Source organism: Cetorhinus maximus, unplaced genomic scaffold, assembly GCF_964194155.1.
Source record: "Cetorhinus maximus unplaced genomic scaffold, sCetMax3.hap1.1 HAP1_SCAFFOLD_2116, whole genome shotgun sequence".
NCBI classification, from domain to species: Eukaryota; Metazoa; Chordata; class Chondrichthyes; order Lamniformes; family Cetorhinidae; genus Cetorhinus; species Cetorhinus maximus.
The window spans coordinates 1-55,925 of record NW_027598055.1 but is presented as its reverse complement, the minus strand read 5'-3'; the positions used below and the strand labels follow the sequence as shown (position 1 = coordinate 55,925).

At 43.1% G+C, this 55,925-nt stretch overlaps 1 gene segment (V, D, J or C); it reads left to right on the top strand.

Annotated features, from left to right (window-relative positions):
- Positions 1 to 14,837: 14,837 nt before the first annotated feature.
- LOC144677004 (Ig heavy chain C region, membrane-bound form-like) lies at positions 14,838 to 34,973 on the top strand. The segment is given in 8 exon segments: positions 14,838 to 14,879; positions 20,544 to 20,843; positions 23,743 to 23,754; positions 23,940 to 24,251; positions 27,882 to 28,187; positions 28,680 to 29,009; positions 34,576 to 34,703; positions 34,844 to 34,973. Coding segments are annotated over 8 exon segments (1,416 nt in total).
- The last annotated feature ends 20,952 nt before the right edge of the window (positions 34,974 to 55,925 follow it).

Here is a 55,925-nt window from a genome sequence, read left to right as displayed (position 1 = left end):
GTTTCTGTCCAGCTAACACTTTACCCCCGCCGGTAAACATTGAATTATATCATGGGAAACGTATTGGAAACTGGCGAGGAAATAGTGAAGTTAACATGCAGCACAAGACAATGGAAACAGAAACAAATTATTATTTCTTTCATTGAATTTCATTGAGAGTGGAAAGTGTTACATTCCATTCCAAGTGAGAGAATTACAGCTTGATTGTCCTCACGTCAGGTATAGGTACAGTTACATTTTCACCGTCTCTTGCAGAGATCATCACACACACCAGTGACGCACAAGTGATCACTTGTCAACAAAAAGAGAGAATGGTGGGTAGATGTCCTTTATTCTCCATGTGATTTAATCCACTTTCGAACTGATTTCGAACTGGGGGCAGCTAAACTCACTTTGGAATCTGAATAGGCACTTTCCACACAAGAGCTCGAAAAAGACGTCAGCATCAAGAAATGTTACCGGTTAAAGATGGTCTGAAATTGCTCGAAATATAGATAGATAGACTGAGAGACAAACAGACAGGTACGCAGCTAGATGGTTAGACAGATAGAGCGACTGAGATACACAACATCTAGCGTAATATAGACAGTTTAATGCTAAATAACCTTTCCAGTGGCTCATATGATACAAACAGGGAGACGGTCTTGTCTAATGTGAAGCGATGTATGCATCAGTGCACTTACTCCAACAGGGCCTGGTGCAAAACACAAATTGAGACTAGGCCTTTTGCATTACTATCTGAGGCAGAGTCATGTGTAATTTAAAGGAAAGCATGACCCAGTCATTACGTATCAACACCCCTCATGGTGTCAAATACCTCGACCAAAGCCCCTCTTAACATCCTCTATTCTAAGGAAAACGATTCAAGATCTCCAAGATCTTTTAACATTCGCGTCAACCTCCTCTTCATCCTCTCTGCGACCTTCAAATGCTTTATAAAACATAGTTCCCGGAATAATTATGTACAATACTCATGGAAACACAGTCAGGAGTATTTTTACAAATGTTGTTTTTAATCATTGACTAGGCTGGAGTATTTTTTTCTCTCTATTCATCCAGGAGATATGGGCGTCTCTGACATGGCCAGCATTTCCCTTCATGCTCCGCTGTCCTGGAACTGAATAGCTTGCTAAACACTTTCAGAGTCGGAGGATAGTTAAGAGTCAACCACGTGCTGTGGACCTGGAGTCACATTTAGGCCTGACTGGGGAAGGATGCAGATTTACTTCACCGAATGTTCATTAGTGAACCAGAAGGGTTTACAGCAATGATAATTGCAACGATCCAGTTAAATTTCCATTTTTTTATTCATTCATGGGATTTGGGTGTTTCCAGCTGAACCAACATTCAATAGCCAAACCAAATTGCCCTTGAAAAGGTGATAGTGAGCAAGCCTCTTGTACCGCTGCAGTCCACATGTTGTAGGGACACCCACAGTGCTTCTACGAAGGGAGTTGTATGATTTGGACCCAAGGATAGTGAAGAAACAGGGACCTTCCAGTTGATGCTGTTCCTGTGCTTCTGCTGCCTTTGTTGTCCGGAGAACTGGGGAGTATTCCACCATATTCCTGACATGTGCCTTGTAGATTGTGGACAGGCATTTGCAGAATTCCCAACTTCTGAACGGCTCTTGTCTCAATTGAATTTAAATTCCGCCAGCTGCTGTGGTGGGATTTGAATCCATGTAACCAAAAGATGAGCCTGGGCTTCTGATGAGCACTTGGCACGTCATAACATTCAAGGCTATGGGCCAAGTGCAGGTAAACCTGCCTAGGTAGGTAGGTCAGGTGTTTCTTAGGTGCCGGTGCAGACTCGATGAGCCGAAAGGCCTCTTCTGCGCTGTGAATCTGTGGCAGCGCCACGGCCAGGTCGTGCCTGAGTTAGAGTCCAGTGTAATGTAACCAGAAATAGGGCCTGGTATAATATAAATGGAAAGCTGCTCCAGGACAGTAATAACTGAAAAAGGGCCCGGTTTAAAATAATCTTAAACATGGCCCAGTACATTAAGAACTGAGGAAAGTCCTATGAAATATAAAAATAAACAGTTTAGTGCAGCAATAACTGAGAAAGGGCCTTATGTAACACAGCAGATATTACATGATTTCAACTTTCAACAAAGCTTTTGGGAATTTAAATTTAGTAAATTTAATACATCTGAACTATTAAAAATGCATTCCATATCAGTAATGGGAAAAGCGCATCTCTCAGACTCATCAAAACACACCTGATATATAAATGTCCTTTTCGGAAATACATTTCCCCCCCTTACATGTTTTGTTTCCCCAATGGGACTCCAGATAAAGAGCAAGGTGGTTAACTTTTAATCTCCCTCTAAAAATTCTCAGCGTGCAGTCATTTTTATTAAACGGCTATGAGAATCAGCAACCTGAGCACAGTCAGAAAAGCCAAACGGCATCAACCGAGGCACAGGCAAAGATACAGACAGTCCAATTATCTCTATAAAATTCTTCACACGATCATCTGAGGACATCTACCACAACTGAGAAACACTGAACGCAGACTAGTGGAACAGCTGCCTGACATAGTCCTGCTCAATGTTAATACTTTCCAACCAATATCCCCACGCCTGATGGACCCACAAGTGATGCCGGGACATTAGTCGGGAAGGAGAGCCCCTGGGGGTCCTCACGATTGACTCCAGGAGTAATGAATACTCCTGGCAGTAGAGCAGGCGACGGTGGAAAATCTCCTTTCTCATTCGAGTTATTTTCCAACCTCAACTAATGAATCAGCGCGTCTCCATGTTGAACACAATTCTGGTGAAACACTGAGAGCAAAAAAGGGAATGGAACTTCAATGCCCATCAGCAAGAATGGATCGATACCAATACTGACTGAGCTGGCCGACTCATGAAGGACATATCTACCAGACCGGTCCCCCGGAAGGTGTTGAGAGAACACAAGGGGAAAACTTACTTGAGACGGCGCTCATTACACTACCTGGCACAGATACATCTCTCCACATCAGTATTGGTGGTAGTGTCCACCGCACTTTCCTTTTGGATACAAAGACCCATCTTCAGACAGAGAGTACCACCCATCACGTTGTGTGGCATAATCATCGTGCTAAATGCGATAGATTTGGAGAATATTTGGCAGTTAAAAACTGTGCGTCAGTGAGGCCATCAGCTTGAGCAACATTCTTATCCCCCCCACAATATGCACGTCTTGGGATGTATAACCCTCACTCTACCATTAGGATGAAGTCAGGGGATCAACGATTGTTCAACGATGAATTCAGAAGAGTAGGCCAGATGCAGCAACAAGAGTATCTAAAAATGGGGTGTCAGCCTGATCAAGCTGTAACATGGTGAAAAATTGCTGAACAAATCCAATGCGGCCCATTGACCCTCAATCATTCTACTCTCAGCCATCAGCAACCTGATGGAAGGTGTCATTGACGGAGCAATCAAACAGCAGCTCATCACCAACAAGTTGCTCAACAATGCTCAGTTTAGGCTTCACAAGGACCTTTCAGTTCCCGACTACATCACGTTGTTGATTTGAACAAAGGCACACAGCTGAACTTCTAATATGAGAATGAATGCCCTTGACATCAAGGTAGCAGTTGACAGATTGTGGCACCAAGGATCATTAGCAACATTGAAGTCAATGGGAATCAAGGGGAAAACTCATTGGGTCATACCTAGCATAAATGAAAATGATTGCTGTTCCTGGAGGCCAAAAACCCCACCCCAGAGCATCGCTCTCGGAGTTCCTCCGGAAACTGTCCTAGGACCAGCCATCTTCAGTTGCTTGATCAATGACCTTATTTCCATAATCATGCCAGAAGTAGCGATGTTCACGAATGTTGGCACAATTTTCAGCATCATTCACGATTCCTCAGATACTGAAGCAGTTCATGTCTCCATGCAGAGGAAAAAAAAAACATTGACATAACGTGTTACAAGTGCCAGGCAGTGACCATCTCCATCAAGAGAGATCCTAACCATCTCCCATTGTTATTCATTGACATTACCATCGCGGAATCCAACACCAGCAACATTGTGGGGTCACAGCAGTAATTTAAGTTAACTGAACCAGCAACATAAATGAAGAATCTAGAAAAGGTCAGAGGCAGCACATTTTGTGGCCAGTGACGCTCCTCATGACTCCCCACAATCTGTCCACAATGTCCATGCAAACCTTAGGGAAGTAAGTGAATATCTCAGCTTGCCTGAATCAGGGAAGTTCCAACAACACACTTCCAGAGCAGGCCCGAGGAACCACATGGTCTTCTCCTAATACTATTTCTTATATTCGGAAGAAGGAAGAAACCATGCAGGAAAAATCATGGCGCCTGATTGGCAATCCCATCCGCCGTTTATAAATCCATTCCCTCCAGCACCACTGCACAAATACAGCAGTGTGCACCATCTACGAAATGCACTGTGGCAACTCGCCAACTGTCCTTTGACAGCGCCGTGCAAGCCCCTGACTCCTTGCACCTAGAGGAACAAGTGTGACAGACCCATGGATAGGCCTATAAGTTCCCCTCAAGGCCAAATACCACATTGGCTTGGAAATATATTGTTATTTCTTCACTGTCGCTGGGTCAAAACCCTGAAACCCTCTATCTAATAGCAATGAATCATAGGGTCATAGAAATCTACAATACGGAATTCATCCCAGCGAACAAGCAGTAACCAGCCTTGCCCAACTTTCCAGCTCTTGGTCTGTAAACTTTTAGGTTGTTTCACTTCAAGTTTCTACAACCCTTTCACATCATGAGTTTCAGATTCCCATCATCCTTTGGGTAAAAACATTTGCCATGACCTATTTACTCTTGGATGAAGGGGTTGACAGTATTATAGCCAGATTTGCTGATGATACCAAGCTGGAAAGGGAAACTGGTTCTGAGGAGGATACAAAAAGGCCACAATGATATTTAGGTAAGTTAAGTGATTGTGCTGAAATTTGGCACATGGAATATAAGGTTGGAAAAATAGGAGGTTGCCTAATTTATGAGGATAAGTCGAAATTCAACATGTTATTTAAATTGAGAGGCTGCAGAATTCTTCAGTGCAGAGAGATCTGCGTGTCTAAGTACACGGATCACAGAAACCATTCGGGCACAGCAAGGAGTTACGGAGGCAAATAGAATAATCCCTTTTATTGCAAGGGGCATGGACTTTCAAAGCAGGGAATTCTTTCCATAATTGTACTTGCCATTGGTGAGACAGTACCTGCAGTACTGAGTACAGTTATGGGCTCTGTTATTAGAAATATAAGTGCGTCGGAATCAATTCAGAGAATGTTCACTAGGCTGATGCCTGGGAGGAAGGGGTTGCCTTATGAGAAAGAGTTCATCAGATTGCACCAGTACTTATTGAAGAGCAGAGGAATGCGAGGTAAATTATTGAAACCTCAACGGTTCTGAGGTGATTTTAGAGAGTCAATGCTGAGAACATGCTTCCACTTCGCAGGGGAATGTGCAACTAGGGTACGCTGTTTCAAAATCGGTCTTCTTCCATTTAAGGCGGAGATGAGGGGGAATTTCTTCTCTCAGAGAGTCAATAGTCTTTGGACTTCACTTCTCCAGAACACAATGGATGCTAGTTATTAAATATATGCATGGCTGAGTTAGACAGATATTTGATCAACTTGAGATTCATGGGTTATGGGAGGCAGGCAAGAAACTGGAGTTGAGGCGATAATCAGATCAGCTCTGATGTTCCTGAATGGCAGAGCAGGCTCGAAGGGCTGAATGGACTAATTCTCCTCCTATTTCTTATGATCCTCCTTTTCACTGACTCTCAACCAAGGAGCAATGGGGCTTTGTATCCACATTCTCCAGACCCTTCATAGTTTATACACTTCAGTCATGTCTTCCCTTAGTTTCCATTGTTCAAAAGTAAACAAACCTAACCAATCCTCCAAAATAGCAAACCTCCTGCAGCCGAGGCAATGTCATCGTAAATCTCCGCTGTAAGGTTGCTAGCCCAATCAAAACTTTCCTATAGTTCCTGGCCCAAGGCTGCACCGAACACTCTAACTCGGGTCTAACTAGTGTTTTACACAGTTCCAGCAGAACGTCTCAACTCGTATATTCTATGCCTCGGAGAATAAAGACAAGAATCCCATCTGTTTCTTGATCACCTTATCTACCTGTCCAGATACCTTTAGGAATATCTGCATTCTATAGTCCCACTTTACTTCTCAGTGTCATATCATTCGTGAATCTGTGGAATTCACTACCTCAGAATGCACTGGATGCCGGAACGCTGAATAAATTTAAGGAGGAGATAGATAGATTTTTAATTAGTAATGGGTTGAAAGGTTATGGGGAGAGGGTAGGAAATTGGAGTTGAGGCTGAAATGAGATCAGCAATGATCTAAATGAATGGCGGAGCAGGCTCCAGGGGCTGAATTGCCAACTGTTGCTCCTAGTTCTTATGTTCTTATATTCCTATTTACTGTTTATTCCTTTATCTTGCTAGCCTTCCTTAAATGCACTCCCTCGCAATCATCTTTATGCCATTCTTATATCTACCTGACTGGTCGATTTCCTGCAGTATACAGCTTTCTGCTTCATTCTTAATCACACAGCCAATTTGTGTATCATCTAAAGCCTTCTTAATCATGCTCTTTTTCAGTCATGTGCAAGTAATTGATATATGCAAGAAAAGGCAAGTGTCCTATTACTAAGGCCTGGGGGATACCACTCCCATTTACAGAAACACCCCGTGTCATTTAACGCTTGCTTCCTGACATTGAACCAATTTTAGATTTACCTCGCCGCTTTGCCTTGGATCACATTGGCTTTTAATTTCGGAACCGCTCTGCCATCTAGAACCTGGTCATTTTAAAATCCACATAGACTACGTCGAATGCACTGTACCCATCGGCACTCCTTATTATCCCTTCAAAACATTTCACCATAATAGTCAGACTCGCCCTTCCTTTAACAAATTCTTGCTGTCCAGCTTTGCTTAGTCAGTGTCATTCTAAATGTAGATGCACCCTGTCCCTTAGAATGTTCTGTTCCCAATACTATTCCCGGCTCCAAGATTATATTCACTGTCCTGTAATTACTCAGTCTATACCTTTATCCGTTTTCAACAAGGGCACAACGTTAGCTGTCCTCTCGCCCTGTCTCAGTGCCGTAAGTTGCAAAGGATTATAAAGTTATGGTGATTCCTTCTTTTGATTCCCTTAGCAGCCGAGGATACAATTCGGGCCGGCCTTAGGATTTATGCAGTTTCAAAGGTATTAAACCGCTTGATACTTTCAAGAAGGTGGCAATTCGCCATTTCTCAAGGAGAATTGGGAATAGGTAGAGATGTTTGACTTAACAACTATTCCAAATCAGTCGATAATAAATAAATAAAACATTAGAGACTTTCTAATGTAATATAAACCATCCATGCCCATCCATACATTACACTAGACCGTTTTTCAGTTGTTGCCGTCTGAGGCAGGGCTGGTTTGGTATAATTTAGGCAAACCAACTTGCACTGTCATCTGGTGGCCAGTCATTGCCATTACTGCTAACGTGAAAATGTCGACGTTCGTACTGTTGTTGATAGAAACGTATCAACAAATAAATTTGCACTTATATTCCACTCAATGCATTTTTAATGAAAGGGAATTAAATGCTGTGAAAAATGACTGGTGAAGCCAATCCACCTTTGTGGATGGAACTTGCAAACATTAGTAATGATGTGTTTTGTATGGACACAGTCACAGACACAAATAGACGCATATATATATATGTTCAGGCTCGATCACACAACCAGTAGCCATGAAAAACGTGAATGTAAAGGCCCTCAGGAGAAACATTCCTTAACATTAAAACACGGTGTACAATAGCCACAACAGAGATTTCCACTAATCAGTATAAACTGCAGTGCACTCTGGCTCACCTTTCCTTCAGTCCCTCAATCCAGTTCAAATTTCCGATATTTTCATAAGATTCGACCAGTACTTTCAACAAAACTGTTACATAACACCAGAGCAATGGGAAATTGTACACAGCTACTGATGGCTATGACCAAGACTAAACGTATTTTTCAAAAAAAAATCCATCCTCCCACCCAGTCAAATATATGTTCTTTAATTATGAGACAGACCTCTCCCTTCATCCATCTGCCTATTTATCTAACACAGAAAACATTACAGTACCACAATAACTGACATTGGCAATAGATTAATTTAAACAGTGTCCAGTGCTGTCATAACAGAAAAGGGACCTTATTTAACATAAACAGCGATAAGGACTCCTGCACTCTGAGCTGTTTAGTGCATGAATAACTATGGCAGACCCCGTCGAATATAAACAGGGAGCTGGCCTCATGCAATTTAAAGGGGGGCATAACATAATGCAGAAATAAACCAGAAAGAGCCTAGTGTAATATAAATAAGGGCATGGATGAGTGCAATATAAGCAGACACATACTTCAGTGCAGCAATAACTGAAAAAGGGCCTAGTGTAAAGTGTGGATGGGCACAGAGTTTATTGCACTAACATCCGTGACTGGACCCAGTATAATATGGACTGAGACATGGTCAGGTTAAGGCCTTGCAAAACCCTTCAGAAACTTGAACACGTCTTTCAAAACACCTCTTAACTTTCTCTGCTCTAGGATGCTATTTCTATCGTTTTTCCACATAACGGAAGCCCCTCACACCCTTCTGGTAATACCTTCGACAGCATCTTCAGAACCCGGGAGCCCTGCTACATAGAAGGACAAGGACAGCAGGTGAATGGGAGCACCAACACCTGCTAGTGCCGCTCCAAGTCACACACAATATTCTGATTTGGAAATATAGATTTTTTTCCTTCGTTGTTATTGAGTCAAAACCCCAGAGCTCCCTTCCCACCAGCACTGTTTTTGGATTTGTGCCACACGCAAGGTGGCTCACCAACACATTCTCCAGGGCAATTAGGTATGGCTAGTAAATGTCGGCCTTGACAGAAATGTCAACATCTGTGAATGAAGTAGAACTAGCAATAACTGAGTGAAGGCCTGCTGTGATATAAACATAGACATGCTATGTAGCAGTAATAACTGTGGCAGTGTATGTATGTTTTCATGGAAGCACTCGCGCTTTCACTGCCACCTGGTGGCGAACGATTGCCATTGATGTTACCGTAAAATGCCTTTATCAGTTATTGTTTCTCATATTAACGCATCTAGAAACAAGCTACAAAGATATATAAGATCATTACATTCTACAGGGGGTGGCAAAGGATAAAAAATGCAAAGAATTCCGTATGAGTGAAGCTTTGTTGTGCAAATAAACATTAGCAAAAGGACAAAGTGTTTCAAACCCTGTTAATTTATATTAATGTATATTTATTGGCGTTTATTGATGGGAGGAATTTTGATCAGGGAACGTCTGTGTGTGTGTGCGTTCGTGTCTGTGTGTGTGTGTTTGTGTGTATGTGTGTGTGTGTGCGTGTGTGTGTACGTCTCTGTTTGTCTGCCTGTATCTCTGTGTGTCTGTTTGTTTACTTGTGTCCCTGTGCGTGTTTGTCTAAACACATCATTCTTAATGTTTCTATGCGAATTCTGCAAAGGTAAATGATTATGTTTTCCAGTTATGTTTCAATATTTTATTCCCTTCGATTCAAAATATAATTTTAGGTCCTGTAATAGCCTTAATGTGCATTGATTATCCATTTATTTTGGGCTCAGATTTAGATCGCATTGTCCCACCGATCATTCTGTTACCAAGGCAATGTCTGTCTGTCCTCAGAAATCATTTGGAAAGGTGATTAAATCGGAGCATGCATAACGTGTATGAACACATTGTTCTTTGTGACAGGTTGTTAGTTGATCATCAGCGCATCACATGGGACCTTGTAATGATTTCGGCATGTGGCAGTAAAAGTGAGAATCTCACTATACGTGAACTGAGATTAATAAAACATTTATAATTTCCTTCAGTCAGAAAGAAATCGAATTATATACAACAACCATTTGCAACTATATAGCACGTTTAATGTTGTAAGTCGCTCTACGCTGACTCACCAGACCATTAACAGGCCAAGTTTGACACCGAATCACGTAAGGAGACAAAAGGATGGATGACCATACATTAGGTCAACGATGTAACTTATAGCGAGGATATTAAAGGAGGAGAGAGGGAGAAGGGATTTATGAGTGAATTCCATAGCTCATGGCCAAGGCAGTTGGCAACAAGTGATAAAATTCACGGATGCAAAAGATGTGAGGATTCGAGGAGGGAAGGGAACTGGGAGGATTGTGAGGCTGAAGGAGCTGATAGGGATGGGGGTGGTGGTAGAGAGGGCGGGGGGAGAGGTGGTGGACGCCATGGAGGGAGTTTAACAACTGTGATAATTTTATTTCTGATGCATTCCTTAAACGAGAGCCGATTTGTATCAGGGACAATGGGGTTGATGGTCCAATGGGACTTGTGTGCAATAAGGTACGGGCAAGAGCATTTAGCTTGAGCTCCTATTTATTGAAGGTGGACTCTGGGAGAATGGTCAGGAAATCATTGGAATATTCCGGTCTAGAGGCGACAAAGAGATGGATGGGAGTTCTAGTCCACCGCCTATGTTATGTAGGCCCAGAAATAGGGGATAATCAATTAAGTTTCTGCTCCCATGTCTGTCGGTGTCATATAGGGCCAGTAACAAGGTATCATTCCGAGGGATTGTGCTCGTTTGGCTGCCTGTGTCATATAGGCCCAGCACCTGGAGATAATGCCCAGGGATTGTGATTCAATGTGTGTCTGTGTGACTTGGGACCAGCCCCTGTGAATCATTAATATGGCTTGTGATTAAAGGGCACTTCGTATCAGATAATCCCTGCTTCTAGAAGCAATTCCCAGGTTTTCAGCAACTAAACGGTCATACATCAGAAAATCCAGGTTCTGGGGACAATTCCCAGCGTTTATGTTCTCTGGTGAGTCTGCTGGGCCTCGGTGTTTGATACTAACCCCAGGATTTAAGCTCCCTGATGCTTCTAATATCCCCCAGTCTCTAGGGATCACATCCAGGGTTTGTACTCCCTGGAGCGTCAAGTGCGCCCCAGGCTCTCTAAATCATTCCGTTGGTTTCTGCCACAATAGCCTCATGCTCTGAGAATCATTCCTAGGATTCACATCTTGGTACTTCAGAGAGGATACAGGTTCTGGGAAGCAATCTCAAGTTATTAATTCATTCGAAATGAAAGTCAATATACCCAATTGAGATGAACCTGAACTGCTTGGGCATGTTGTTGCTGGGCAGATCTATGTATAAATAGGCTCCTTTGCTAACACCTGGGTTCTTGTTGCCTTCCTATCTCTGATCAGCGGGCTGGAAACTGATTGTTGAAATTTCTACACAGCAGCCACAGATGTTTCCTGTAAATAGCAATGTGACTTATCGCTCCTCCCTGAAGATACATTTCTGGGATCCTGGCAATTTCTGTGGCGGAGAAATATGGGATGAACGTGTTGTTCAACAAACTGGGAATAAATTTATCAGCTAATAAATCGTTAGGCAATGTCGATCAGAATTGTGTTTCTCATGAGATGATATTAAGGAAAATGCGTTTTGTGAATGGCACGTGAAGAACAAAATAAACGCGACAACAACAATACAATGAGTTTGGGATTTTAATTAATTAAGGCCAATTTGATTCTGATAATTGCGAAGTTCTTTTACAATCCTGTAGAAGGAAATGCCAGCTGAGCTGGTATCACACAGATATAAAGAACACATTAACTACTATAATACCAAGGTTTGATTCCTTTAATAAGTTTCTACTTTACCCAATGACCTGCAGTCGGCGGAGTTACAATGCCAGTCTGGAGACTGACTGACTGGGAACTCAAATTATTCACTGAAATGTTAGTATAATTGTAATGGCAGGCTTTATATTTTCATATGTAACCTGTTGGCACAGTTTGTTTTGGCACCTAAAAAGCTGAACACAACTGCTTTAATATCACCATAAATTCAATGATTTCTCTTCCTTGGTGAAAATTAACAACATCAAAAAAAAAAATCAAACTCGCGATGCCCCAAATCTCTGAATATAATTTCTGGTTTAGTGGTTTCAGCCTGATCGATATTGTTTTATCTGCGTTGCTAAATATATCCCCATTGTTTGTGGGCTGCATATCTCACATCAATAAGAAAGGTAGGCACGGTGATTTAATTCTCAAATAAATAGGGTTTGGCTGGACTGTGCAGTCTCATTACACAAAGACTCTTCGGCGTAAATCTCAACTTATCGCATTTAGAATAGTTCAGTGTGAAATGAAAGAACAATATTCGCACAGGTGAACTGAGATCCAGTGGAACTTTGATTCACGGAGGATTGTTTTAAAGCGAAGCTGCACATTTCACGATGAACCATATCTGAAATTAAGTGATATTACTCCGAAACATTGTATGTCCTGGGACAAATATCATCGCTCTCTCTGGACAAATATCAGTAACATTTGCATCTTCGATCCCACAGTTAGGGGCCAATGGAAATAAGAAAGACTTGCAGTTCCACAGTGCATTTCACAACCACAGGATACCTTAAAGCTCTTTACAGGCAATGAAGATTTTCTATTTCTAAATATATAATCACCAACGTAGTGCAAGGAAACATGGTCGTGAATGCGCGCACAGCAAGATCCAATACACTGCACTGCGATAAATCACCAGATAATATGAGTTTGGGATGTTGCCTGAGTGTTAAATATTGGCCCTGGACACAGGGGAGATCTCTCCTGATCTTCGAAATAATTACATGGGAGTGTTTAAGTCCATCTGAGAGGAATTGGACACTGAGCACATGTGAGGTGTTTATTGGGAATGCAAAGATTCGCCTTGAATCAATTTAAAACTAAACCTGCTTTGGAGACATAATATCTCATTCCAAAGGATAAATAGACAATCAAAAAAGATACATTTGTGGAACACGGATTATTAATGGTTAATAATTGTTTACACAGCTGGACCCAGACAGGAAAAGAGAGGAGGAGTCAGGCTGTTAACTGGGGGAGGAGAGTGACTCCCATTCTCCAGCTCTGACTCTCTCTCTCTCTTATTTGACTCTAGCCTGTATAAATAGCGGGACGGTTCAGCTCCTGGTTCACAATCCGCAGGTTTCGCTGAGACGGAGAGTCACGCTCCTAAGTCAGTTATACCCAGAGACTGAAGGATGGGATTTGCGCTGTGCCTTTGCTTCTTCTTGGCTTGTTCCACCTGTGAGTATCCCTGACTGTACAGTGATACAACAGAAGTCTACTTCTTTTCTGATATCGCTTTGTTATTTCCATTCACTGATTTGATTGTTTTCTAATGTAATTACATTTTTTCCATTCGCTAACAGATGTCCAATCCGCCATCGTGCTGACCCAGCCGGCTTCAGAGACCGCCAAGCCCGGAGAATCTCGCAAACTGTCCTGTTCAGTGAGCGGGTTCAGTCTGGACAGCAACTATGTGAGCTGGGTTAAACAAGTTCCTGGGAAAGGGCTGGAGTGGCTCCTTGCTTACAGAAAACCCTCGGATACCACGTATTACGCGCCTGGAGTCGAAGGTCGAATCATCCCATCAAGAACCTCGTCCACAACTTACATTGAGATCAAAAATCTGAGACCCGAAGACACCGCGAGGTATTACTGTGCAGGATACCACAGCGACCTGAACAAGCCCAGAGCTCGTACTGAAACTGCAAAAGAATAATTACAGCGAATCATAGGTCAGTATTAGCTCAAAATAGGTTAAGAGATGTGATTGAACCTAGATTGAAAAGTTACATTTTCCAAAGCAATAAAGTGGCGAAGAATAAAAACAAAATGTTGACTAACTCTGTATATTAAAGAGCATAGTTACCGCTTAGAATTTGCACAACTGACGACCAGGAGCCAAATGGAAATATTGGCAAATTATTATGTGAATGGGGATAATTTTAGCCTAAAGTTCTGCTCCTGAGTAAAACTCTTCGATGAAATGTAATCAAAATCTGCAAATCTTCTGCTGACTGAAAGGTTTTATTTCTTATAGGAACAATCAGTGAGTGAGAGCATTATTTGTGCTGGTGCGTGTCACTGTGGTACTACAGTGGGTCACGGTGCTGTGTATAGCGAACTCCTCATACAAATACCCCAGAGAGGGACTTTGATCAAATCTGCGATCAGTATCACACCAGGAAAGTCAAATAAAATAAATATGACCAACAATAAGGGTTTGAAGGAACACTGAATTACGAAAAATGTATAAACGTCTCCGTATGTAGTAATTTTGATTGTCTTGCTAAATAGGGGCACAGATGTTAATGGCTTATTTCGATCCGCTTTATAAACATAATGAAGAGTACTAACTGAAATGTCACAATGATTTACTCCTACAGTATTCATAATCAGGTTTCTCACACCGCCGTGGATTTGAATCTCTGTATTTCACATTTAACTGTCCGCCACAGTTTCTGACATGGTGCGTCTCACAGTGATACTGGATGGCACAGCCGTTACTGTTAATGCAAAAACCTCATCGGGGCTAATTTATTGCATTTGGGTCAATGCATTTTTTCTTACAATACAACTATATTAAACAAAGCCCTATCTGTGCCTGGAACTCTCCAACTGACAGGTTTCAAGAGGTGCTAAAGTGTTAATTATTAAATCATTGGTTGTTGATTTCAATGCATGATCATCAGTTACTCTGTGAAATACAAATAAAACAGTGTAATTTATAAAGTGTTAAAAAATATTTCACAATTTTACTTTTTTGATAAAGCCGATCATGATTTTACTTTGCCTCTCCGTTTGTAACATTTAAATTAATATTGAATTTCTCCCCTTGTGTGCAGAACTGGTTATTGTGTGACCCAGAGCAGCGAATGTAACACTGTGACTATCCTGGCTACTGGGGACAAGGGACCATGGTGACGGTGACTGCAGGTAAGAAACATGCCTTCGTTCTGTGCTGTTGGATTTGCTTCATTGTTTCATATTTCTGTTTATTTTAGTCATTAATGTGTTAACCGAAACTTTGTATTCTGTGTTTAAAATGTTTCATTTAATTATGCTGCAAATGGATTGAACAATTCTCCTGCTTCTCGGCAAAAATAAAAGCTCTGGGGGTTTTAAGGTCTTGTTTGAGTGATGTGCCTTTTATCTGCTGATGAGGCTTTGTGCCTGGCTTACTTTAAATACATGAGTTTTGTTAAACAGTTTGGTGTTTCTACCATGTTTAATCTCGGTGACATCTGATTGCTGCAAGTTTTCTAATCGACTGAAAACATTGTGTTTAAAAGTGTTGGAAATAACATTGTAGACAGGAAACCGAGTATTATCAAGGTCAAAAATGTCATATTAAACTATGGGTTTTAAAATAAATGTTTATCATGTTTATTTGTGTTAACTGCGCTGAAAATTATCAATATATTGTTGACGAATGTTCATCTTAAATAAGTGAAATGCTACCATAACTAAGAACAACAGAGTTAATAAATTTCCTGCCTGGGTCTGGTTTAAATGAAAACAACTTGAAACATTATAATGCAGTAATATCGCCAGATATTACTAAAATATAGCGTAAAAATCAACACAATGGATTAAACACGATCCATCGAAATATAATTCTTCTGCCATTGTTTCATATTTCTGTTTATTTCAATAAATAACTTATTCAATGAAAGGCAACTTCGGTGCGATGTGTTGAGGTTTATTTGAAATGTTGCATCTGATTCTGCTGAAAGGGCTTAGGTAATTAAGCAGTTGTTGGATTCAGTCCCTCGGTGTTGTTATTTTAGTGTTAAGTGCTGAGGAGAGTATGTGCCTGGGTTACTTTGAACAGTTAAAGCTCATGGACCTGTTTGGTGATTCTAAAACATGTAATGTCGATCACATCTGATTAAACCATTATGAAGGAGGGTTATAGTTACAAAGCAGGCGGGCTTTTAAATCAATATTGATAGATATACTGATGCATTTTTATTTTAGTGCTAATTGCAGATTTAACAATTAATATTTTGCATCCGATACTCCTACTTAATGCTTGAAGTAACACTGCAATGTTAAAGTACATAACCAGCGAATTTGAACTGTGATGGGGAGTTAAATGTATATAACTCAAACGGCTATAATGTGGCAATATTTCTCAAGATTACAACAATAAAAAATAATATTGATAGACATTTAGCAGATAATTTGTGCTATCCACAACTCTGCTGCAAAACGCAGCACAATTAATAGCAGCCGGACAAATGCAGAGGTTCCAGCAATTTCCATTGTTTTTTCTTAATATAATACACACTGATCGCACTGCAGTGTTTAGTTCAAACAGGGATTTTAAATTAATTGGTTCCTCCCTGTTTTACGCAAGTTGAAAGGTGCAAATTAATAATCAATATTAAATGCGTTTTGTAAATTGCAGCTCGCTAATTTAATATATCTGCCGGGTTGCTGAACCTTTGCTGTGCAGCCAAACAGCGTTGTTTCTTCAAATTTAGACCATTATCACTAAACCAATCTTAAACAGTTTACAGTTAATGAATTGCTCAATAATTCTATTCAAATTCAGAGAAAGTCCAAAATGCATAAGGCTGGAGATGGACAAACATTGCAATTGAAGCAAGTTGGCTTAGTTTTAAATGTAACTTCTGAATTGAAGAACAACAACCAATCTTGCAAAGCTGTGAGATATACGGGTTGAATTAAATGGAAGCTACCTTTAATTCTCATTAAAATTGTTGTTCTTTTTGCTCGTGGAGTTTCAGTGTCTCAGGTGATGCAGTGGAATTGTTATCTCTCAGTTCTGCATTGATGGTTGTGGATCTTAATTTCAATAAGTAGCATTATATATTTAAACAGAAATTGCTGAAAAAAATACTCAACAGGACTGGCAGCATCTGTCCATGGAGAAGCAGAGATCTGAAGAAGAGTCATACCGATTCGAAACGTTAACTCTGTTTTTCTCTGCACTGATGCTGCCAGACGTGCTGAGTTTTGCCAGCATTTTCCGTTTTTATATCAGATTCCCAGCATCCGCAGCATTTTATGTTCATTATATATTTAAAACTCATTTACGTGCATTATGTGGATTACGGGAATGGTCAATCGAAACTTGGCTGTATTATTATCTAGGGGAGGCTCCGAAAATGGCGACAAACTGCCAGGGCTACATTAATTGTTAAAAATAAAAATGCTGTTGAAATGTGGGATGATATTTAAACTCCGGAGTCCTGCTTTAGTGACTAGAAGATATCGCAATCCATTTTTTTATTACCGATTTGAGTACCCGGATAGTGTTTGAACAATGTTAAGCTGCCCACTTATAATTCTATCATGTGAAATACACGTTTAGAACAGAAGTGCTTTTATGTCTTGCCAACATAGTTACAAACATGAAAAGCTTACACGGGTGTAGTTATAGGAGCACATTCTTATAAATTTTTGATCATCTTAATTTATTAAAAGTAAGATAATATATTTGTCCGAATGTGTATCTCATTATTTGTTTAATTTAAGAAATGTCACCTTAATTTAATTAAGTCGATTATTAACAAGAGACAAATCAGGAGAAGAATAAAATTATTAACTAACTTGGCATAATAGGGTAAAATATCAACAATGTGAAAATAGAATCTAAGATCAGTGCAAACTCATTACAAAAAAAATCTCTCAAATGTGCTGCGCTGAGTCCAGGATTAAAGTTAAAACTCTTGGTTGGAGAATTTTAAAAATTATTTTCAGTTAACTTGGAAAGCAACATGTTTCTTACTCAGCTGCCTTCAGCTCCTTTGGATGTTTTTGTACAATTTAATTAATTACCTTCGTGTATTGCCTCAGCAGTTTCAATGCTTACACATAATTCTGAAATTATGTCAGTGAATAATCGGATTTCAGTGTAATTATCTCCCGATTTGTTAAATTCTTGTTCTGTTACAATGTCCCTGTTATAGACATAAATTACCATGAATGTAAATTATTTTGATGAACCTGTTCTCAGCCAAACTAACTCTAAGGCTGTTGTGAAAACTGTACACAGACAGGGAGATATTGCAGCCCCTCAAAGGGAGTTTTTCAATTTAGAATCAGCTTCATTTCAAAGAAGTGACGTGGTCATAAATTTACAGAAGTTTTAATCTATTCAAACGGATTAATGGATACTGGAGAAATCTATCTTTAATAGAATGATTTTTGCATTGTTTATGTCTGTTCTGTTTCTATGTGCGTGGTCACTGTGCGAGAATCAGAAGCCTGCTGGCTGTTTGTGAACTTTCTGGTTCATTCTCCTGTATTTCAGGGAATTAATTTCGAACCATTATATAAGAAGTTTGTATATCCGAGGAAGGTGCAAGTCTGTTCTTAAGTTTGAGAAGGTGTCTCATAAATAAGATCAGTATCCCAGTTTGTTGAATTCAGAAGGAATGCAACGTGTAGAAAGATATTTTTCCTGTTCAGTGTTTGCTGTATCAGAGCCGCTGGTTTGTTGATGGTCCAGTCTAAGCGCAAGTTTTAACTAACAATGCGGAATAGAGGGCGTTTTAGAACGCATCCCACCATTACTATTCCTGAAACACAGCGCTTCACAGGACTGTGCAAAGAGAGTTTTAGTATAATTCACCTGTTCTGTATCTGACATGAGCGTGTTGGCACTCTCAATGTTCAAGGAACTTTAACCACTATCAAACACATTGGCCGTGAGTACTCCGAATTAGGTATATAAAATTAAATGCCTTAATTCCTCCAATGAAGTAGCAGATCATTAATTTGAAGCACATTTCATTCTAAAAAAAAAGCCAAGTTTCTGATGAAGGGATGATGATTAAACATTTTCAATAACAGATAATATTTGAATCAGATTGTCCTGACCTAAAGATCAATTTTAGGACAGTTAAATGAAGTGACTGTAACGTTACCTTCTGCGATATGATCGAATCTGGAAATAAATTGTGCAGCTTAATTGGACAGTATGGTGCCTTACTCCTTGTCTAATGCAAACTACTGTGGGAATGAAAGCTGGAAAAATATGAATTTAACTTAACTCAATGCACAACCTGATTCCAACTGCCCTAAGGACATTTGATGAACTATCATAGAGGCAGTTTTACTGTTGTCCTAAGGGCTTTACTAGAGCTGTGAATTTGATGTGGAACTTCAATGTTCTTCTCTCTTGTATCTAATCAGAACAGTCTGTGAACTGTGAACATTTGATTGTGCAGTGTAGATGAAACGCCTTTTTCTGAACATGTATCTATTCATGCATCCGTTTTTCCATCCATCGATGCAAAGATCCATATATCGATCTGTTTGTCTGTCTGTCTGTCTGTCTGTCTGTCTGTCTATCTATCTATCTATCTGTTTACCTGCCTACCTTGTCTATCTGTTTGTCTGTCTGTCTGTCTCTATCTTCTATCACTCTATCTATCACTCTATCTATCTATCTATCTATCTATCTATCTATCTATCTATCTATCTATCTATCTATCTATCTATCTATCTATCTATCTATCTATCTATCTATCTATCTATCTATCTATCTATCTATCTATCTATCTATCTATCTATCTATCTATCTATCTATCTATCTATCTATCTATCTATCTATCTATCTATCTATCTATCTATCTATCTATCTATCTATCTATCTATCTATCTATCTATCTATCTATCTATGCATCCATCTGTTTATCTGCCTGTCTCTCTCTCTTTCTCTATCTCTATCGATCGATCGATCTATCTATCTATCTGTTTGTCTATTTATCTATCTACCGATCTCTTTAACTCTCTATTTATCTATCTACCTATGTATCTATCTATCTTTTTATCTAACCAAAATAGCTGATAATAATGGATTATTTGTAAACACATTGAGCATTGACAGCTTTGGAGAGTTAATTCTGAATTGTGATTGGCCGAAAGCCAACCGTCCATGCTATCAAATAGTCTCATTGAACAACTCTGGGTCATGCTTTATAAAAGTGCTAACAGTTTGTCTGTAAGTAATGAACCTAGTCGATCCACCGGTCGGAGTTACAGAATCTTTAGAGCAAATGCTGCCAAGCATCATCCAAGTTTATCCCCTGAAAACAACAACATGTTGAACATGAAACTAGAATAGATTAGTTTAAAAACCCCTCTGGCCCACTGATGTCCTTCATGGAGGATAATCGGCCATCCTGGCCTAGAGATAGCTAAATGTTGCTGTATTAAAATAGTCATTTGCTGGTGATAAGAGGTTGATAGTAAAATACTTTAAGCGAGAGCTCAGTGGAAATAATGGGGAAGGGTCTAAAGTGAAAATGTTTGAGGAACGATTGATGTTTTCCTCAGCAGATGAGCAAGGGCTGGAAGAAGCCCAGGTTACAATATCCCTTATTTAACTCGCAATTATGTGGCCTCATGTGCAGTATTTCCCTTTTCCGACTTGTGCCTCATCTTGTGTACAAGACTGGCCATCATGGCGGCGTGTCCCGTCGGGCATATCAACTCCTAAGTGCAGTTTATGATCAGAGTATTTTGGAAATAAATGATACCAATCTTAAACTTCGAACAATTTGCTTATTTCATAAGCACGAATCAAATTTTTAACTTGTTTAATTGACTCTTCTTTCCCAGCGACATCGTCTCCCCCCACCCTCTACGCCCTCCTCTCCTCCTGTGAACAAGCAAACACTGCTGGCTCCGTGACCTACGGCTGTTTGGCTGCGGACTACTCCCCCGAAATCACCAGCGTTTCCTGGAAGAAAGATCAAGAGACGATCACAGCTGGATTGAAGACTTACCCATCAGTGCTGAACAAGAAGGGGACCCACACCCTGAGCAGCCAGTTAACCATCACCGAATCAGAGGTGGGAAGCAGCACAATCTACTGCGAGGTTCGACGGAGCGACTCGGTCTGGGTGAAGGAAATGCCAGGTTCGTGTTGTGGGATGCAAAGGGCGGCAGGGCCGGGGCTGGGTGAAGGGTAAACGTGGTCAGCAAATGAGTTATGTTCAAATTCTGCATCACATGGGTTAGAATTGAGTGAGAGTATTGTGTATAGTTCAGGTTTTTTTTTTTTTGTAAAAATATACTTTATTCATAAAAAATCTTCAATCACATTCCAAACCATTTCAAAAACAGCATTACAAGGGTACAATCCAGGTTAAACTTTTACAAAATGTATCACCAGGTGCATCAGTACAAACAATATTACAATCATTTACAGCCTTTCATTTTGATCTGTACAGCCCGAGGGGCTCTAAACAGTTCCCAGTCTCTCGGTGCGCTGTGGTAGAAAGGTCTTAGACAGCGACCCTTCCCCATTGCGCCTTTGCGGCAGCTGCCCCAAGCTTTAGTGCGTCCCTCAGCACGTAGTCCTGGACTTTGGATTGTGCCAGTCCGCAACAATCGGTCGGGGACAACTCTTTGTGCTGGAAGACCAACAAGTTTCGGGCAGACCAAAGCGCGTCTTTCACCGAGTTGATGATCCTCCAGCTGCAGTCGATGTTTGTCTCGGTGTGTGTCCCTGGGAACAGCCCGTAGAGCACAGAGTCCTGTGTCACAGAACTGCTCGGGATGAACCTCGACAGCAACCACTGCATCTCTCTCCAGACTTTCTTTGCAAAGGCACAATCCACAAGGAGGTGAACAACGGTCTCTTCCCCACCACAGCCACCTCGAGGGCATCGTGCAGAGGGGGTGAGACTCCTGGCGTGTAGGAAGGATCTGACGGGGAGGGCCTTTCTCACCACCAGCCAAGCTACGTCTTGGTGCTTGTTGGAAAGTTCTGGCGATGAGGCATTCTGCCAAATGACTTTGACAGTCTGCTCGGGGAACCATCCCACAGGGTCCACCCTCTCCTTATCCCTCAGGGCCTCTAGGACGTTACGTGCTGACCACTGCCTGATGGACTTGTGGTCAAAGGTGTTTTTCTGCATAAATTTTTCCACCAGGGACAGGTGGTACGGCACGGTCCAACTACTTGGAGCGTTCCGCGGCAGCGTGGCCAGACCCATCCTTCGCAACACCGGGGACAGGTAGAACCTCAGCACGTAGTGACACTTGGTGTTTGCGTACTGAGGGTCTACGCACCGCTTGATGCAGCCACACACAAAGGTGGCCATCAGTATGAGGGCGATGTTGGGCACGTTTTTTCCCCCTTTATCTAGAGGCTTGTACATCGCGTCCCTGCAGACACGATCCATTTTCGACCTCCAGATAAAGCGGAAGATGGCTCGAGTGATCGCCATCGCGCAGGAGTGTGGAATGGGCCAGACCTGCGCCACGTACAGCAACAGCGAGAGTACCTCACACCTGATGACCAGGTTCTTACCCGCAATGGAGAGGGAGCGTCGCTCCCACATGCCCAGTTTCCTTTTCACCATAGCCACTCGCTCCTTCCAGTTTCTAACGCATGCCCCGGTCCCTCCGAACCATATCCCCAGCACCTTCAGGCCGTCAGCCCTGACAGTGAAGGGGACAAAGGATCGGTCAGCCCAGTTCCCAAAGAACATGGCCTCGCTCTTCCCACGATTTACCTTGGCTCCCGAGGCCAGTTCGAACTGGTCGCAGATGTGCATCAGTCTGCGCACCGACAGCGGATCCGAGCAGAAGACGGCGACGTCGTCCATGTACAGGGAGGCTTTTACCTGAGTGCCTCCACTGCCTGGGATCGTCACTCCTCTTATGCCCGGATCCTTCCTGATGGACTCGGCAAAGGGTTCTATGCAGCACACGAAAAGGACAGGCGAGAGAGGACAGCCCTGCCTGACTCCAGATTTAATCGGAAAGCTATCTGTTTCCCACCCATTGATTGAGACTGCGCTACTGATGTTAGTGTAGAGCAGTTGGATCCAATTTCGAATTCCCTCCCCAAACCCCATTTTGGAGAGCACATCCCCCATGTAGGTGTGCGATATTCTGTCAAAGGCCTTCTCCTGATCCAAGCTGATGAGGCAGGTATCCACACCCCTGTCCTGTACATAGGCAATCGTATCCCTGAGCAGCGCCAGGCTGTCAGAGATCTTCCTGCCTGGCACAGAGCAGGTCTGGTCAGGGTGAATCACCAATTCCAGAGCGGATTTGACCCGGTTGGCGATGACCTTGGACAGAATCTTATAGTCCACATTCAACAGTGAAATGGGTCGCCAATTTCTAATTTCCTCCCTTTCCCCCTTGTGCTTGTAGATGAGGGTGATGATGTGTATAGTTCAGGTGCCCATATCACACTTAGTGTATTGTGGATACCTGTATTCTCCACATCACACTTAGTGGATTGTGTAGAGTTCTGGCCTCCACATCACACTTAGTGTGATATGGACAGCTCTGGTCTCCGCATCACAGTTATTGTACTGTGGACAGTTTTGTTCTCCACATCACAACGTAGTGTACTGTGTATAATTAAGGTCTCCACATCACAATAGGTGTACTGTGTGCAGTTATCCCCTCCATATCACACCGAGTATACTGTATGCAGTTCTGGTTTCCACGTAAGGAGAATGCTACAGAGGCGTCACAATAGGAGCTAAACTATTTACAAGGACAATACCAGAGCTGATAGATTACATCTGTCAAGTAACAGTGAATAGGCTGGTGGTCTATTCTCTACAAAATAAAAATCTGTGGTGTGACCGAATAAAGGTCCTCAGACTTCTGAAATAATTTGATAGATTACACAAGAATTAGAGTTCATGTTTACAACAGAATGTTAAAAAAAAACAATTGGCAAATCTGAATCTTCTTTACACCAAGGATGAGCAGAATGTGGGACTTCTTGTAGGTGAGACGTTACTGAGACCCTATTCAGGGGAATCTTAATAGATACATGAGGGAGATTGTAAAGAAGGTGGTTTTTATACTGCAAGATGAAGTAGAGTGAGTGGAAGTTCTTGTGGATCCTAAAGTCCAGCATTGAACTATGGGGCCGGCTGGCCTGGTTCTGTCCTGTGGATTTTATGTAAATAGTTTTACAGTTTTTAATTGTTTGGTTTGAAGCAAAATTATTTCCAAATAATATGAATTTTCTTGCAGATATTGTGGTGCGTCATCCAACTGTTCTCCTCACCGTGAGTCCCAGTGACGAAATCACAAGCAGCAGATTTGCAACCATCGTCTGTTCAATCGTTGATTTCCATCCAAATTCAATCAACGTGAAGTGGATGAAGAATGGACAGGCCATGGACTCGGGCTTCGTCACCTCTCCCGGCTTTGAAGTAAACAGGAACTTCTCAGCGACCAGTCGGCTGACAGTCCCCGCTGGTGACTGGTTCAGTCACACGCTCTATACCTGCCTGGTCACTCATAAAGGGGTCACTCAAAGCCGAAACATCACCAAACCTGATGGTAAGAGACACAACCCAAGAAATTTCAAGGCCATTCTTGGTGCCAATCTCTGTCCAAGCCAAGAATTATTTTGGAATGATTAAAATTCAGAGAATGTCTCCCATTTGCCAATTTGCCCGCTTGCGTTTCCTTCCAAAGGAAACAAAAACACACTGAAGTAATCCTATCATTTACACAGCGTCTTTATCAGCATCAGATTGTCCTAAAACACTTAACAGCCAATGAATGACCGTGAAAATGTGCTCATTGTCGTAAAGCAGAATATTCAGCAGCGATTTGCTGTACAACAGTTTCCTATAAACTGGGACATGATGCTGACTGGATTTATTTATTTATTAATTGATTTCATTCTGTATGTTGAGGGACACATGTTGTCCAGCAAACAGACACACTTTAGCTAATCATTTACATTTTTTTTTCCAGATTTCCAGCAATATTTGGATTTTAGAACTAAATAACATTTTTGGTTTTGCTGCTGGGGATGGTTCAAAGTAACTCAGGAGGGGCGTAGGAACAAGGAGTGAATGTCAGAGAGTAATACCAGGGTGCATGGAATTCTGGGAGAGGCAGCTAACACTAAAAGAGGGTATAGTCAGTTAATAGATGGAGTCAGGAGAAGGGAGCATGCAATGAAGCCTAAATCAGCGTTGCACTGCATGTATGTGAATGCACGGAGTATAGTTAATAAAATTTGGGAGTTACTGTCGTAGATTGTCTTGTGGGATTATGATGTTAGGGCGATAACGGAGATAACGGTAAGCTTAAGGAAGGGCAAAATTGGGTGTTAAATATTCCTGGTTACAAGATGTTCAGAAAAGACAGGAGAGGGCATAGAAACGGGGTGGGGTGGTCGTGGCGTTTTTGGTTAAGGAGAATATTGCAATACTGGAGAAAAAAATGTGTCAGGCGATTCAAGGACAGTGCCAATTTGGCTGGTGCAAAGGAATAAGAAGGGTGCAATTACATTGCTGGGTGTAATGTGTACACCGGAATAGGCAGTGGGAAGATAGAGAGGAGCATGGAAATAACAGAGAGGTTTAAACATCATCGACTAGTTATAATGGAGGGGGGAGGGGTTCATTACCCGAATATATACTGGGATAGTGGTACCGTAAGGGGCAGTGAGGGAGCAGCATTCCTAGATTATACTCTGGAGAATTTCCTACAGCTGTGTGTGTCCAGTGCAAGAAGAAAGGAGGCACTGCCTGACATCGTTCTTGGGATTGAGGTGGGCCAAGTAAATAAATTGACAGGAGGGGAGCATTTAGGGGACAGTGATCATTGTATCATAAGGTTAAGGATGACGGTGGAAAATCACATTGATCAATCCAGGGTAAGAATAGTCAACTTGCAGAGAGCAGACTTCAATGGGGCAAGAATGGGGCTGGGCCTGATAGACTGGAACCAAAGGTTGGTGGGAAAAACAGTAGCTGAACAATCGGCAAACTTCAAAGGTGAGATGGTTTCGGCACAGTCAAAGTATGTTCCCTCAAAGGGGAAGGGCAGGAGAAGCCAATCCAGAGCTCACTGGATGGCAATGGGGATAGAAATTAAGTTAAGGAAGAAAAAATGTGCTTACAGCAGATGCCGGGTAGCAAATACATTTGAGAACCAAGCTGAATGCAGAAGGTTCAGAAGGGATGTGTAAAAGAAAATACGAGAAGCAAAGAGGGATAATGAAAAAAGACTGACAGCTAACATAAAAGGAAATCCCAAAGTATTCCATAAGCATATGAATGGTAAAAGGGTTGTAAGAGGAGGAATAGGCCGATTAGGGATCAAAAAGGAGATTTACACATAGAGGCAAGAGGCATGGCTGAGGTGTTAAATGAATACTTTGCAGCTGTCTTTACCTACGAGGTAGATGTTGCCCAGGCCATGGTGACAGAGGAGGAAACTCAGTCACTAGAAGGGTTTAAAATTGATAAGGAGGAGGTATTGCATCAGCTGTTGGCACTTAAAGTTGATAAGGCACCGGGACCGGGTGAGATGCGTCCAATAGTACTGAAGGAAGTGAGAGTGGAAATTGCAGAGACACTGACAATAATTTGTCAGCGTTCCCTGCATTTGGGGGAGGTTCTGGAGGACTGGAGAATTGCAAATATTACGCTCTTGTTCAACAAAGTTTATAAAAGTCTGTCCTGCAATTACAGACGAGTCAGTTTAACTTCGGTGGTGTGGAAACTTCTGGAAACAATTATTCCGGATGGAATTAATATCATATGGGATAATGTAGATTGATTAGGAAGAGTCATCATGGATTTATTAAAGGAAAATCCTGTATAACTAACTTGCTGGAGTTTTTTCAAGAAGTAACAGAGATGGTTAATGAGGGCAAGGCCGTTGATGTGGTCTATATGGACTTCCAAAAGGCTTTCGATACAGTGCCACACCACAGACCTGTGAGGAAAGTTATAGATCATGGAATTAAAGGGACAATAGCTAAGTGGATAAATATTTATATATATAAATGATCTAGATCTTGGTTTGCAGGGGACAGTTTAATGGTTTGTGGACGACGCAAAACGTGGGAGAATTTGGGGAAATGTGATGTCACACTGAGAAAGCAGGCAGTCCCGGGCCTTAACAGTTGATGTTGAAGTTGGTACCTCTCACAATACAGTACTCGATCAGTACTACATTTCTGGTATCAGAAGCTACACTTGTGTTCAAACATCTGGAGTGGGGATTGAACCCATGTTCTTTCTGAATCCGAATCTCCCGGTGTCCAGGATTCCATCAACTCACAAAACACGGTGACATTTTGTTCAAAAGTTGGACAGTGAGTGAGGAGTCATTGGTTTTAGTTTTATCCGAAAATGATTGTTCATATTGTGAGTAGGATCGGTGTCTGCAGGCCTTTACTGGTAACTGCCCATGACTTAAATTCTGACAAAGATGTGCACTTTATTTCTGCTGCTGTTTTCAGATTGATCAGCGCTGATAGCAGTTTGCATCGTCTCGGCTGCATTCCTTTGAGTACAAAAGTCTCATGAGTGATCGAATTCCGGTGTTTCGGTTAATTAATGAAATTGGAAAAGGGGAGAAAGAGTTTAGTCCTCCAAATTAGACATAGAAACATTCTGGGGAAGGCGATTTTGGCAACATTTTCCTCACACTGTGAAATATTATCACTTTCATTTACCCCAAGAATTTCTGAGGCTGGGAATCAATTGACATTTCAAAAAAAGAGATTAACATTTTTTTTTTGAAAATGTTATCGCACGTGACAGAACGGGGTGGATAAATGGGGTTAAGGCCCACATTATTCTTACAGAGGGACTTAGAGAGCTGAATGGTCTCCTCCTGTGCAGTGAGCATTCTATCATTCTCTCATTCCTTGATTTCGGGGCGAGTGATAATCTGTCTATAAAACAAATGTACCTGAATTTATTCGCATTGCTGGACAGGCGTTTGGTTTATCCAGTCCCAGTGGTTCTGGCTGGAAATTCACATGGAATGTTATGGAGTCTCCCGGAATTATTGCAAGTCACTGACCTTCAAATAATGAAGGCGTTAACACGGCAGCGGCAGGTCAAATAAATATTCCCGTCCTGAGAGTGAAAGCTGAAAACTGGGTTTATGATTCTGAAGATGATGTTTTGGTTGACATTCATTTCTGCTTCACAGTTTCCGACTGCACCGATCCCGTAATTACTCTACAGCCACCGCCAATAGAACAGGTCTTACTGGAGGCGACAGTGACCTTAACCTGCATCGTGAGTAACGCCCCTTATGGAGTCCTCGTGTCCTGGACACAAGAGCAGAAGCCTTTGAAATCAGAGATTGCTGTCCAGCCGGGAAAGGATCCGAACAGCGTGGTCAGCAACCTGAACATCTCAACACAAGCCTGGCTGAGTGGGGCTGAGTTCTACTGCGTGGTGAGCCATCAGGATCTGCCGACTCCTTTAAGAAATTCCATCCACAAGGAAGAACGTAAGTGGTGAGAATGAATCAATAAGTGAGCCAGTGTGCAAATTCCCAGTGTAAGTTTAAGAACCAATAATTAGTGTACAGTGCATTAATGAGCTAGTCTGATTGGTAATTCCACTAACTAAAATCCCTAGGCCCGTGCATGAAGCATTCCAGCAGTAAATTCATAAGTAGGTGAATGAACAAGAAACTGTACTGCAGGGTTTGATGATATAAGGTGGGAGGAGCTTGGTGTGCAGTTTAGACACCAGCACAGAACCGTTCCGCCGAATGGCCTGTTACTGATGAAACTTTCCAGTCCAATCCCGCATATTCTCAGCGTAAATGATTGCATCCACAGCTGCTCCGAGCTAGAAAGCCGGTCAGACCCTAAAGTGGAAAATGGAGATCTTGAAAAGTCAAAACAAAACACATTTCTCTCACATCTAACCACCGGTGTCATTGTCCCTGCAATTCTCCAGTTTTTTTTTGACATTTATTGTAAATTTTTTGCAGCTAAATATCCGCGGGAACCATCCGTCTCTGTCCTCCTGCCCCCGGCTGAAGATGTCTCCGCTCAGAGATTCATCTCCCTCAGTTGCTTAGTGAGAGGTTTCTCCCCCCGAGAGATCTTCGTCAAGTGGACCGTCAATGACAAGCCGGTGAATCCTGGAAACTACAAGAACACCGAGGTGATGGCGGAGAACGGCAATAACTCCTTCTTCATGTACAGCCTGTTATCCATTGCAGCGGAGGAGTGGGCCAGCGGCGCTTCTTACTCCTGTGTGGTGGGACATGAAGCGATTCCTTTGAAGATCATCAACAGAACGGTTGATAAATCCAGCGGTAAACCGAGTTTTGTGAACATTTCCCTTGCACTGATGGACACCGTTAATTCATGTCAATGAGAATCTATCGCTTAGATTTCTTACGCTAGTAGAAATAATAAAGTATTTTCCTCCAATTATGAATTAAATACACAGCCACTTAATTAATTGTGTTTTCCAGTTTTGCTAATGTTGGACCTGTTTAGTTGATGTCGGGAATTTACAGATCTCAGACCCGAGTCTTGTACAATCAGTGCCCCCAGCTCAGATACACTCTGGGTTAGAGACAGAATAATTCTCATCCATTACAGAATTCTGCAAAGTTACTTCACCAACTTGCCCCTCGCTGAGGTGAATTCTGACAATGTCCCATTTCCCACAGGCCCACACAGCAGCAGCATTTAGATCCCGTTGTTCCTGCTTCATTTTTCGTCCATCGATTCAAACTTCTACCAGCTGGAAGTTGCCGCATCGCACCCACTGGGAACTGAAGTGAGGGTCACACGGGAAGGTGAATTGTGTCTCCACTTAGCCAACATAGAAAGGGGGGAGGGCATTAGTTAACGCAATGTACCTGCACCTCCCCAACAGAGACAACCGGAGAGGAAATTGTTTAGCCAACGAGAGGGAGTGGAGGGCGGATCATTAACTTGCTAAAAACCCAGTCCCAGAGCAGAGGGTTTAGAATTGAACAGCTGTCTGTGATATGGGTTCAGATACAAGGCGGCTTCTAGCTTCCTGCGCTCAGATTGCAATCTTCAATCATGGCAAACATAGTGCAACATGATGTTTTGAAATGATTTTCAATCTCTTGTTCTTGTAAATCACAAGTTGCCGGTGATTTTTCATAATCCAAATCAGAACTGCTGATTCCATCCTTCCTGTGTTCCTGGTTCTGTTTCTAATGTGTCTGGGGTCCTTCTGTTTAATTGTTGCATTCTATCGCTTGATGTCACATTGAATCCCACAGAAAATACATTCATACACAGAATGGCGAATAGTGTTCTCAATCGATCAGACCTTCACGGTCAGGGCACGTTATTGATGCTCAGCGATGTGTGGAACAATAATAATAAAAACACATACAACACACTGACACAAGTTCATAAACACATACACACACAAACACACACACACAGGAAAAGACACACTCATACATGCCCTGGCACGAGATCACACACACACACACACACACACAAACTCACACGCACATACAGAAACACACACAAACACACACACATACTCACACACACACACTGACAGGAACAGTGCAAACACAGTAGTACATAACAAAGCACACACAAACACATACACACACACACACACACACAGAGTCTCACACACACACAAATGCACACACACACATTTACACACACGCAAACATACATAAACAAGCACACACCTCCACACACAAACACACACAGACAAAGACAGACACACACACACACCTTGGCACAAGATCACACACACACAGAGACTCTCTCTCACACACACACACACACACACATATACACATACAGACAAAGACAGGCTCACACAAACCCTGGCACAAGATCACACACACACACACACACACACACACACATACACAACAAAGGCACACACGCAATCTGACACAAGATCTCTCTCTCTCTCTCACAGAAAAACACACAAAGCAACACAGAGACAGAAACACACGCACACACAAGCAGTGACAGGAAAATGTACACTCACTAGTACGTAAAATACACACACACACACACACAAACACACACACTTACATACACACACATACACACGCACACACACTGACAAAGACAGACTCACACACACCCTGGCAAAATATCACACACAGACTCACACACACACAACAAAGACACACACCCAATCTGACACCAGATCTCTCTCACCCTCTCTCACAGACAAACACACAGAGACACACACATGCACTGAAACCAAATTGCATACACACACGTAGACAAAGGCAGGCACACACACACATACACACAAACATGCACACACACATACACAAACACACACACACACACACACACTGGATCATGCTCACATGCCCGAACAAATCAACACAAACAGACATACACACATGCAGACAAAAACATGCAGATAGACACAAACACAATCACACACACACACACACACACACACACACACATACATAAACAAGCACGCACATCCATACACACACACACACACACACACACACACACAAACCCCACTGGATCATGCACACAAACCCGAACACATAAACACGGGCTGACATACACACAGTGAGGTAAAAACACTCAGACAGGCACAGATGCACACACACACACATACGTAAACAAGCACATGCACACACACACACACACACACACACACACAGACATTGGCACAGACATGCACACACACACACGCACTTACAGACACACAAACACATGCATATACGAGCACACATACAGTTATACACAGACATACACACATTCGGGCACACATGCAGGCAGACAGACAGACACACACACACACACGCACACGCATCCATTGGATCATACACACATACCCGGACACGTAAATACAGACTGACATTGACACGGACAGACAAACGTAAACAGACAGACACAGAGTCACACATGCATGCATACATACACACACACATGCACACACACACACACAAACATACATAAGCAAGCAAACACATCGACACACACACACACACATTCACACACACACACACACTCGGATAGACACACACACAGGCATTGACACAGACATGCGCACACACACACACTCACAGACACACACACACATGATTAACGAGCACACATACAGGCATACACAGACATACATGCATTCGTGCACACAGGCAGGCAGACAGACACACACGCATAAACCCACCAACTGGATCATGCACACTTGCCCGAACATATACACACAGACTGACATTGACACAAACAGACGAAAGCACAAAGCCAGACACAATGGCATCACACACACACACACACACACAACCACACACACCCCACTGGATCATGCACGCATATCCGAGCACATAAACACAGACTGACATACACACAGACACACAAAAGCACAGAAACAGACACAGAGGCACACACACACATGCACAAGCATACGTAAAAAAGCACACAAATCGACATACACACACACACACATTCACACACACACACACATTCGGATAGACACAAACACACAGACATTGACGCAGACATGTGCACACACATGCAATTACAGACACATACACACGCACACATGCATAAACGAGCTCACATACAGGCAAAACAGAGGTACACTTATTTGGGAACACACGCAGGCAGACAGACAGACAAGCACACACACAAGCACACACGCACACATACATACATAAAGAGGAACACACACTCACACGCATCCAGACACAAGATCACACAAACACACACACATGCACGCACACACACACACACACACACAAACACACACACGCACACACAAGCACACACAATCACACAGGCATATACACAAACCCGCACGCATGTATACACACAAACACACATACACACAAACACATGGACGCATACACACATATACAAAATGAGTCACACAATCAAAACACACAAAGACACATGTAAACGCACACCTCCCCACACTGATAAATATACACACACAAACACACACACAGGCAGAAGATCACACACACATACAAAAATACACAGGCACACAGAAACACACACACACACAGGTTCATACATAGGCACGGGGAAAGAGGCACACGTACACAAACATGTGCAAGCATGCATACACTCGTAGACAGACACATGCGTACACACATAAACATACATACACAAGCACAAGCATACATATACACACAAACCATCACACAGACGCATATACACAGAACCACACACACACAAACACACACAAATGCACATGCAAACACAGACCCTCACAATGATAAACATGCACAGGCATACACACACAAACCAACCCACACACACAAATACACACACACACTCACAAGAGCATACATATACATCGAAAATATGCAGACATGCAAACTCTCAGTAACACACCACACATATGCACAGATGCAAGCTCACACTCAGAAATATACACCCACTCTCGACAAACAAAGACACACAGAGAGAGACATGCGCACACACACGCAGGCACCTGAAAACGCAGATACTCTCTCACACACATGCAGTCACAGTCACACACATGCAAACGTGTGTGCGCAAGCACACACAAACACACATGCATAGATACACACAACAGACACAATTGCAGATATACACAACCCCATAAGCAGACTCAGACAGGACCTGTAAGCACATACATGAACTTGTTCATTACAATGCTTCAACGAGCACAACAATATAGATTTAACGACACACTATCATACACAATAGTGCACATGCATAGGCATTTCTACAAACACATTAAAATTGACACACGGGCACACAAACAAATAAATGAACAAACAGTAACATTTTGACAAACATAGAACAAGAAACAACTATGAATATATTCACGCACTCACAATAAAACAAACACATATAAACACACGCTTTAGTAAACACAGACACGTAAACATACATTAACACATAGCTAGAAACATCCATGAACACATAAAGGCACGCCTCAACATATTCACACGCTCATGGGGGCACAATCATTAACATATCAAACATAGAACATAAAAAGGCACAATATCAGATATATTAACAGGCATGGTCGTAAACAAACTCTTTATCACAAACATTAATAAGTGAACATAAACAACAACGCATATAAACACATTGATACACACTCATTAACAAATTTACAAACAAACTGATACACACTCATTTACGAATGAACAAACATACACACAAAGGCGGGCCACACTTAAATAAGAATATCAACGCTCATGCCACAGGAACACAAACATCAACACTCATACAACATGGCACACAAAAACAGTTAAAGGCAGAGCAAGAGATACTCGTGCACATATACGCAAATATTTAAAAAGCACAAAGGCAAATGCCAGGCTACAGACGAAAGTCAATTTGAAATGCACCGTTTTAATGGACACATCTTCCAAAAATTGCTGGGAGCACATAAAGACCCAGGAGACACGCTGAAGCAATGTTCTTAATAATAAACTGATTTAAGTTAATTATGTCCCAAACATCACCACCACAAATAAACAAACAAGATCAAAATTCACAAAATATATCTAACAGAGTTCAGAGTCTTGGAATTAATACCTATCAGTACCTATCATTAAAATAATTGTTATCAATTGGTAAACCTCCTGAATTTTCCATCATAATATAATCCAGTGATAGGTCGTACTAAATTGATCCAAATGAACTGGTATCGAAGGGAAAAAAAACTCGTTTTCCAATAGAGGCAGGATGAGAAATGTAAAGTGAGAACAGCTGTTGAGTTAGTAACAGACAGAGATTGTTGAGAGTCAATTATTCATTGATAGATATGCATTGAATATTTAATTACTGAAGCGATCAAAAGCTTCAGGAAGATAAAATAGAATTAATATATTTTAAAAAAAGTAAGACACCCTCGATTAATAAGAATGTAATTAAAATTTCTCGGTTATATCCCTGTAGATTCCACAGACCGCATCTGGATTGAAGACAATGAGGACGATAACGGGAACATCTGGACAACTGCTTCCACATTCATCGTCCTGTTCTTCCTGAGCATTTTCTACAGTACTGCCGTCACTCTGGTGAAGGTGAGAAGATACAATCCACTAACACTACAATCTGACTGAAGCGGTTTGAAAATTTTCTAAATATTTGAACAATTAAAAACTATAACATAAGTGCACCAGATCATAAACATCTGCTTCATTATTTTCTCCCTCTTTTACAGATCAAGTGATCGGTTGAATTTGGACCCCGTAGCCTTTCCTCAGCTGTTCATTAAGATCTCTGTATTCCAATTTAAAATATGTTAACTTAGTGATCCTGAATCTGTAACCGAACCTGTAACAGTATTTCCGTTTACCTGTATGAAATGTGCGAGATGATAATGGTTGTAATGTAATTGAAGCATCTAAGTTCCTTAGAGTTAGGATTTCAATTGTAATTAAGTAACTTTTCTCATTCCTTATTCACTATTTCCCCCTTCCCTTTCCGATAAGCCGCTGTTTTCTCTTTCTGATCTATGTTCCAGTGGTACATACAGTTTACCAACTCAAAGCGCATGTGTTCTATTCCCAACGTGACCCCAGTCATTATATTCATTTCTGTTAACTTTAAAATAAACTTTCCTGTAAAATATTCTCTGAAATTACTAATAAATCTGGAATGAAAAGTGTACTAGCTATGACTTTGCTGAATTCCTTTCTCCAAGACCCATCGACACCGTTCCATTTTCCCTATTACACATTTCTCACAGTTTTACCAGTCCTGTCTGGGATCTGTTTGCACCCAAGGCCCCATTAGGCTACCCATCGTCCCATCCGTGTAAGGAGACCTTTACCTCTGCCTGTTTCTGGCAATTGCCCGAGGCGGAATGATTGAACAGGGAGGGTCACCTCGGTGATTTCACTCTGGGCGGTCACAGTCACATGTCTGGCAATTCCAAACTGTAGGGTTCGGCTTCATCGGAGGCTGATAGACGACAGGAAATTGGAGCGGAAAACTTCCTTTACAATGCCCCATCAAACATTCCCATGCTTGGTGCAGCCGGGGTCAGAAACAGGGTAAAGATTCCTCTGCATTGTCTGATTAAACACTTTGAAGGTGGCGGTGCCACGGGCTAGATATATAACACAGGCAGAATACGGAGCACAAACCAAGGGGCATTTCTAGGGGCTGGAGCGCGTCTGGCACTGATATTTTATTAAGTACAAATCCTGCAAATTATTACAGAGCTTTAGGTCTATTGGACATACCGGGGGGTCAAAACGGCGAAAATACTCAAAGACGGGATTCAACGATATGCAGCAAGTAACCATGAACATGGGGCTTGTTCACAGATCCTGGGGCCGATCGGATACTGAGACACTAGCTTCGCATTTTCTCTTAAATACACAAACAGACATAGCCCGCACCTCGCCCTGCCCCACCCCTTTTCTGTTAAGCATATACACTGTCCTTATTCCGGTAAACACTCACTGACTCTCCACTTCCACCTTTTCTGTTAAATCCATTAGCCCTGTCATTCTCCCTTCTGCTTCGATAATGAACTGTCTCCCTGATCAGCTTATTCCCACTGATATCATCTCCCTGAACTAACTGAACATCACCCCAGGGATCCTCTTCCCCTGCTCAATTCCCTCTGATACCATCTCCTTGTTCTCACTGAACATCACCCCAGGGGTAAACACGAAAACGCTGGAAAGCTACTGCGGATGCTGGAAATCTGAAACAAAAACAAAAAATTCTGGAAAAATTCAGCAGGCCTGAGAGCATCTGAGGAGAGAGAAATAGCGTTGAAGTTTCGAGTCCGCCTGTAGAAGGGTCATAACGACTCGAAAAGTCCACTCTGTTTCTGCCTCCACAGATTCTATCAGACCTGCTGAATTTTTCCAGAATTTTTTGTTTTTGTTTCAGATTTTCAGCATCCGCAGTATTTTGCATTTATCACCCCAGGGATTTCGTTTTATCTGCTTTATCGTTCCGTAAGAGGATCCTTCAGAGGCTCCCGATCACGGGAATATCAGCAGAAGTTTCTCTTCTTACCCTACTATCTTCCAACAGTTTCCCTCTGAAACTGAGCCGCTTTTCTCTAAAACCCCAGTTTTCAGGTGCGAGGTTCCTTGTTGTTGAATATCGGAAGGGTTAGGCAGAGAAAAGTTACCTACACGTCTTAAAGACTCGGAATGATATTTATGAATGGGTGGAGTTAATGCTTAACCCCTTTCTCTCTCCCAATCTCTCTCCCTTCCTCTACCGCATTGCCGTTCAGCACATCTGAATCAACAACAGAAAATGCTGCATTTTAAATGATGCATTCTAAACGCATCTGTGGAGAAAAAGATAGGGTTAACGTTTCGAGCCCGCATGGTTCTACATCGGAGTCTTCTTATCTGAACAAAAGTCATACGGACTCGAAACGTTAATCGTGTCTTTCTCTCCACAGGTGCTGTTGGACCTGCTGAGCTTTTCCAGCATTTTCTGTTTTAGTTTTAGATTTCCAGAAACCGCAATATTTTGCTTTATCCGTTCAGGATTTCCCTCCTCTCGTGGCTGCATTTTTCTTTAATTGCCGCCGTTGCACATGGGATTAGGGGTATTGTATTGAGATGGATAGAAAACTGGTTGGCAGACAGGAAACAAAGAGTAGGAGTACACTGGTCTTTTTCCGAATGGCAGGCAGTGACGAGTGGGGTACAGCAGGGATCGGTGCTGGGACCCCAGCTATTCACAATACACGTTAATCATTTAGATGCGGAAGCTAAATGTAATATCTCCAAATTTACAGATGGCACAAAGCTGGGTGGGAGGGTGAGTAGTGAGGAGGATGCAGAGATGTTTCAGTGTGATTTCGAGAAGCTGAGTGAGTGGGCAAATGCATGGCAGATGCAGTATAATGTGGATAATGTTGAGGTTATTCATTTTGGTAGCAAAAACAGGAAGGCAGATTATTATCTGAATGGCTATAAATTCAGAGAGGGGAATGTGCAACGAGACCTGGGTGTCCTTGTTATTCCAGCAGAATGGAGTGAGTGAATCACTTGTAGCTCCCGCTGCAGCTGAACAGCCGCTTGCCAGTGGGAACAGACAATTAGAGTTTCGGCGGATCCATTCTTTCTTCTGTTGTTCGTCCAGCGCTGTAAACATCATCCCAGGCATTCTCTGCTATGCCCCCGCCCCCCTCCACACCCCCACAGGGAGATCCTGGTGTATTGGTAATGTCACGATGCGGATAAGCTAAAAACACCAGGCTCCCGCTCCAGCACAAATGTTCAAACCTCGTTACGGCAACTGGTCGAATTTCCGTTAAAAAAAATCAGGAATTGAAACCCTTTCAGGAATGGGGATGATTTCGGTTTAAATATGAAATCTCTGGTATTCTCGCGGAATCCGCCACATTCTGGCTGCTCCACGTGATTCCAGACTCACAGCAATGTGGCTGGTCCTCAAATAGTCTGGACACCGTGAGTTATATCAAACCGCTGCAGACAAGCCAAAACAGATGGACCACTTCTCTTCAAGAACGTCGCCACCAACAACTTCTCAAGGGAAATGAGGGATGGCAATAAACACTGGCTTTGTTTGCGATGCCCCTAACACAATAAACAATGCAAAAAAAACCCAAACCTATTGCATTGGAACAGAGGAACAGGGGTATGCCATTCAGCCCATCGAACCTGTCCCACCTTTCAGTGTGATCATGGATGATCATCCACTTCAACATCCTTTTCCCGCAGTCTCCCCATACCTCTTATATCTTTGGTAGTTAGAAATCTACCATTCTCTGCTTTAAACATACTCAATGATTGAACTTCCACAGCTCTCTGGGATGCAGAATTCCAAAGATTCGCGAACCTCTGAGTAAAAAAACAATTCTCCTCATGTCAGTCCTAGTGGCTTTCCCCTTAATTTGAAATTGTGTCTCCTCGTCCTAGACTCCCCAACCAGGGGAAACATCTGACCTGCATTTACACTTTCTTCCATTCAGGTGTTTTGTTTGTTTTAATGAGATCTTTTTGCTAATTTTTCGAAACTCTTGAGAATACAGGCCCAGTGTCCCCATTCCTTCTTCACAGGACAGTCTCGCCATCTCGGATGCAAGTCTGGTGAGCCTTCGATTCACTCCCTCAATGACAATTACACCCTTCCGAAGGTAAGGGGGCCAAACATGCATATTGTACCCCATGGGCGGCCTAACCAAGATTATATACAAATGAAACGAGACTTCGCTACTGCTGTATTCAAATCCTCTTGTGATAAACGCTAACATTCCATTAGCCTTCCTAATTGCTTCATATGTATGTCAGGTTTCAGAGACTTATTGATGAGGGCACCAAGGCCCCCTTGTACAGCTACATTTTCTCGGATCTCACGTTTTATGAAATAATCTGCACATCTGTTTATCCTACCAAAGTGGATAACCTGGCATTTTCCCACATTAACTTCTATCTTTCCTGTTCTATCCCCCTCACTAAGTCTGCCCAAATCGCCTTGAAACCGCTTTTCATCTTCCTCACAACACACGTTCCCACCGAGCTTTGTGTCATCCTCGAACTTGGAAATGTTACATTTGGCGCTCACATCCAAATCATTGCTATGTTGTGAACAGCTGGCTCTCATGTATTGATCCGTGCGGTACCCCACTGGCCACATGCTGACAAAGTTTGATATTTCACTCTATACTTTCCCACCACCACCCAGCACAAAAAGCTCCCACTTAGCCCGCCAGCCCCCCTCACCCCACACCTCACACCTTTGAAATGACAAGCTCAGTTACTGCTGCAGCAGGAGGAGGCCTTTCGATCACCTAAGGGTGTCACAACACTGATGGAAGCTCTTAAAGCTTTAGTCTGTTTCTCTCTACACAAAGGCAGCGAGGCCTGCTGATTATTCCCAACGTTTCTGTTTTTTGTTTCAGTTCCGAGCACATTGGTCCCCCTCTCTCTCGTCTCCTGAACATCCTGTTTCCGGATGGGTTTAGAGGGACATTTGAATTGACGAATTTCACTGGGACATAATTTGTGCAGTGGAAAGAAACCATTATTTGAAACGAGGAGACTCCCCGCTCGAGGTTCTGGGGCTGTTCAGCTCTAAAAGCAATAAACTCACAGAATGATTTTGAAAAGCTGAAATCACTGACCTTTGAACCGCTGAAAACCTCCCTCCAATCTGCTGGTTAGTCCGAAATGTTTTGAACAAGGTTTCCCTGGGATGCTGGAGACACTGCGGCAGTAACCTGCCCGAGTGGCCTTATCCTCCAAGCCTCCTTTGTGTAATGACATGAAACTCGAGGCTGGTGGGTGGGAATTTCACCCACCAGGCCCAAGGCGAACCGGAGAGTTGGAATAACCTGAAAACCAACAGGACCAAACAGGACTGAGGTGAATTACTTCCCAAATGCACCGTTTCTGTTAGTCACTGAATCCTCGCGGTGAAAGATGGAAACCGGCCTCACCCTGTGCTCATCACCGAGGTGAAGAGATTGAGAATAAAACAGGGTCAACTCGTATTGATAATGGAAATTCTTCTCACGGTTTAATAAATTTAACAATTACAGAAAAGGGATATTTCACCATATTCTTCAGCTCCTCCCTGAATTTAGTCTGAGTCACTGCATAAATGGCCGTGTTGGTGCAACAACTCAGGAGCTGAAACATAAATCCCAGTTCCTGCACAAAACGAGGTAAATTTACAGGAATAGCATCTAAAAAATAAAGCCTGTTACAAACAGAATAGATCATAAAGATTGCCCACAACAGGATAAAATTCGCCGATATAGCAAAAAGTAAACTGATGGATTTCCTGCGTTTCTCCATCTCTGGGTCACTGGGATTCTCCCCACTGCAGTGAGCCCGGGGTCTCCTGCGGGCTCTGCTCGACACTAAAATATATCCGACAATTAAAGCATTAAACACCAAAATCAAAACAAATGGTGCAAATGGGGTTAAAATATAATGAAGAAATTCGATTGCTGCCCACATCGATGAAAGTTCAGCATCCGTCACTAATGTGCAAAACCAAGGAGCGTTGGAAATTGTATATTGACCTTCATACGTAAAGTACCAGAAAGTGTTCTTCACACAGAATAGCAGACTCACTGTTCCGAGAACCACAGCCGCCTTACGCTCAGTGCAATGTTTTGTTTACAACTACTGGAAACAAATAGCCAGAAATCTATCAAAGGTGAAAGGGACTGTGAACCAGACAGAACAATCTGTGGCGGCATAAAGCAGGACTGCATGGATATTACACACTTTAATCGTCCACATGAACTGAAACTGAGCCCAGTAACGAATAGCAATTTATCTGAATATGAGATCAAATATAACGACCAGTAGATCCGCGGTTGCCATGGACACCAGGTAACGGGAAACACATTTTGAGAGACCACACCTTCCCTGAGACAGGTCACAATAGTCAGTAAGTTCGCTGTAAGGAAGACAAAGACAGGAAATTTATTCTTTAACTTAGAGCAACTGTTGCAGACTGATAGAGTGAAATTTGAACAGAGTTATCCAAGGTCAGAATCTAATTACTTTACCAGTGTTTGAACTTTCCACTGGAGGGATTGCTTCGAGTTAAACATCATCCTGTTGTAGCAGGAAACCAAATCCAGCAGAAGGTCCCAGCGCCATTTCCCGACGTTATTCATGGAGTCCGGAGTGGAAATCACTCACCCCATTACTAGTCCTGCTTAATATCCCATGAACATGCTGCAAACCGCACACATGAACCTTGGAAAATCATATGTAGGATGGGCTGTGATTTGTACTGAATGAAAAGGGATCATTTTTATTTGACAAGACATTTGAGTGGAATATTAAGGTTGTGTAAAGAAGTAAATACAGATTTGAATTCAGAAATTGTCTTTAAAATCAGGATGTCCGAATGTGCCTTCCTGATAATTATTGCCTTCGCCAAAAGTCACAATGAACCCTTAGACTGAATCCCAGTAACAAACAGACTCTCGAAAAGAACAAAAGAACAGGGTAGGTAAATAGATCCCTAAACTGAAGAAAATAAGTTAGAGATTGAATCAGAGCTGGATACTGGCCAACAGAAAGGAACAGCGGAGAGTGACAGCACCCAAATATCAGGCTGGAAAGCAGGAGAGAATTTACCAATGGATCGGATGTGTGTGTTCTGGGCCAGGAAATAAATGGGCCTGTTGTTGAGAATTGAGGTTGTTACATAACAATGCAAGAACTAGGAGCAAGAGAAAGCCATGTGTTCCCTTTGGCCAACTCTAATGTTCACTAAGCCCATGGCCGTTCTTCGACCTCTACTTTCCAACACTATCCCCATGTACCCTGATGGCCTTAGACACCAAAGATCTGTCGACCACTTTCTTGACTCTATTGACACCAACAACCCTCTAGATTTGATAATTCCAAAGATTCTTCACTTTCTGAGTGAAGAGGATTCTCCTCATCTCAATCCTAAATGGCTAGCACCTTATTCTCAGGCTATGGGCTCGAGTTCTGGACTCCCCAGCTAAGGGAAACATTCTCTCAGCATTTACCCTATGAGGACACTAAATAATTTTTATGACTCGAAGAGATAATCACCCCTCCTCTAAATTAAAGATGATGCACGTCTAATTTGATTCATTGATTGATTGATTAGATAAGTATATTGTTCCTTAGGCAAGGAGGCCGAAACTGTACACATTAATCCATATGTTTTCTCACCAATCACGTGCATAATTATATCAACAGTTCCTTACTCGAATACAGGGAACACTGCCATTTATTATCCTTTTCACTTGCTGTATTGCTGTATCCTAACCCCATTACAGCCTTTTCTCAAACATGGGCAAAAGAGCTGAACTCCCGAGGGGAGGTGAGAGCGGCTGCCCTGGGCATCAACGCAACAATTGGCAGAGTGTGGCATCAAGGGGCCCTAGCAAACCTGGAGTCAATGTGAATCAGGGGGGAAATCTCTGCTGCTTCGAACTATACCTAGCACAAAGGAAGATGGTTGTGGTTGTTGGAGGTCGGTCACCTCAGCTCTAGGACTTCACTGCAGAATTTCTTAAGGGTAGTGCCCTCGGCCCAACGATCTTCAGCTGCTTCGTCAACGACCTTCTTTCCATCATAAGGTCAGAAGTGGGATGTTCGCTGATGATTGCAAAATGTTCAGCACCATTAACTACTCCTCATATACTGAAGCAGCCCATGCCCAAATGCAGCAAGACCTGGACAATACAAAGGCTTGCACTCACAAGTGGCAAGTCACATGCGCGCCACTCAAGTGTCAGGCAATGACCATCTCCAACAAGGGAGAACGCAATCATCGCCCTTTGTCATTCAATGGCATTACCATCACTGAACCCCCCACTAACAAATCCTGGCGTTTACAATTGAGCAGAAACAGAACTGAACGAGCCATATAAATACTATGGATACAAGAGCAGGTCAGAGATTAGGAATAGTGCGACGCATAATTCACCTCTTGACTCCCCAAAGCCTGTCCACCATCTGCAAGGCACAAGTCAGGAGTGTGGTGGAATGCTCCTCGCTTGCTTGGATGGGTGCAGCTCCCAGAACAATCAAGAAGCTTAACACCATTCAAGGCAATGCACCTCGCTGGAATGGCAGCACATCCAAAAAAATTCACTGCCTCCACCACCATTGCATAGTAGCAGCAGTGTGTACCATCTACAAGATGCACTGCAGGATCTCACCAAGGCTCCTTCGGCTGCGCCTTCCAAACCCCGACCACTACCATCTAGAAGGACAAGGACAGCAGACAGATGTGAACAGCACCACAAAGAAGTTCCCCTCCAAGTCACTCGCCGTCCTGACTTGGAAATATATCGCCGTTCCATCACTGTCGCTGGGCAAAAATCCTGGAATTACCTTCCGAACAGCACTGTGGGTGTACCTACACCACGTGGACTATAGCAGTTCAAGAAGGCAGCTCAGCACCACCTTCACAAGGGCAACTAGTGATGGGTAATTAATACTGGCCCAGCCAACGAAGCCCATTTCCCATGAATGGATAATAAGTAAAACATATTGTATGTTAACTTTCTCTAGTTTGTGTACCCGAACAGCCAAGTTACGAAAATTTACAATATTTACCAGTTTCTCGCCTGTTGAAACGCTGGATGAGGATAGAATGATAGACGTCTGTGTTAATATCTCAGGGAAACTGAAGATTCTGGTGCAATATTAACACAGGGCAGTGATGTGTGTGTAAATTAATACGTGAGATAATTCATAAAATTAATTGTCCTGGCCTCCCATTTGGTGGTGATACTGGGATGATCAGCGCTGATTTTAAATATAATTAAAGCCCTCTCTTTTTCCACGCTTGCAGCTTGTTTTTCATACCCACGTAGCGGGGTGGGGGAGATGAGGTGGGTATGAGGTGCGTAGATGGCGGGGTGCTTAGTAGTTAGGATGGGGATGGGTGAGTAGTTAATGTGCTTTGCAGTCAGTTGGGGGTTGAATGGACGGGCGAAGGCTAGTGAGAGGTGTGCAAGTGGGTCGAGGGGAAGGCAATCGGGTCAGCTTGCGCATTCTGGGGTCAGTAGTTGGGGATGCTGTGGGTTGTTGTGTGTGGGCTGAATATGGGAGGTCTGTAGGTGGGGGTTGGGCGTGCATGGGCTGCGCTCGACAGTTATTCACTGACACATGCTAGAAATTAACAGCGGGTAAATACTAGGGCAAGCACCTGTCACACAACAGGCACACGAGTCCAAACCTGAAGTCAGTGTCGGAGTCATTGTTGGAGGGGTCCGGGCAGTACAAATCTGCCCATCAGAAGTTTAAAGTTAGTGGGAAATTACCATGTATGCGCCTGGATCAAGATATCTGATGGGTCCTGATGTGCACAGCGGCGGATATTTCAATATTCACCACTGTTGGCATCGGGAGCTCCGGTTAATGATACAGTCTGTATCAAATTCACCGCAACGGACTCCAGACACCAGCTTCAGATAGAGGGAAGTTACACAAGAGGGAAATGGTGATCAGGTCAAGGAAGGCTGGCTTAGGGGGAGTAACAAAAAAAACACATTTTAAGAAGTATCTTAACGGATGATAAGTTTGTAGTGAGGACAACAGATTTAGGAGGAAATTCAGAACATGAAAGTCTTAATATTTCACAGTGGTCACCCATGCCAAAGGCTGCAGACCTGTCGAGAAAAGGAAAGAGAGGCAGCTTGACATTAGCACAGTCACATAAGATATAATTTGTGCCATTGCTAAGGACGGTGTAAGAGTTGTAACAAGGGAGAAAAATGGTTAGAAGGATTTAAGCATGGTGTCCCTAGAAAGTGGGGCAGAGACGTGGGGGCTAGCAGCAGGCGCAAGGAATTTGTAGAGGAAAGAGAGGTTAGAGATGGAGTGTTTGCTTACAAGGACTGATGCATCAGGGTTGTTTATTTACAAGGGCAGGGGTGATGAATACAGAATGGAGCAGCATAAGAACAGTGGCTAAGCAGATGGAACTATTAACTATATCAGCAACTGAGGAACATGGTGAGGAAGTTCGGTGTTCAGCAGTTTAGTGGGAGTGCGGTGAACCAGTGCCCACAAGCAGGCAGCCCCCAGCCCACCCCCCACACCACGCCTTCCACCAAAACAATCAAACGCCTGGAAATCTCAAGCCTGAAATATGATGGAACGCTCACTACTCATCAGTATGATTATCACAGCAACACACAATGAGCAGAATCACCTTCAAAAATGGAATAGATTTTCCATCAGTGACCGTCCATCATTAAACTTGATATTTCTCCGCCTCCACATCCGTGGATGCAGGAAGAATGTCTACAGAATCAACTACAACAAAACACCGGGGCTACTTCGACAGCACGTACCAGCACAGCAAAATGTAGAAGGTGTGCAAAGCCGCGAGATTCACCTTCTCTAACGCAACATCCTGACTTGGAACGGTAACCTCTCCCTTCATCAGAGTTCCGGAATTCCCTAACACCAGGTAGGAGCACCGTCAGCAGAGGGAATACTTCAGCTCAGCAAGAAGACTCAGCACCAGCTTCTCAGCTCACCTCTGGATGGGTAATAAATGGAACTTTGTCACAAGCATCCATTTCCCAAGAACACATTTTGAAAATAAAAAACTGTGGGAGGAGGATAATGATTTACAGCTCTGAATAAATTAATGCAGAGACAAGGGAAGGAAATTAGGTCTGTGGACAGAAATGGGAACGGAGTCAATTGTTGGTGAGGGGAGCAAGCATTGTTGAACAATTATTACATTTTAAATCCTCTCCTAAATATCTAAATTTGGTGACTGTTAGGCAAACCGGGAGATGGTGGAATGGAATTTGCCTGGAGCTGAATCATTATTTGAGATTTTCCATCATTCCTGTCTGCCCTAATTTTCACAGATCAGTGCAAATTACGATCTGCATCACACCGCAAAACCAATACCTGCATAACATATTTCTGCTCAGATATTGGGGTCCAGTTTAAACAACAGACTGCAGCTGTTCAATAGCTATAATTCATCACTAATATTTATTGCGTAAAATATTCAACCAGCCAAATTCTGAAGAAAAAGATCACTTGAAACAAGTCCTGAGATGTACAAACGGTCCATTGAACTGTGATCAGGGAATCAGCAACAGATGAAATGCTACTTGACAGAAGCACAGGGCATTACACGTCACAGGACACAAGAATTAAAGAGAATAAAATTAATTAACTCACATTAAGGGCAAGGACAACAAACACAGTGAAAGATGTATTATAAAACAAGTTTCTAAAATAATCACTCACCAGGAATACCAACAGCAGCGAGGAGCGGATAGTAAACCCTTTGTAAATCATAAATCACCCACACAATCCGAAGTTCAGTTGGAATTTCAAACAACATGATGTCATTTGCTGTGAGATCCAATGATCGCTGTTTATACTGGAGACCGCACTCTGTCAAACACTGATATACACATTGAAAGCATTGCCTAGATATAGGTGGAGGAGAGTCTCCGGCAATTCAATTAAACAATACACTGGCTGACATTAATTACAGTCAATTAACAAACAAGATGCCTTAACCCTTTCATCCCATCACTTTGTATGGAAAAAATATAGTAAAAACAACATGGCATTCCTGTCAAGATAATTCATTCGAAGCAAGCACGTGACGTCTGCCACTTTTGTGATAAACAGGTTATGTAATCCTGCAGGCTTGCAGCACAGATAAGAAAAGAAAAACAGACTCAAATCCAGAGCTTTGATTATTCCGGAGATAAAATGCTGCCCAATTAATTTCTCAGGGTATGAACATAACACAAGTGCCAGAGGGTGGACAGAAGCAGTAACAGTCCAAAAGGATGTATGGTTGATTATTGTCTAGTGATCAGCATGGGGAATAGTGGACTGATGATTTGAAACTGCTTGATTTAACAGTAAACATAATACTGATGCTATGGATCAACAATTGCCATGGAAATGATAAGAGAGTTTAACTTTAAAGCTGACCTGGAAAATGATGCCCCGGTGTAACTTAACCCTGTAATTGAAATCCATGGAATATTAGTGTCCATATAAATGACACTAGACAATCTAAAATGACCTTATACCTGACACCACGTATTTACAGTGACCATGCAACTAATACCTGGTCACACAGTGCTCATTTAAATTATACATAGGTCCATCAGTGGGATTCCAACAGATACTGTCGTCAAACGGTGACCATGGGGTTGAAATATGGTATCCTATTCGCCTTGTACCTGAAACTTCGCTCTAACAGCCACCTTGTAACTGATGATCCAGTGTAACAGTGCCCTTGTAACTGATATCCTGATCTAACATTGACCATGTACATGACATTCCATCCAGCAGTGCCATTCTAACTGATAATTCAGTCTAACAGTGGCTTTGTACCGGATACCCCAATTTGAACGTGATCATGTACCTGGCGCCCCGGTCGAACTGTGACCTTGGAACTGGTATACCAGGTTAATAGTAAATTTGTACCTGATACTGCGGTGAAAAATTCACCTTCTGTTACGTATGCCTAGTGTCATAGATCAGATGATTTTCAATCCAATTGTTAGTTTTAGGAATGAAGGATTTAACTGTAAGGCAGTGGGGTTATCTGGTGGCAAAAACTGGGAAAAGCAGCCGTAAATTAAATGCAATTTACCCAACCTTGGAGTTTATTATTCTTAAAAGTTTGGAGCATCTTGACTTAAGAGGTTAACAGCTAGAAAGCCAAGATTATGATAATGCGGGCGCTTTGAATAAGCTAAGGACAAGGAGGCAGAACGTTTGAAGTTATTCTACTAAATAAAAAAGCTTTTTACGTGGTTGGCCAGGATTAAGGAAAGTTTTGGAGCTAACAGGTAGTTACATTGCATTTATACGTGCTAACAGACCTTGTGTATCACGTGAAGATCGGTGGAGCTCAGTTGAGATTTTAGAACAAGGTGGACTGAAGGAAACGTATTTGTCAACAGAATTCGGTTCAAATTCTGGGTGTTTGCTTAAACAATTAAAGCTTTTGTCATCTGTAGGGTTTTCTCATCAGTGAGTAGAATGTCTGGTATGGCCAAGCTAAGGGGGCAGAGAGAGAAAGATTTATAGATACAAGCCTCCATAGTCAGAGAAGAACACAGCGAGGGGAGTCCTAGCCCGAGGCCACTATGTCGCCAGAGACAGCGATGTTGAAAGGTGTGGGGGTCCTCCGCCAGTCCGTGGCCTCTCGATGTTGTTATGGGCTGCCTTCTCTTGAAAGCACAGAGGACCATTCATTAGTCCACACCCAACCTGCAGCGCCATTACACCCTGGCGAAAACCAGCATTGTGGCACCATGCAGGGCACATCCACATTATGGCCCATGAGCCACATGGCACTCAGACAAAGCAGCCAAGGCTCAGCTACTTGGCCAGCGCCGGAGGGATTGACAGTTGGGACTCAGGTTCTGACACCCCTGGGAGGGCGGCTAGCTCAAAACTATTCAACACACTGACTCATTCCAACACGGCAATTACCCTTTCTGAGTGCAGCAGGTCACTGAAACGCCTCTGGCAGTGCAATCGGGTGTGCATTATGGCTGTTCACTGAGGCTGCCACTTCCTCCCAAGGCTTCGTTGTGAGGTTTGGAGGCGTCCTCCTCCAATCTCTTCGGATAAGAGAGTCCCTTCCGGCAGCTAAAACAGAGCCAAAAAGAGCCAAATAAAGCACAACAGAGCCAAACAGAGCGAAACAGAGCCAAACAGAGCCACATAGAGCAAAACAGAACCAAACAGAACAAAACAGAACCAAACATAAAAAAGCAGAGCCAAACAGAGCCAAACAGAGCATAACAGAGCCAAACAGTGCCAAACAGAGCCAATCAGAGCCAAACAGAGCCATACAGAGTAAAACAGAGCCAAACAGAGCCAGACAGAACCAATCAGCGCCAAACAGAGCCAGAAAAGAGCACAACACAGTCAGACAGAGATAAACAGAGCTCAACAGAGCCAAACAGAGCCAAACTGAGCAAAATAGATCCAAACAGAGCCAAACAGAGCACAACAGAGCCAAACAGAGCCAAACGGAGCTAAACAGAGCCAAACAGAGCCAAACAGAGCCAAACAGAGCAAAATAGAGCGAAACAGAGCCAAACAGAGCCAAACAGAGATAAACAGAGCCAGACAGAGCCAAACAGAGCAAAACAGAGCAAAACAGATCCAAACAAAGCCAAACAGAGCTCAACAGAGCCAAACAGAGCCAAACTGAGCAAAACAGATTCAAACAGAGCCAAACAGAGCACAACAGAGCCAAACAGAGCCAAACAGAGCTAAACAGAGCCAAACAGAGCCAAACAGAGCCAAACAGAGCCAAACAGAGCAAAACAGAGCAAAACAGATCCAAACAAAGCCAAACAGAGCACAACAGAGCCAAACAGAGCTCAACAGGGCAAAACTGAGCCAAACAGAGCAAAACAGAGCCAAACAGAGCCAAACAGAGCAAAATAGGGTGAAACAGAGCCAAACAGAGTCAAACAGAATCACACAGAGCCAAACAGAGCACAACAGAGCCAAACATAGCCAAGCAGTGCCAAACAGAGCCAAACAGAGCACAGGAGAGCCAAACAGAGCCAAACAGAGCCAAACAAAGCAAGACAGAATCAAACAGAGCAGAATAGAGCCAAACAGAGCCCAATAGAGCAAAACAGAGCGAAACAAGGCCAAAAGAGAGCCAAACAGAGCTAAACAGAGCCAAACAGAGCAAAACAGAGCCACAAAGAGCCAAACAGAGCCAAACAGAGCAACAACAGAGCCAAACAGAGCCAAACAGAGATAAACAGAGCCAGACAGAGCCAAACAGAGCAAAACAGAGCAAAACAAATCCAAACAAAGCCAAACAGAACACAACAGAGCCAATCAGAGCTAAACAGGGCAAAACTGAGCCAAACAGAGCAAAACAGAGCAAAATAGAGCGAAACAGAGCCAAACAGAGCCAAACAGAGCCTCACAGAGCCAAACAGAGCACAACAGAGCCAAACATAGCCAAGCAGTGCCAAACAGCGCACAAAAGAGCCAAACAGAGCAAAACAGAGACAAACAGAGCCAGACAGAGCCAAACAGAGCCAAATAGAGTCAAACAGAGCCAGACAGATCCAAACCGAGCAAAACAGAGCCAAACAGAGGCAAACAGAGCCAAACAGAGTACAAGAGAGCCAAACAGAGCCAAACAGAGCCAAACAGAGTCAAACAGAGACAAACAGAGCAAACCAGAGCCAAACAGAGCCAAACAGAGCCCAACATAGCAAAATAGAGTGAAACAGAGCCAAACAGAGCACAACAGAGCCAAACATAGCCAAACAGAGCCAAACAGAGCACAACAGAGCCAAACAGAGCCAAACAGAGATAAACAGAGCCAGACAGAGCCAAACAGAGCAAAACAGAGCAAAACAGATCCAAACAAAGCCAAACAGAGCACAACAGAGCCAAACAGAGCCAAACAGGGCAAAACCGAGCCAAACAGAGCAAAACAGAGCCAAACAGAGCCAAACAGAGCAAAATAGAGTGAAACAGAGCCAAACAGAGCCAGACAGAATCACACAGAGCCAAACAGAGCACAACAGAGCCAAACATAGCCAAGCAGTGCCAAACAGAGCCAAACAGAGCACAAAAAAGCCAAACAGAGCCAAACAGAGACAAACAGAGCCAGACAGAGCCAAACAGAGCCAAATAGAGTCAAACAGAGCCAGACAGATCCAAACAGAGCACAAGAGAGCCAAACAGAGCCAAACAGAGCCAAACAAAGCAAGACAGAGTCAAACAGAGCAGAATAGAGCCAAACAGAGCCCAACAGAGCAAAACAGAGCGAAACAAGGCCAAAAAAGAGCCAAACAGAGCCGAACAGAGCACAAAAGGGCTGAACATAGCCAAAGAGAACCAAAGAGAGCTAAACAGAGCCAAACAGAGCAAAACAGAGCCAAACAGAGCAACAACAGAGCCAAACAGAGCCAAACAGGGATAAACAGAGCCAGACAGAGCCAAACAGAGCAAAACAAATCCAAACAAAGCCAAACAGAAAACAACAGAGCCAATCAGAGCTAAACAGGGCAAAACTGAGCCAAACAGAGCAAAACAGAGCAAAATAGAGTGAAACAGAGCCAAACAGAGCCAAACAGAGCCACACAGAGCCACACAGAGCACAAAAGAGCCAAACAGAGCCAAACAGAGACAAACAGAGCCAGACAGAGCCAAACAGAGCCAAATAGAGTCAAACAGAGCCAGACAGATCCAAACCGAGCAAAACAGAGCTAAACAGAGGCAAACAGAGCCAAACAGAGTACAAGAGAGCCAAACAGAGCCAAACAGAGACAAACAGAGCGAAAAAGAGCAAGACAGAGCAAAACAGAGCCACAAAGAGCCAAACAGAGCCAAACAGAGTCAAACAGAGACAAACAGAGCAAACCAGAGCCAAACAGAGCCAAACAGAGTTGAACAGAGCACAACAGAGCAGAACATAGACAAACCGAGCCAAACAGAGCTAAACAGAGAAAAACAGAGCAAAACAGAGCCACAAAGAGCCAAACAGAGCCAAACAGAGCACAACGGAGCCAAACAGAGCCAGACAGGGCCAAACAGATCAAAACAGAGTGAAACAGAGTAAAACAGAGCCAAACAGATCCGAACGGAGCAAAACAGAACCAAACAGTGGACAACAGAGACAAACAGAGCCACACAGAGTCAAACAGAGCCAAGCAGAGCCAAACAGATGAACACAGAGCCAACCAGAGCCAAACAGAGGATAACAGAGCTAAACGGAGCAAAACAGAGCCAAACACAGCCGAACAGAGCCAAACAGTCAAACAGAGCAAAACAGAGCCTAACAGAGCCAAACAGAGCCAAACAGAGCAAAACAGACAGAAACAGAGCCAAACAGAGCCAGACAGAGCCACACAGAGCAAAACAGAGTACAACAGGGCCAAAAAGAGCCAAGCAGTGCCAAACAGAGCCAAAAAGAGCCAAAAAGAGCCAAACAGAGCCAAACAGAGCCAAACAAAGCCAAACAGAACTAAGCAGAGCCAAACAGAACGAAACAGAGACAAACAGGCCCAAATAGTGGAAATTAGAGGGGAACAGAGCCATACAGAGCCAAACTGTGGAAAAAAGAGCAAAACAGAGCCACACAGAGCAAAACGGAGTCAAACAGAGCCAAACCGAGCCAAACAGAGTCAAAACAGAGCACAACAGAGCCAAAAATAGCCAAACAGAGCCCAACAGAGCACAACAGAGCCAAACAGAGCTAAACAGGGCAAAACTGAGCCAAACAGAGCAAAACAGAGCCAAACAGAGCCAAGCAGAGCGAAATAGAGTGAAACAGAGCCAAACAGAATCACACAGAGCCAAACAGAGCACAACAAGAGCCAAACATAGCCAAGCAGTGCCAAACAGAGCCAAACAGAGCACAAAAGAGCCAAACAGAGCCAAACAGAGACAAACAGAGCCAGACAGAGCCAAACAGAGCCAAATAGAGTCAAACAGAGCCAGACAGATCCAAACAGAGCACAACAGAGCCAAACAGAGCCAAACAGAGGCAAACAGAGCCAAACAGAGCACAAGAGAGCCAAACAGAGCCAAACAGAGCCAAACAAAGCAAGACAGAGTCAAACAGAGCAGAATAGAGCCAAACAGAGCAAAACAGAGCGAAACAAGGCCAAACAGAGCCGAACAGAGCACAAAAGGGCCGAACATAGCCAAAGAGAGCCAAACAGAGCTAAACAGAGCCAAGCAGAGCAAAACAGAGCCACAAAGAGCCAAACAGAGCCAAACAGAGTCAAACAGAGACAAACAGAGCAAACCAGAGCCAAACAGAGCCAAACAGAGTTGAACAGAGCACAACAGAGCAGAACATAGACAAACCGAGCCAAACAGAGCTAAACAGAGAAAAACAGAGCAAAACAGAGCCACAAAGAGCCAAACAGAGCCAAACAGAGCACAACGGAGCCAAACAGAGCCAGACAGAGCCAAACAGATCAAAACAGAGTGAAACAGAGCCAAACAGATCCGAACGGAGCAAAACAGAACCAAACAGTGGACAACAGAGACAAACAGAGCCACACAGAGTCAAACAGAGCCAAGCAGAGCCAAACAGATGAACACAGAGCCAACCAGAGCCAAACAGAGGATAACAGAGCTAAACGGAGCAAAACAGAGCCAAACACAGCCGAACAGAGCCAAACAGTCAAACAGAGCAAAACAGAGCCTAACAGATCCAAACAGAGCCAAACAGAGCAAAACAGACAGAAACAGAGCCAAACAGAGCCAGACAGAGCCACACAGAGCAAAACAGAGTACAACAGGGCCAAAAAGAGCCAAGCAGTGCCAAACAGAGCCAAAAAGAGCCAAAAAGAGCCAAACAGAGCCAAACAGAGCCAAACAAAGCCAAACAGAACTAAGCAGAGCCAAACAGAACGAAACAGAGACAAACAGGCCCAAATAGTGGAAATTAGAGGGGAACAGAGCCATACAGAGCCAAACTGTGGAAAAAAGAGCAAAACAGAGCCACACAGAGCAAAACGGAGTCAAACAGAGCCAAACCGAGCCAAACAGAGCCAAACAGAGCACAACAGAGCCAAACAGAGCCAAACAGAGATAAACAGAGCCAGACAGAGCCAAACAGAGCAAAACAGAGCAAAACAGATCCAAACAAAGCCAAACAGAGCTAAACAGGGCAAAACTGAGCCAAACAGAGCACAACAGAGCCCAACAGAGTCAAACAGAGCAAAATAGAGTGAAAAAGAGCCAAACAGAGCCAAACAGAATCACACAGAGCCAAACAGAGCAAAACAGAGACAAACATAGCCAAGCAGTGCCAAACAGAGCCAAACAGAGCACAAAAGAGCCAAACAGAGCCAAACAGAGACAAACAGAGCCAGACAGAGCCAAGCAGAGTCAAATAGAGTCAAACAGAGCCAGACAGATCCAAACAAAGCCAAACAGAACTAAGCAGAGCCAAACAGAACGAAACAGAGACAAACAGGCCCAAACAGTGGAAATTAGAGGGGAACAGAGCCATACAGAGCCAAACTGTGGAAAAAAGAGCAAAACAGAGCCACACAGAGCAAAACGGAGTCAAACAGAGCCAAACCGAGCCAAACAGAGTCAAAACAGAGCACAACAGAGCCAAAAATAGCCAAACAGAGCCAAACAGAGCATAACAGAGCCAAACAGAGCTAAACAGGGCAAAACTGAGCCAAACAGAGCAAAACAGAGCCAAGCAGAGCAAAATAGAGTGAAACAGAGCCAAACAGAATCACACAGAGCCAAACAGAGAACAACAGAGCCAAACATAGCCAAGCAGTGCCAAACAGAGCCAAACAGAGCACAAAAGAGCCAAAAAGAGCCAAACAGAGACAAACAGAGCAAGACAGAGCCAAACAGAGCCGAATAGAGTCAAACAGAGCCAGACAGATCCAAACAGAGCACAACAGAGCCAAACAGAGCCAAACAGAGGCAAACAGAGCCAAACAGAGCACAAGAGAGCCAAACAGAGCCAAACAGAGCCAAACAAAGCAAGACAGAGTCAAACAGAGCAGAATAGAGCCAAACAGAGCCCAACAGAGCAAAACAGAGCGAAACAAGGCCAAACAGAGCCAAACAGAGCTGAACAGAGCACAAAAGGGCCGAACATAGCCAAAGAGAGCCAAACAGAGGTAAACAGAGCCAAACAGTGCACAACAGAGCCAAACAGAGCCAAACAGAGCAAATCCGAGTGAAACAGAGCAAAACAGAGCCAATCAGAGCCAAACGGAGCCAAACAGTACCAAAGAGAGGACAATATAGCCAAACAGAGCCAGACAGAGCAGAACAGAGCCAAACAGAGCCAAACAGAGCCAAACAGAGCACAACAGAGCCAAACAGAGCGAAACAGAGCCAAACAATGCCAAACAGAGCTAAACCGATTCAAACAGAGCAAAACAGAGCCTAACAGAGCCAAACAGAGCCAAACAGAGAAAAACAGACAGAAACAGAGCCAAACAGAGCCAGACAGAGCCACACAGAGCAAAAAAGAGCACAACAGGGCCAAACAGAGCCAAGCAGTGCCAAACAGAGCCAAAAAGAGCCAAACAGAGCCAAACAGAGCCAAACAGAGCCAAACAGATCCAAACAGAACTAAGCAGAGCCAAACAGAACGAAACAGAGACAAACAGACCCAAATAATGGAAATTAGAGGGGAACAGAGCCATACAGAGCCAGACTGTGGAAAAAAGAGCAAAACAGAGCCACACAGAGCAAAACGGAGCCAAACAGAGCCAAACCGAGCCAAACAGAGCCAAGACAGAGCACAACAGAGCCAAACATAACCATACAGAGCCAAACAGAGCACAACAGAGCCAAACAGAGCCAAACAGAGATAAACAGAGCCAGACAGAGCCAAACAGAGCAAAACAGAGCAAAACAGATCCAAACAAAGCCAAACAGAGCACAACAGAGCCAAACAGAGCTAAACAGGGCAAAACTGAGCCAAACAGAGCACAACAGAGCCCAACAGAGTCAAACAGAGCGAAATAGAGTGAAAAAGAGCCAAACAGAGCCAAACAGAATCACACAGAGCCAAACAGAGCAAAACAGAGCCAAACATAGCCAAGCAGTGCCAAACAGAGCCAAACAGAGCACAAAAGAGCCAAACAGAGCCAAACAGAGACAAACAGAGCCAGACAGAGCCAAGCAGAGTCAAATAGAGTCAAACAGAGCCAGACAGATCCAAACAGAGCACAACAGAGCCAAACAGAGCCAAACAGAGGCAAACAGAGCCAAACAGAGCACAAGAGAGCCAAACAGAGCCAAACAAAGCAAGACAGAGTCAAACAGAGCAGAATAGAG